The sequence below is a fragment of the Adiantum capillus-veneris genome, chromosome 4 (assembly GCF_014529385.1).
Source record: "Adiantum capillus-veneris isolate H3 chromosome 4, ASM1452938v2, whole genome shotgun sequence".
Taxonomy (NCBI): Eukaryota; Viridiplantae; Streptophyta; class Polypodiopsida; order Polypodiales; family Pteridaceae; genus Adiantum; species Adiantum capillus-veneris.
The window spans coordinates 117097664-117169752 of NC_140934.1; the positions used below are offsets into that span (position 1 = coordinate 117097664).

At 42.6% G+C, this 72089-nt stretch overlaps 1 protein-coding gene across 1 annotated transcript; it reads right to left on the bottom strand.

Annotated features, from left to right (window-relative positions):
- Nucleotides 1–12159: 12159 nt before the first annotated feature.
- LOC147459868 (protein KINESIN LIGHT CHAIN-RELATED 1-like) lies at nucleotides 12160–25965 on the bottom strand. The gene is made up of 2 exons (XM_086511059.1): nucleotides 23689–25965; nucleotides 12160–12794 (listed from the first exon to the last, which is right to left on the bottom strand). The coding sequence occupies exons 1-2, from the start codon at nucleotides 25782–25784 to the stop codon at nucleotides 12635–12637; spliced, it is 2256 nt and encodes a 751-aa protein (XP_086367185.1). The 5' UTR covers nucleotides 25785–25965; the 3' UTR covers nucleotides 12160–12634.
- Nucleotides 25966–72089: the final 46124 nt, after the last annotated feature.

Consider the following 72089-nt stretch of genomic DNA (forward strand, 5'->3'; position numbering starts at 1 on the left):
ACGGAGTTTGCATGGGCCCACAAACATCACTATGCACAAGCTGCAACCTGCATGTGGCCCGAACTGAACCATCCTTTGGAAATTTAGAACGCTGCATCTTACCCAAAATACAGCCTTCACAAACATGTTTGACAGGTGCTTCAAGAGGTGGCAAAGAAGCAACCACATTAGATTTCTGCAAACGCAGCAAACTGGCAAAATTCAGATGACCAAAACGTGCATGCCAAAGTTTTGCATATGAAATAGGCCTTGAATCTGCAACAGCATTTGCAAATTTTTGTCCACACTTGTCATACAAAGTGAGCTTATACAGCCCACGGCACAAAAGCCCAGATGCAACAATTTCATCACCAAAACTGAGATCATGAACTGTACATCTGTCATCCACAAATTTGACTACAAGTCCAAGTCTAGCAAGTGCGGATACAGACAAGAGATTCTTCTTGATCCCAGGTACATAAAGTGCATCAACAAGTGTGAAGGAACTGCCATTAGCAGCAGCGAGCACAATCTTTCCAACTCCTTGAACTGGATAAGAGGCATTGTTGGCACAAGTGACTGAATTCCCATGAGGGACAGACTCGAGAGAGGTAAACAATTCACGATGTGAGGTAATGTGCTTTGTAGCACCACTGTCAAAATACCACACATGTGAATCTGTAGCAACTGAAAAGCATGCATCATGGACAGCAGGATTGTAAGTGCACTGTGCACTAAAAGCCCATTCTGCATCAACATCAGCAACACAGTCTCCTTTCAAAGAAGACTCAACAATGGCTGTATTTGTAGTGGAACCAGCATTTGCAGTGGAACCACCCTCTTTCTTCTTAGCCTCTTTGGCCTTCAACTTAGGACACGACTTGATCAAGTGATCATTGGCTTTACAATAATGGCAACGCATCTTCTTTTTGCCCTTATCACCAGAATTGCCAGACGAAGTACTGCCAGCAGAAGCATTAGGAACATAATTTTTGCCACTCGCAGCAGAACCATAAGAAGTGGCTGCATTACTGTTACCACCCTTTCTTTGAGAAGCAATAAAAGCCTGTTCAACTGCACGCTGCCTAGTCCTGTTTTTTCTAGAAAGTGACTCTTGCAACAGCAATGTGCATAATGCATCAAACTTGACAACTTCAAGAATTCCTTGGGTCATCAGTCTCCAAGTACTAGCAAAAGTGTGGTAGGAATCTGGTAAGGAAAGAACAGTCTGCATAAGGGAACTGTCTGAAATGACTTCACCTGCAGAAATAAGATGCTCATTGATATCCTTGACACTAGCAAGGACAGTGTCCATATCATCTTCCTCATGCATAATCTTCGACTCCAGCTCTTTACGCAGCAAAGCAATTTTAGCCTCATTGCGGCTTGCATAAAGACCTGCTAAAATATCCCAAGCATGTTTTGCAGATTTTGCTGAACGAATGTGAGGAACAATGGTGCGCTTCACAGACAACGCAATCGATGCATGAGCCTGCGCATCCTTAACATCCCAACGAGCTTGTTCTGCCATAGGCGAAACAACTCTAACAGCTGCAATCCTTGCAGTAAGACCTGTAACATCCTCAACACCGCCTACATCCTCAGAACCAGGACGTACATCAATGCCCTACACAATGTTCCAGACACCCTTTGACACAAGAACATGTTGCATCATATAAGCCCACATAGGGTAGTTGTCCCCATCCAACCTGTCCTTAGCAGCAAACATCTTGAACACATCTGTGTTGTTGTTGTCAACCATGGTAAATGCTGCACCTGATGTGAAAACTGCCCGAAAATAGGAGAAACGGAGCGGGAACAACCTGTGCTATATAGCGCAAACCGTAGAAGACTATAAGGCACCTGTTATGCAGAAATTCTGTACAAAATGACGAAATAGCCTGTGCAGTATTGCATGTAGTGGAAATGGAGGCCGGAATGAGCCCAAATCAAAATTCTGAGCAGACCGAGCTCTTTGAGTCCTCCCAAAATTTTTGTCGACCTGCGAACGCTTGCCAAAGCTCACTGAAATCGGAGAAAGTGAGCAGGCGTGCGCTGGAGCAGCTGGCGACTAAGCCCGAGAGGACATGACCTGCTCTGATACCAATTGTTGGAATTAGGGTTGCAAAGAAACACACACAGCTTGGAGAAGACAAAGGAATCTCAAGGCAAACAATAGAGAGTGTGTTACTTAGTGTGCAATGGAAAGATAGATAGCCCTAGAGTGATGGGCGTATATACAATGCACGGGGGAAAAAACCTCCTAAAGAGGGAAAAAATGCCCAGGCGGTCCTAGTGTGTTCACACACATCACTACCACATGTATATGGTAACACCAACAAACATAAACACATAGCCAGATGTGGATCTTCTACGATCCACACAACCCGCATAATCTGCATCAGTGTAACCTACAATAGATGCATCACTGTTTCCGAAGCGTAAACACTTTTTAGCTATACCTTTCAAATATTTGAGGATTTTCTTCACTGCTTCCCAATGCTTCTTGCCAGGGTTTGCCATGTACCTACTAACCACTCCCACTGCATGTGCAATGTCTTGTCTTGTGGCTACCATAGCGTACATCAAACTACCAACTCCTGAAGAATATGGTACTTTCACCATTTCCTCTTTCTCAGCCACTGTCTTGGGAGAGCCTTCCTTGCTAAGTTTGGAGTATGCTTGCATTGGGGTACTCAATGACTTCCCCCCCTGCATACTAAAACGTTGCAAGACTTTGTGAATGTACTTTTCTTGAGATAATCCAAGAATTCCACGTTGCCTGTCTCTCTTGATGTGCATACCAAGAAAGTGATTGGCATTTCCCAAATCGTTCATGGAACACTGAGTGTTTAGCATCTTTTTCAACTGATTGATCTCATCAATTGATTTGCCTGCGATAAGCATATCATCTACATACAAGATCAAGATGATTAAAGAACCATCGTTCAAACCTTTTTGTGTATAAGCAATGATCCTCTTGACTTCTTATGTAACCCTGAGACTGCATGAATTTGTTGAATTTTTGATACCATTGCCTTGAACCTTGCTTGAGGCCATAGAGTGCCTTTTTAAATCTACAAACCAATTCTATCCTCGTTGGTTTTTGGGTTTCACATACGAAGCCCTCTGGTTGTTTCATGTAGACATCTTCATCTAGATCCCCGTGAAGAAATGCTGTGTTCACATCCATTTGGACAAGTTCCATGTCCTGGATAGCAACCAAGCCAAGCGCAGTGCGAAGTGTAGTCATCTTGACTACTCAAGAGAAAATCTCATCAAAATCCACACCTTTTTGTTGCTTGAAACCCTTGGCAACTAGACGAGCCTTGTATTGAGGCTCGGGATCTTCCGTTGTATACTTCTTTTTGTATACCCACTTGCAAGGTAAAGCATTTTTGCCTTTTGGTAATTCAACCAAATCCCATGTCTCATTAGCCACAATCGAATTGTATTCTGATTGCATAGCCTGCTCCCACTTAACGCTATCATCCATTTGTATAGCTTCTTTGTAGCAGGTTGGCTCTCCACTGTCAGTGACCAAAATGTGGTGTATACCTGGCTCAAACCGCTCGGGTGCACGTGATACTCTCTAAGAGCGTCTCAGTGCCTGACTGCTGGACTCTGCTCTCTCCGAAGCAATAGTAGTATCTTGCACTTGAGGAGTAGGTGCAACATTACTGAATTGAGTTGGTTCGGAGGCTACATCCTCAAAACGAACACGTCTGTACTCAACATCTTTGATGGGCTTCTTGTGCATTTTTGATTCATTGAAAATCACATGTGAGCTACGAATGATTGTCTGATTCTGGGTGCCAGAGACGATATCCCATCTCTCCATTTGCACCATAGCTAATAAAAATGCATTTGTATGATCTGGGATCTAACTTTCGACGAAGTTCTTTGGGCACATGTGCATATGCCTCACATCCAAATACACGTAAATGCTCATAGCTTGGCCTTTTGCCAGTCCATAATTCCTCTGGAATGTTGGAATTCAAAGGAGAACTATGTGACTTGTTGATGATGTGCACTGCTGTCAGAACAGCTTCCCCCCAAAACTCTGGAGTAAGCTTTGCCATAGACATCATAGAGACAATTCGCTCTTGAATCGTACGATTCATTCTTTCAGCTATCCCATTTTGTGCATGTGTGTATGGAGCAGTAAACTGCCGCTGAATGCCTCTTCTATTGCAAAAATCCTTGAACTCTGTGGAGACGTATTCTCCACCATTGTCCATGTGAAAAGCTTTGAGCTTTTTTCCTGATTGGTTCTCAACCATAGCGAGGAATTTTTGGAATGTCGAAAAGACTTCTTCCTTACGCTTAAGAATATACACCCACACCTTTCTGGTAGAATCATCTATGAACGTGAGAAAGTAGTTCGCCCCCCCTAGAGTTTTATGTGGCATTGGACCACACAAATCACTGTGCACCAAGTCTAGAGGTTCGCCTAGTTTCTTATTCAATGGCGAAGATGTCAATCTAGTCTGTTTGCCATATAGACGATGCTCACACAATGAAAAGTCCGTGTAATCTAACACATGTAAGGAGCCAAAACAATGAAGTGTTTTCATTCCCTTTTGTCTAATATGCCCTAGCCGGCTATGCCACAACTCAGGAGACGACAGCTTGACAAACATAGATAGAGTGTTCGTTGACACTCGAAACAAACAAAGAGTACAGGGATCCGTTTTTATTACCTTTCATCATGATAAGGTTGTTCTTGCGGATCATCCAAGAACGATTACCATAAACTGTAGTGTAGCCAAGATCATCCGATTGCCCTATAGAAAGCAAGCTTTTCGTAAGCTTGGGCACATGTCTGACATTTTGCAGCACAAAAGTAGTGCCATTATGCATCTGAAGTTTCACATCACCAATGCCAATAATGTTAAGCTCAATATAGGAATTGCCAAGCTTGACTATTCCATGCATGGATGCATAAGAGGAAAACCACTCTCTATGCGATGTGACATGAAAACTTGCACCAGAATCAAGGATCCAATTCTGTGCATAACCCTCATCCTGTGCAACCAAAGCATCTGGAGTGAGATCTGAAGTGAAAATGAAAACATCTGAGGCATGTGCTGTCACCTCGGCATGAATCTCTGTGGGCATAATGAGCATCACTGGAGGAGAAGCATCCTCTACTGCAGTGGTAGGTATAGGAGACTCAACAATATTGAGCTCCTCAATCTTTACTGTACTTTTGCCTTTGCTAGAATTATCCTTTTGCATGTTTTTCTGATTTCTTAAGAAGCTGCGACAATCCTTTTTGTAACGACCCTTCTTGTGGCAATAGTAGCACTCGACATTTCTGGCATTGCGGTCTCTACTTTGGTTCCTGTGTCTGCTAGGACTATGAGGATTTCGCTCTCTACTTTTGCTTTTGTATTTGTTCCTGTCACAGCCTCTTGCCTTTTTTGAACTGCTATATGCATCTCCATGACTAGCACCATCGAGAGATTTACGACGAATCTCTTCAGTGAGCAACGCATCTGTGACAACATTGAACTCTAACTTGCCATTCGGAGCCGAATTGCTAATGGCTATGCAAAAGATATCCCATGAACTGGGTAGAGAGCATAACAAGAATATAGACTTGAGTTCATCGTCAAACTCCTTAAAGCCCTGAGATGTCACCTAACTAAACAAGGAGTTGAACTCATTTAAGTGACCGAAAACTGTGCTACCTTCTTTCATGTTGAGCTTCATAAGCTTTTTCATGAGAAAAAATTTGTTGGATGCACTTTTGCTCTCCCATGCTGAACATAAGCTATCCCAAAGTTCCTTGGTTGTTTTCTTCCCTATGATAGTGAAGAAGATTGACTCGGCTAGATGTAGACGTATCGCAGCCATGGCTTTTGCATCCAAAAGCTCCCATTGAGCTTGTGTATAATCATCATCCTCTGCGCGCTCTTTCAACGGTTCTGAGAGGCCTTTGTTTATCAAAACATCTTTCATGCGCTCTTTCCACATGGTGAAGTTGCTACCATCGAACTTCCGAATGAAATACTCCTCCTTTTCTAAAGAAGAAGCCATCGCTGACAAGGGGGTTTGAGAGGTGCCAAACTATGGCGAGAAGCTGTAGAAATTTGGGCAGAGTAACTTTTGTATCGGGAGTAAAATCTCAACCGAAATAGACTCAAAAGTGCCAACAATGGAACTCACGACTTGCGGGAAGGAAATTCGGCAGAGTCTCCTTTGTATGAGGAGTCAAAACTCAACTCAAAATGTACATAAATGTGCCAACTGCACTAACTGGGCATCTGCTGCACAAAACCACTATTGTGTGAGTGCCAACTCGACGTCAAGAGCATAAATAACCATCCAGATACATATCCTATGGTGAGGGTACCGTAAAGGGGAACTCTAGCTACCTGTATCATCGAAGGTGTCTCAACATTCGAGCACACCCAAGCTCAAAGAAAACCTCACGCTATCGACCCTCCAAAGGCTAATGCAGACACGAATGGACTAGCCATAGTCTCAGAAAGGGCTCTTCCGGTCCAAGTCTCAGAAACGGCCGGGAAAAACTGCCAAAATAGTCAAAAATGGCTCCACACGTAGTACAGTGGGCAGTGTCCGCAACTCAACGTACATGAGTAAAAACGCGCTCAAAAAGGCGCCAAGAACTGCTGCATGCAGTGAAAGTGATCCTTGTGGGGATATCTGCTCTCAAAAGAGCTCAGTAGCACTAGGTGTGCTCACAACAAAATGCATCTGTCAACGCATCTGTCCGTAGAGAATCTGCTGTCGAAATGACTACCAAATCGCCTGTGAAAGCACTGTGTCTGGTAACCTAGAGAATCTGTGAGTGAATGGGCTGAAAAACCCCCTGTAACCTGTAACCTGTTTGTCGATGTCGCTATGTGCCGATTTTTGTTGCCGCCGGGCAAAAATATGCTAGTTGAATAGCCGCCAAAGGTGTCGTATCCGTAAACTGTGTCATACAGTGCGATCTGTGCGCTCGATGCCGACGCCAGGTGTCACTCCTCTATGATAGAGGTACCTCACCCGCGCATGTCGCAAACACGGTCGTCGATCACGGGAACGCGCTCGTCTGGGGAAACGCCAGGTGTCTGGGTCGGATGTCGGAGATCCGCCGAACGAGCAGCGTCGAGCCGGTGCGCATGAGCAGTGTCGATGTCGATATCGCCTTCCGCCGCCGGGCGGAAGTGGCTAGCCGAGTAGCCGTAAAACGCTAATGCTCGAAGCCGATATGTCAAGATCGCTCTCAAGCTCGTCGGACTCGATGTGCGGACGTCGAAATCGGGTGACGATGTGGAAATCAGAGAATCGTTGATGTCGATGATGAGACTCTGGTCTCTCTCTCTCACTCGCTCACTCGCTCTGTGTGTTGCTTGGGCTCGCTCGCAAGCACGGTGTCAAGCTCGCTTTGTTAGGAACTCGGGGTTCAACAGTGGGAACGAGATCTTGCACACACAAAGTGTGTGGGCTTAAAGTTAAAAAAAAACTTTTATTTACTTCTGCTGCACTGTCGAATGCTACAGGAATTGACGAGATGAGTGAGCCTACTTGATACTACCCGGACTCGCGCTGCAAGGCCTAGCTGTACACTGTGTGTGTGTGTGTGTATCCGGATTCTGCTCACGGAATGAAACTCAGAATTTGCTGCTCTCGGCTGCGTGCTTAGCCATGCTTGCCTGCTTACACACACACACACACACACACACACACACACACACACACACACACTATGTGTGTTTGCTTGCTTCAAGCCTCGTTGCAACCCCGAATCTTCCCACTACTAAAACTGCCCGCTGCCTAATTGGCTCAATGTCAAGCTTGGCAATGTTCTGGCCTCTCGAATTCCCTCCATATCACTGTTTGCTAATTCCCTCCAAGCTCCTGTGAAGCCTCGATTCGACTTCCCCCAATTGCTCTTTGCTTGTCACATTGCTGCTTGACAATGCCCCAAATCTGCCAGCGCGATTCTCAAGCTCCTCGTCAACTCTGCCTGCAAGCTCGTCACCTGCCTTAATGCCTTGAAGCTTGATTGCCCCCCCTGCTCGGTCCTGGTAGATTCAATTTCCTTGTAACTTCTTTGCCTTGTACAACTATGCGACACTGCTTCTCAAGCCCTGCTGCCCGAATTACTTATGCCCTCAAAATTCTTTGCTTGCTTCGGCTCCTCAACTGCCTTTGCTCGACATTGAAGCTCAATGCTGCCCCAAGTCCAAAGGCTATGCAATAAGCCTTGACTTTGCTTGCTCTCTATATCTCGGCTGTTGCAAGCTCTCTGCTGCCCGCCGACTCATTGTCGCCGACCTGTTGGACCTGCTGGCTATGCTTGTCCAGAGCTGTAAGCTCCAAGTCCAAAGTCCCGACTGAGGTCGCTGCACGCGTGGTTAGGGAAGGGAAGATGCCGAGGCAACCCAATGCTCTGATACCAATTGTTGTTGCGTGTAGCGCATGTACGGGGTGTGTGCAAGAAAGGGGGAAGAAGAGAATGGGGAAGGGGATGATACACAGACAGCCTCTATGTTGGGTTAGTGGAGAAGAAAGAGAAGAGTCTACCCTCTCTCTTCTTTTCCCTATATTGATTAGGTGAAATCAAGTATACAAGGGTGGTTTCCCACGGCCACCTGGCCTACACCCCAACAGTCTCCCCTCCCATCTATAGCCTGCACCTCTCCTTGATTTATTTGTTTATTAATTATATCAGGAATAGGGGTTTGATGGAACACCCACTATAAAATTTCATGGTCTTCTTGCTTTACTTGCAAGATTAAATCCTTATGAGATGTGAAATTAAATCTAAAATCAAATCAAAAGGGGGCTCGTCGGAGCTAAAGAATAGATGGAAATGGATTATGTGAAAAGCACCAAGCCACCATATGTTTGTTTCTGATTGTACACTAAAGTATGAAGGATTATCGATAGGGAATTTTGAAAGAGCACTATTCATCAATGTTATTGTGACTCGCTCTAGTTTTTTCTCTTTAAGAATCTCACACTCATTAGCTTCAAAACAAAATGAAAAACGCCACTAATCTCTTCAAATGTTTACATTGTAGAACTCAACCATTCTAGTTTGCAACAAAGTGAGGTCCATGAAGATATTGTTTTACTCATCATAGGTTGCAGTTGTTCCTTGAGATCTATAAATACCATTAATATGAAATGGACATACAATGAAGTATGTATGTGCATGGTTGAGTTGATCTCTCTTTCCAAACACTTGCCGCCGTTGGTAAAGGTTTAGGCTTTAGTCCCTTCTTAACAAACATGGAGGAGATGAATAGCTATGTACCCTCTCTTACTTACACCAAGGGAGTCAAGTGTTCCCTTTATTTCATTGGCAGGCACCGCATTCTTAGAAATAGAACTGTCAACAACATCCCGCTACAAAACCTTAAACTTTTTGTCATGGATTACATCCTTTGCAAGACCACTAGTTATCAATGGCTTCAACTATTTTCCTACATTAGCCTTCATATCTATGTTTTCTTTGTCTGGGTATATAGTATGTCTACAAAGAAAGCATAAACACCATAAGAAAAAACCATGTATAGGTGAAATAAATTAGAAGGTTAACAATCCTCATCTCAATGCTTGGGTTGTTTTCTTAAAACCGCTAGAGCCAACCTTCAAGGTTTCAAGATTCCGTAGCTTCTTCTTTTGCACACGAGCACCTAAGCTTGTATCTTTCATTTGGAAGGTCCGCACATTTTCTTGCAAGACTTGTACTTTCTGTGTGGTGAAAAATTGTTTTCTGGTTCTCACAATGCAAAGTAGAAAGTTGTTAAATCTCATTTTCTTGATGATGAACTATACTTTTCTGAATTTTTGATTTCCCAATTAGAGCTTTGCAATAGCCAAGCAAGCCAATGCTTCTTCTAGAGCAAGAGACTCATTGACCTTGTGTATGGAGCAATGACCCAAGTCCTAATTATACACCTCCTCCTCTTCTGTGTAATGTTAAGATTTTATATGAAGCTACTCTATGTGATGACTTGTAGATGAAATTACTCTATGTGATGGTAGCACCTGAGTTCCCTCTATATATGCATGAAATAAATTTATCACATCACTGCTTTTTCACAACTCCAACATAGATCAATCACTCCCAAAGTTAGCATCTGGCACTTGCCTCAATCCATGCATGTTGACACAGATTGTTAGAGGTAGGTTCTAGAGAGCATTTGTATGATTGGTTACTTGATGTGTATACGATAGGTTCTTTGTGTACATTTTCATTAACCTAACATAGTGTTGTTATATACATAAACAACCATCCGTTAATCTTGTTTAGCAACACTTGTAGATTTGTATGATTGGTTACTTGATGTGTATACGATAGGTTCTTTGTGTACATTTTCATTAACCTAACGTAGTGTTGTTATATACATAAACAACCATCCGTTAATCTTGTTTAGCAACACTTGTAGCATTAACAAGTCATTCTATGTACCCGACAATTTTTTGCCACTGAAATTTTTTCTGATACTATGTACACATAATTGAAATAACAAGCATCAATGTGAGTCCCAGGACTCATATTTTCCACATGTGGAATATGTCTCAAAGAAGGAGGTCCAAAAAAAGAACATCCTTCAAGTACGAAATGTACCTGTGTGTGGAGGTAACTGGAACCACTCAGTTACATGAGTGAGAGGGACCCTCATAAACTTTACTCCACACTAGCTAAACCAAACTCCATGAGTTCCTAAACCACGTTGCTCCCAACATGTGCCAAACAAACCTTACCATGTAGGTCTTTAACTGCATAATGCAAAAATGTGTCTAGGACACTACGACCCAAAATTCCTACTCCATAGTAAATAAAAAAAGGTAGTGTAAAATACAGAGTAATCATATCATTATGTTATGGTTGGCTAGGTCAAAAAAGAGTTATTGCTAGTTTGTAACAAATCAAGGGCTTAAATCATCCAAAGAAACATCTTTCCTAGTTTTCCATGACAAGCCTGGCACCAAGAGAATGAGTCAAGGCACTTTCAACTCCAAACATTTGATGATCCAATTTTTCAAGTGTACATTAACTCTATATACTAGTGGTGGATGGTAAATCAAAAAAAGTTTACACAAATTCACCATTTCCACATTTTGCCATGCTGCAACAAAGTGTTTGGATCAAACAGTGATAGATGGTAAATCAAAACAACATTTACACAAAACTCATCATCAGATTAACCATTTCCACATTGTCATGATACGACCAAGTGTTCAAATTAACCATCAATACTATATTTATCCCAAAGGAACTAGTATAATCAAACAGTGATGGATGGTAAATCAAAAAGGTTACACAAATCTCATCATTAGATTGACCATTTTCACATTGTCATGATGAATCAAAAAAGGTTTACACAAGTCTTATTATCAGATTAACCATTTCCACAATGTTGGACGGTAAATAAAAAAAGTTTTACACAAATCTCATCATCAAATTAACCATTTCTACATTGATGGATGGTAAAGGTCCACATAAATCTCATCATCAAATTAACAAAGATAGATGGTAAAGCAATAAAGGTTTACACAATTTGCATCATCGGATTGACCATTTCCTCATTGCCATGATAGAACCAAGAGTTTGGATCAACCACCAAAAGTACATTTATCCCAAAAGAATTAGTGTAATCAAACACTTTTTTTTTTTGAGGTCGATAAGATCAGAATTCATGATCAGTTCCAAATCTAGCAAAGAGTTTTATCTCAATAATCCTCTACAAGCTACCAAAGTCAAAGTGCCATTTAAAAAACAATTTAGAGTTACAACTAGGTCAAAACTTTTTGGCTTTATGCAAAAAAAAACTCTAAGAAAGCACAATACACTGTTAAAGTGCTTAACCAAGTGAACCAATTCTTGCAAAAGGAACTCCCATGATATCTTAGCCTTAGAAAAGCCTGGGTAGGAATAAGGTTTTTTCAAGAAGAGGTGAGTACCGGTTTTAGTACAATGATTGTGTGTGCACGCAGCGCGCACGCGCGCGAGAATAGCATCATCTCAAAAGCAGAATTCGCCATGCTCCAGATTACAAATTCACTACAATAAGCATCCAACAAGAGTACTGAACATGGGCTTCTGCAGCATGTCAACTTTCTAGCAAAAAAATTAATATGGGTACGTGAAAGCCTTCAAGAAAAGACAAATATCTCAGCTCTATCAATGTTTTAAAACCGACAAGATACATGGAAAAAGCTTCATTAATAAGCTGAAATGTGAAAGTTTGTCAGCATTCATGAGCGAGCAATCCAGTCAAGCCTATAATACATATCAAATAGCTGTCAACATTTTGTCAAAATCAGATCTATCCCAAAGGTGCCTTGTTCATCATACGGTCTTTCAGAAAGCTTGTCTAAAACTCATTAATTTGCTGCTTACAAAAATTCAGTAATCAGTTTTTCCTTGCACAATTGATCATGGGGGCCTACCCGCCAGTCAAAATTGCACTTCTATAACGGAGAATGCTGGTGAAAATTGCTTACTAATCTCCCAAGGTAAAGACACCACTGCAATGTACAAAACTTCAAACCCCTTACAAGTAGGCCGCCTTTGTCTGCACAGAGTAGCTCAACTACAAGGTTTCATTCTGGCTCGTCGACTACAAGGTTTCATTGTTTTATGAAGAACTAAGACTAAGTACCAAAAACAGGTTAATTTTTACGTCGCCTTCCCACTTTCAATGCTCCTAGCAGACTGAGCCTTCACTTTATATTCCTTGAGCTTCTCCTCTGCCTCCTGTAGCGAGACCTCATAGCTTGTCTTTCCTTTTTTCAAAGCATCAACCACATGGCTTTGACATTCAATTGCTTTGTCAAACCTGTAATAAAAAAAAATCTCCCAAATATTGCATCAGTTTTAGGATCTCACATGGTGATGAAATGTACTGAAACAGACAGCACGCAGCACAATGCGGAGGGGGGGGGGGGGGGGGGATGGGGATTGCATGTCTCTGTGTGTACTTGATTTATACGCACGCAAGCACACACACACATATTTATATGCAAGAAAAATATCTGCAACGTAAGGATCTCATGTCTGCAGCTCTGGTGCAGCCTGAGCTGTGAAATTTTGCTTTGAGCACCGGTGGATTAATATTCCTGTTGTAAGTTCAGGACCAACCTTGACATCAAGAAGGAAGACAGTGGAGGAGCGGCAAATGAAGTTATGTTTGTTTGATAAATCATGATTAGTTATTCTTATTCTTCTTTGTGAGATGGGATGGCAGTCCCCCTAGCGGTTTTGGGGAGCAGGAGCAGCCATACCTGCGTCTTTAGGGCAGCCATACACCATCAGGTAGAGGCTACGGAGTAGCACCTTGGTGGCACTCTCTTCTCAGGGCAGCCCACAGACGGGCGATTTCATGCAGAGGCAAGTTATCTCAGATGCAGGCCTATAAGAGCAGAGGATTCTAGAGGGCAACCATATGATGGCAGTATTGAGTCGTAAATCCTCTCTAGATTCATCTCATTGCCAGGAGAAGATACACTTTGGTGTGATTCCAGTTCACCATGTGGATGTTGCCTATGTTGAGGCGGAGTCAATGGTCTTGTGTGCAAGAGCAGATGGCAGTAGCAGTAGCAGTTGTGTGTACCGAGGGTCTATCCATCAAAGGCATGTCAGATCTATGCCAGACGACCCTTGGTCACTTGTATATGCAGCCTTCTCTCTCTCTCTCTCTCTAATAACAGGTCTTCAGTTCAACTCCCCTTGTCGGATAGATCTTTAAGGTCTCTTAAGATAGTTTCCTACGACGTTAGAATTCTCTTCTTCTCGGGTGTGTGTGTGCTAATAAAAAGAGGAAAATGGTATAACCTTTCTATCACCCAAGTATGGTAGATTGGTTATGCCATTTCCCTCTTAGATAACAGGTCTTGAGTTCAACTCCCCTCGTCGGATAGATATTTAAGGTTCTTGGGATAGTTTCCTACAACGTTAAAATTCTCTTCTTCTTGGGGGTGCGTGTGTGCTAATAAAAAGAGGAAAATGGTATAGCCTTTCTATCACCCAAGTGTGGTAGATTGGTTATGCCATTTCCCTCTTGAATAACAGGTCTTGAGTTCAACTCCCCTCGTCGGTCTCTTGGGATAGTTTCCTACGACGTTAAAATTCTCTTCTTCTTCTTCTTCTCTCTCTCTCTCTCTCTCTCTCTCTCTCTCTCTCTCTCTCTCTCTAAAACGACGTTAAAATTCTCTTCTTCTTCTTCTTCTTCTCTCTCTCTCTCTCTCTCTCTCTCTCTCTCTCTTTTTTTGGAAAAATCAGGGCTGTATATTACTGAGTACAATATAATCCCCAGCGGATGCCAAAATAGCCTATCACGTGGGGTGTACAAGCTGAATGTAAGGGTGAGAGCCACTATAGTGACAACTCGACTAGAACAATCTCATGGTGGTCTGTGTGATGAGTGGAGGAGAAACCACTGAGGGGGGGCATAATGCCATGTAATCTGGCCACCTGTAAGTGTGAAGAAGAGTGGAGATCGGGCCCAACGCCGAAGGAAGGCAAATCGACGAGCCTCGGTTGCTCGAGATGTACCTGAGGAAGAATCCCACTGCCAAATCAGGGTGTGAATGATGTCCAGCCAAATAGCAGTGAGGGTATCCTGAAGGAGCTGTGGAGCAACGAGCTCTCCAAGCATTCCATAGTGTAATGCTAGTGATGATTGAAAAAACTTCATCACGTGTCCTAGGATCCCCCTACCAAGCAATCTGTGGTAACATAGCCAAAGTCCCTCGCCGATAACCAGTCGAGGTAAGCATAAGAGCTAGATCTGTGTCTGAGCCCTCGTAGAAAAGATGCGGTCCGGGCATCGGCATCAACCATGAGACAGATCCCCAAGTGAGAAATCCATGCTGAACACCGGCTCTACTAAGTAAAAAGCAAACTGCTAGCCACACTATATGAGAAGATGAGCATGACCAAAGACAGTGTGCAGGTGACTCATGTAGTCGCAAAGGACAGCGACTCTCTCTCTCTCTCTCTCTCTCTCTCTCTCTCTCTCTCTCTCTCTCTCTCTCTCTCTCTCTCTCTCTCTCTTTCTCTCGTCCGGTCACACTCTACCTCATTGATCTCTCTTCTCCACAGTTGCCTTGTATATGTATGTAGCATTGCAAGTGTTCTCTAATGTCGGAGGACCTTTCTGGAGTCGAGCAGATTGGAATTGAGATGTCCACTGGAGACAATACGTGACCTCAACTTCGCTCCTTGTCCAAACAAGAAGAATAAGATTATTACCTGAATCATGCATAGCTTGGACAACAGCTATGACATCCTTACTCGCGTCGTCAGTGCCCAAGAGCCTATAAGTGCAGGTTTGTATAGAGTTCATTCATGCTTTGAACGTACTCTATCAACCTAACCAATTGAGTTTCTATCACCCTCCGGAGGTGATGGGCATACTCAACCATGATAAAGGCTAGCATTTGTCAAACGAGTAAAAATACTAGAAGCACTAAAGATCTAAACATCAAAATAGTGTGTTACGGAGTCAAACAATAAGTGGGCTTTTAAGCTCCCCACTTTTATTGAATTTGCTACTGATTATCTTGAACATTCCAAAGGAAGAAGCATTGAAAATAAACTTACTACGATGCAAAAATAAATGAACGTTTTTCATGATTCTTTTCAATGAGTATCCTTTCTCAACGAGTGAAGAAATAAGAAACCACGACTGAACTAGAACAAAGACGAGAAAATCTAAATAGTTGAGAGCAAATGACACCATATTTAGCTAAAAGAGAAACGTTCAAAGAAATGTGAGGCATATAGATGATATTTAGATTGGCATATTCCGGTTGAAGGCGTTTATCAAAGATATATACTTCCAATCCCAAGGGAGTTTGAAAAATCTTAAGGTCTAACAAGGCACAACAATCACTATTTGTGGTACAATTAAGTTCACAAAGAAAGAATGTCGAAAACAAAAAGATCATCTACAAAGCATGTTACATTGCATAACTTGTGCAAAAATATTGGCAAGCGTTAGCAAGGACAAGACGCTCCATAAAAACAAATTCATGGCTGAAAAGATAGAAGCAAGCAAGAAAAACAACAAAATTGATGTCCATAGGGATACCAATTGTTTGCTTGAAAAAGTAGCCACCGACTGTTATATATAAATTATCCAAAAGAAAATCTAGCCAAGATATGGTCAACATCATCTATAATCCTGGCAAATCTCTTTCTTCCTTTGTCTATGTCTATATAAGACCTAACAATAGAAGTCAAGAGACTCAAGAGATGAACACTCTCTTTTCGTTGTTTGATTGAATGAATGCTTGAAAACTGAGGAAAATAGGCTCCTTATATAAAAGACGAAGCATCTCCTAAAAATTAGGGAGCTGCTATTTTGGGCCATAAAATATATTTGCGTCATTACCTTCGGTATGACCAGGGGAACACTTCACAACTCTGCCGCGAAGTCAACTGGGCAACTAGTCGGGAGATTTTTAGGCGACAACCCCGAAACGGGCAAATGCTTGTAAAATGTGCCAAGTGGCACTTTCCTATGTACTTGCCTCATGCAGAAAAACGGGCGCTGAATTTTTAGCTAGGAGAGGCCTCATTTTGCAATTGTCACAAGTTAAGAGCTATGGAGTGCTTTCTTTCCACTCTATGTACAATGTGGTGCTAAAAGTGATGCCCTGCACACTACACACTGCTCTCTCTCTCCCTCCTATGTGCAGTTATGTGATGCCCCACAAGAGGGCTCTTCATTTGACTCATGTACAGCTGTGTGGTTTCATGCTTTTGTGCTGAGACATGAGCCTCCTTGAGCAGGAACAAGGGTAGCTAACTGCTATTCCAAAGCAGGCACCGGTGAGGGTCATGCGCTGTAAATTGACTGTTTTTCAGCGATACGGACGCCAGAACCATTGGAAATAGTGCCCCACTAGCAGATGACAGTTAGGGGACTATTTGGGGCTGAAAACAGGGCAAAAACCAAAAAATACAGCGTGCTGAATTTACTGTTTTTGGGCAGGAATCAGAGGGTTTATGCCAGTGGAAGTGAGTTCTAGCAGGGGAATTGGTTTCGCGCAAGCTTTGGGACTGTTATGCTGCCGAAATTTGGCCAAAACAGGTGGTATCTAGCGGGATACAGGTAAAGGACTCCCATGACTCTTCTTTGTAATTTACCCTCTCAAAGTATAAAGAAATACCGAAAGGGGCGCCAATTTTGGGGCCTACAGGTTGTCGGGGTCTGCTCGGAGCATTCTAGCTTCCGAGCCATGTGTGTGCTTAAGTGTTAAATCCTGTCGCAGGTTTCCTTTGCACGTTCTCTCTGTGTGTGTCTAAAGTAAAGAATTTTGGGTGAAAGTCAAAGCCTACCACCCTACGGGCCGGTTTCAAGGTTCCGTTGCCGGGACATCAATCACTTTTTTTTCAAAGAGTGAGCCTCGGTTGTTTTGGGTAAAGACCAAGAGTACAATATGACCGACAAAGGGAAGGGCATTATGGAAGAGGGTTCCTCTTCGAAGGACAAAAAAGTTAAAGGACAGGTTGCAAGACGCTACTTGGTGAAGTTCAAGAACTATCCGCCTATGGAGGCAAAGTGGATGGAAGAGCATGAACTGTCAGAGTCACCAAATGTATTGCTGCTTTACCTTGAAGCCTTTGTTACAACCTACTTATATCACAACCCAATGTGTGCAAAGGAGGGGTAATGATAGAGCTAGCACATCAAGTGTACATATGAATTCAGTGTAATAGATGGAAATGACAAAAGTATGAAGGTCTCATTAAGTCATTTGTATCTATGTGTTACGACCTTCCTTGCGGATACATGCGATGATAAAAGAGTGCTAACAACACAAGATCATCAATGGCGTGTATTTATGGTATGCAATTGAGCACGTTTGCAATTCAAGAGGGGGGTATGTCACGAGGACGTGGCAATTGTTAACTATGTCACGAGGACGTGGCAATTGCTAACCTTAGTTGTTGGTTTCTTTCCAATGATTTTTGTTTTATTTTTGAGACCCTCTTTTGGAAGTTGCAAATGGTCGGACATTGTATGGCCAATGTGAACGGTAGTTTCACCCACAAACGGGAAGTTGGTCGGCACTAGAATTCGTATAGTAAGAGGATGTCTAGGCTCAGTGCAAGATCATGTAGGTCCCCCTGTGGCACTTAGCAAGTTGGTGGATACTAGGAAGTGAACTCAATGAAGGCATAAAGTCAAGGTGGGATCACCAACAGAAAGTATCCGACAGTTGGGCCACATTGCACTTTTGGATGCGTTCCCAATGAGGATAGATGGTCAGATGACCAGTGGGAGCCCAATGGAAGCATCTCCTAAAAATTAGGAAACTGCTATTTTGGGCCGTGCAATGTGTTCGCGTCATTACCTTCGGTATGACCAGGGGAATACATTACAACTCTGCCGCAAAGTCAACCGGGCAACCAGTCGGGAGATTTTTAGGCGACAACCCCGAAACGGACAAATGCTGGTAAATGTGCCAAGTGGCCTTTCCTGTGTACTTGCCTCATGCAGAAAAATAGGCGCTGAATTTTTAGCTGGGAGAGGTCTCATTTTGCAATTGTCACAGGTTAAGAGCTATGGAGTGCTTTCTTTCCACTCTATGTACAGTGTGGTGCTAGGAGTGATGCCCTGCACACTACACACTGCTCTCCCTCTCTCTCCCCTACGTGCAGTTATGTGATGCCCCACAAGAGGGCTCTTCATTTGACTGATGTACAACTGTGTGGTTTCATGCTTTTGTGCTGAGGCAAGAGCCTCCTTGAGCAAGAATAGGGGTAGCTAACTGCTACTCCAAAGCAGGCACCGGTGAGGGTCATAACCTCACTGTACAGGTGCGTTTTCAACGCTGTGTATGTGCTGTAAATTGACTGTTTTTCAGCCATATGGACGCCAGAACCATTGGGAATAGTGCCCCACTGGCAGAGGACAGTGAAGGGACTGTTTGGGGCTGAAAACATGGTAAAAACCAGTAAATACAACGTGCTGAATTTACTGTTTTTGGGCAGGAATCAGAGGGTTTATGCCAATGGAAGTGAGTTCCAGAAGGGGAATTGGTTTCGCGCAAGTTTTGGGGCTGTTATGCTGCCAAAATTTGGCCAAAACAGGCGGTATCTAGCGGGATACAAGTAAAGGATTCCCAGGACTCTTCTTTGTAGTTTACCCTCTCAAAGTATAAAGAAATACCGAAAGGGACGCCAATTTTGGGGCCTACAGGTTGTCGGCGTCTGCTCGGAGCATTCTAGCTTCCGAGCCATGTGTGTGCTTAAGTGTTAATTCCCATCGCAGGTTTCCTTTGCACGTCCTCTCTGTGTGTGTCTAAAGTAAAAAATTTCGGGTAAAGTCAAAGCCTACCGCCCTACGGGCCGGTTTCAAGCTGCAACGATTGGGTGAAAGGTTGTGACCCGTCATCGAAGGAGTATGGCTTTTGGTGAAGAAGCATGTCCTACAGCGAAGAGTCGTGACCATCCAAGTGTAGGGGTCCTTCTTAGCATGTCACTTTGCATATTTGCAACCATGAGAGAGTGTATGATGCAATTAAGTCACAATTGTGACATTCCCTCCCATTTAAAATAAAGCCCAAGGGTAGTTGAACCCTGGGAGAAGGAAAATGTATTTCTGCTTGCTTCTACATCCAAAGCTCTAATTGTTAAGTCCCATGTCATGGCATTATTATTGACCATAACTACTTTGCCAAACTGGAAACTAATCATATATGTAGCTTGTCCCATTTTTGTCAAAAGCATTGAGTATCACATTTGTGACTTTGCAAGAATTCTTATTGAAATAAGGGCTTGTAAGGAATTATGTCATTGCTTCGAGTTGTGTATGAGAAAATATTGAATCTTATTTGCTTCGAGTGAAACTATTGGTAACCTGAGTTGAGTTTTTTGTTGAGTGACGACCACTGGTTGGAGATCTGCAAGGTATTCCATTGGTTTGTCTCGAACAGTAAAATCCTCTTGAAGGGATATCGTAGACTGAGATAGAGTAGTATATGGAGGTACATCCATTGTAAAGGTTTATAAGTGGAACAAGTTAAATTCTCCTGAAGGGATATCGTAGACTGAGACAGAGTAGTATATGGAGGTACATCCATTGTAAAGGTTTATAAGTGGAACAAGTTGTGTCCAAAGATTCAATTGCACTGACTGAAGTCGTGTTGCAAGAGTGCATCTGATTTATCCTTTGCGCCTGTAACAAACTTGGGACACCCCAAGTCAAAAATCTACCGCCACACGGCAAAGATTCACTTCAAATTTATTCACAGATCACAAGAGTCGACACGACCTGGCGTAGTTCCGTGCTAGGAGATATTGGCCCCAAAGACTGGCGCCCCTTTCGGTATATATTTTTATATCAATCTTTAAGCAAAGTACAACCGACCAACAAGTGCTCGCTCTCAGACTCTGCGTCCAGATGCTCTGCAGAGTGAGCCCCTAGAGTCACTTATAAAGAGTTACAAGGGATGTTAAAAAGAACAGAGCCCCAAAAGCTTTTAAAATCAAAAGCAACTTGTTCTAAATCAAGTAGTCTAAAAATTGCCACAAAAAGCTGTCAACGTAATTTGTGAAAATCCGCACTCTGTTGTCAACGCAAAAAGTGGGTCTCCATACAGTGCCACGTCAGCATGTCCATACGCTGCCACATCAGCAGTCAGTGTGTATCGCGGAATTCCATACTGTCAACCAGTCAGCATGAAATACGACAATCCGTACTGGCAGCCAGTCTGCCACGTCACCAGTTGGGTGTGTCTGTCCGGGTGGCTCTGCCACGTCACCAGTTTGTGACATGCCCCCCTCTTGAAAGAATTGTAATCGCCCTCGATTACGCTTGCTTAACAGACATAGAGGCCATAAACTATCTTAGTAGACACTGACTGTTGGTACCGACGCACTAGACACGACACATCTAGCACTTGTACAAAAGGACAGGACATCACATGACAAATCACAGAAAAATTCATTCCAAATCTCAGACTATAACTATCGGCAACGTATTTAGTAATCGCATCTAGATCCATTCAGGACCTCACTAATGCCTGATTGACTAATCCTTATTGCAATCATGTCTATAGAGATTTATGAGACGAAATGCTGCAGCCATTTCGTCTTTCAGTTCCTACACTCAAATAAGTCACATGAGAGAGTATAAATCAATCATATTCATTTTCAGGAATTCCGTGTCATAAAGTCATACAGTAGAATACTTGTCAGCCAAGTTCCTTGGGTGCAAAGATCTTGATCTAAAATTTTAAGAGAAAGGAGAAAAAAGTGTGTGTGTGTGTGTGTGTGTGTGTGTGAGAGAGAGAGAGAGAGAGAGAGAGAGAGAGAGAGAGAGTGAAGCTCTCAAAGAAGCTTATGAGACTCGATTGATTGAAGCTTCTTCTTGAATCTCAAAAATTCTTCTTGAAATTTGTCTTCTCTGCTATGGGAACAAGGGTTTAAGAAGAGGCTTTCCCCTATCTTGCTTTTGGTGGGAGTCCCCTCTATGGAGGGCAGCTCTTTGGAGGCTTAAGGAGTTTGTGAGGCGTGGAATAGAGTCGTTGCCATCTTGCCATCCGATGATGCCTTTCACTTTGACATTGTTGTCCACTGGTCCATGGGGCGGAACATCAGGGAAGCAAGCTAAAACCTATAGGCAAAAGGCAAAAATCCAAACATAATCAACCAACCTACAAGGCAACGAACAGGAAAAAGCGATAGAAAACAAGCCAACAAGCCAACAAGCCGCGGCGGGGGGCCGAGGAGGGCCGGGGGGGGAGGGGGGGGGGGGCTCTCCAGCACTCAGGGGTAAAGAAAATTGTAGGACTAATTACGGAATGCACAAAGGGTGACAAGGATCAGCTACAACGCTTAGACTGTGAGAGTGCGCATGAGCGGAAGCATGAGAGAGAGAGAGAGAGAGAGAGAGAGAGAGAGAGAGAGAGAGAGAGAGAGAGAGAGTAGACACAAAACGCTAGTGTAGGGAAGATGGGGCGATCAACCCCCGACAGACTACCGGAGCAAGAAACCCGTACAATGATCAGATGATAATGAAATGTGTACAATACCCCCCTGGCCCCATATATATGAGTGCCCAAGGTGGGCGCCCAACTCAAGCGAAAGAGAGAGAGAGAGGGGGGGGGAGGGATTTGTAATTCTCTTCCGTATGTGAGCAAAACGCAACTCTTGTGTTGATGAAACCGAGCATATACGTGTACATGTTTCCAAGAACAAAAAGTGACAGGCCCGCCCACTTGAGTTGGACGCTCATCTTGGGTACTCATATATATGGAGCCAGGGGGTACACATTTTAGTATCATTTGATCATTGTACGGGTCTCTTGTTCTGGTAGTCTGTGGGGGGCTAATCGCCCTCTTCCCTACACCAGCGTTTAGTCTCTCTCTCTCTCTCTCTCTCTCGGGTGTGTGTGGGTGTGTGAGTGTGTTAATAAGAAGAGGAAAATGGTATAACCTTTCTATCACCCAAGAGTGGTAGATTGGTTATGTCATTTCCCTCTTGAATAACAGGTCTTGAGTTCAACTCTCGTTGGATAGATCTTTGAGGTCTCTTAAGATAGATTCCTACGGCGTTAAAATTCTCTTCTTCTCGGGTGTGTGTGTGGGTGTGTGCGTGTGTTAATAAGAAGAGGAAAATGGTATAACCTTTCTATCACCCAAGTGTAGTAGATTGGTTATGCCATTTCCCTCTTGCATAACAGGTCTTGAGTTCAACTCTCGTCGGATAGATCTTTGAGGTCTCTTGGGATAGATTCCTACGACGTTAAAATTCTCTTCTTCTCGGGTGTGTGTGGGTGTGTGAGTGTGTTAATAAGAAGAGGAAAATGGTATAACCTTTCTATCACCCAAGTGAGGTAGATTGGTTATGCCATTTCCCTCTTGAATAAGAGGTCTTGAGTTCAACTCTCGTCGGATAGATTTTTGAGGTCTCTTGGGATAGATTCCTACGACGTTAAACTCTTCTCTCTCTTCTCTCTCTCTCTCTCTCTCTCTCTCTCTCTCTCTCCGTTTTGTATCAGTTCAGTTCAGTTTTGTTTCATTTGTCTTTCCGATAGACGGATGACATACACACCATGTACATTTGATTTGTCTCATAGGCCGATTTCGGCCTGACATAGACGTTAAAAATCTTTCTTTCTTTCTTTCTCTCTCTCATAGACCATCTCTCCTATCATCTCCATGAGGGTTGAGGAACATTATCTAATTGAGAAAAGAACAAAGTAGCTAAGCAACCGAGCAAGAAGCGGTGTTTATGTTAAGAGTGATAAGTAATTCTACTGCACCTAACAACATCATAGACAACCTGCAAAGCCAAGTAAAAGCATGAGCCTTTCTCTTTGTGTGTGAGAAAATGGAAGCAAGGCTTGAGGAGCTTCTAAATGACAACCTTCCATGGCTCATCTCTCTTTAGTGTTGTCAGAATAAGATGTGAAGATGGAACTAAGCTTCAGCTTCAGCTTGTCTAAGATTATTTTTGGAGTTACAAAAATCACAATCAGTAACTATACATGAGCAAATTGTAAGCTTCTTGTCAACAATAATTGTAAATGTTAAGGCCAGTTAAACTTACAAGTTAAGAACATTTCTTTCTTTCTTACAATTATTGTTGACAACCTTAACATTTACAATTATTGTTGTCAACAATAATTGTAAATGTTAAGGCCAGTTAAGAACATTTCTTTCTTTCTCGAAATCGAATGAAACAGGGATCACAACATTGAGCCAAAAACTCACCTTTCAAGACCAGAATACGTGTTGGAAAGGTTGGAATAAATTGCAATTGTGTCGCTATCTTCAGGCCCAAGATTTTCCACAGCTATAGATCTAGCTGCTTCAAACTTGACCAAAGCCTCGTCAAGCCTTCCTAGCTCCAAGTATGCAATGGCAGTGTGGTTATAAACAGCTAGCAACTCCTCACTATCTTCCCCATAGATTTCTTCTGATTTAGTTCCGGAACTCTCTAAGTATGGAACACCTTCCTCAACTTTGCCCATAAATATATATAGTAGTCCTATCTGTCCTTCTATTTCTGCAATTGCCGCTACCTGGTCAGGATGTTGCTCAAAAATTGTAAAGGCCTTCTTGAGAACTGTCAAGGCTTGCTCTATTTCATTTAGCTGTTGATAAACTGAACCAAGTTCCATCAAGCTGGTTGCAGCTTCCAAAGCCATCTTTTTGCCTTTTAAGGCATCAAAAGCCCTCTTGCAGAACTTGACAGCATTCTTATTCTGTTTCAAATGAGCATAGGCTTTACCTAACATAACCAATGCATGTGCATGAAAACGACTGGTCTCCTTCGTTTCATTGACCACCTCTTTATACTTGAGAGTTGCATCTTTGAATCGATCCAGAGACATTAATGCATTACCTGATGATAGATCAAGAGAGGCCACTTCTTTCATTTTTCCCAACTTAACTAAAATGGGTCTAATGATAGTGTGCTGATTCAGGAGGTTTTCATAGTCTTCCAAATCATCATAAATCATTGCCATAAGCCGCCTCAACACCGCAACCTCAAAAGAAGAGGATCCAAAAAAGTTTTCATAAATGGGAAGTGCTTTCAAGCACAAGGTAAGAGCATCATCATATCTTTCTGCTTCAGTGTATGCCTCTGCAACTTGCTGGTAAGACCTTGCAAGATCTGGATTTCCTGGCTCCAAGACCTGCTCATTTATAGCTAGGGCTTTTTGATAGTTTTCCAGACCGTCATCTTGTTTTTCAAGTGCCATTTTTGAGTGTCCCAATAAAATCTGAACTGCATACCTGATTGTTCCAATAGCTTTTGGACTCGCTTCTGCTTCTCTCACCTTTTCTAACAAATCAGCAGCCTGTTCTAAGTAACTTATAGCCTTCTCAGATTCATCCATCTTGTAATAAGTTGAGCCCAACACATGGTGGCACATGGCAAAATCAAAAGACCCTTCTTCTAATGGCTGCAAAATCTTCAAGGCTTTTTCTGCATATGGCAGAACATCCTCAGGGTCCTCATCTGCCGAGTCATATAATTGAGCTAGCCTTAGGCACGTAGTACCTATTCTCAAATCGTCGGGCGGAAGCGATTTCTCCATTGCCTTCAAAGAGGCCTCGAGAGCCTCGATACTTTGTTCCTTTATCATTGAAGATATGCTTGGCATACTTCTATCACGATAATCATCTTCCTCCTCCTCACTGTCACTATCAACGATACCGATTTCATCATCTTCTCCATCTTCATTGAGATTTTCATCAGAAACTATTGTTGTTTCCTTTTCAGATGATTTATTTGACAGATTTGCAGTCGCTACAGTGCCTGAACCTCCCAAATGTTCCTCCTGCCTGCTTGACTCCATTGCTGCTGTGCTAAAACACCTGCAATTTCTGAGCTTATCACGATACAGACCCACTCCAAGACTCTGCATTTCTGTAAAAGGCTGAGTCCTTCGTTTTCTCAGAAGTTCCTTGTCAAGGATTCCTGCCATGGGTGGCTCTATGCGAATGGACATCTTCTGCGCAAAGACATCAGAGACAGCATGATTTGAGTAGTTCCTTGAATGCTTGCAAGGCTCTGCTTCAAAATCTTCTTCCACGTCATGAGTCCAGGGGATAGAGGATGAGCATCCAAAGCTTCTGGCAATTAAACCCAGGCGTCCCCCTTGGCGAGTGTTGAGAAATGAAACCAAAAGCATGCGCCTTTCTGTATCCTTCTCGGGACGTGTCGCATAGTGTGCAGCAGCACAGGGACCGTGACTTTGTGAATGTACTCTAGATAAGCCAAAGAGATGAATAACACTGTTACCTGCCTTTCTTCTGCCTCCAGAACAAAGCTTAGCTATGGCGGTTGAAGGCCACATTTTTACGTATGAAGAACCAGCATTAAAGAAGAAAAACCCTACTACCAATCGTCGATGATTTCCAGTCGGCGCAGAAACTCAAACTCGATTGAAGCGCGAAAGCAAGCAGGCATCTAGCTGCACTGCTCTCGAACCCTCAAGCATTGAGCTTCAATATGTTAAACTTGTTAATTTTCCATTTGCACAAATTACAATGGCACTGCCCTAACAGTACACTTAAGGATACACTTATATAGTGGCTCGTATTCAGTTTTATTATTTGCCTTCGATCTGCCGGCGACAGCACATGGAGTTAAAAACAGCCAGAGCAGTATGGGAGTCGAACTCGGGTGTGCACAATCCACAATCTTGCACGACACCTGCCATCTGCCTTGCCGTCTAATCTTTTATTCCCCAAGGCATCCCTGAAGATTCGCGTTAATAAAGGAATTAACTCAATCATGGTCACATATTTGCCCTAGGAAATAATCAAATTGGTAACTATTATAATGAAAGTATATAAACGTATAGATAGATATACGACCGTAAAAACAAGAAAAATAAGGTAAATTGCCCGTCAAAAATCAACCCTAAATGTAATATGTGTGTGTGTGTGCGTGCGCGTGCGCGTGCGTATGTATAATGTTTGCCTTGAGACTCCTTTGGAATCTTCATCTTCATAAACATCTTTCTTAGTAGGCTTAAGAAGTAAAATTAGAGGAAATCAACTAAACGCAAAGAGGGAAAGGTATGAGAAGATAGAAATAGAATGGCTTACCTCAAATTCAAGGGAACAGAAAGCGATAAGGGAGAGGCTTGGATGAGTGCAAGACATGCTCTCTTTATAAAGAGAGTACAAAAGTCTTCTGGCCTTTCGATGCAACAAGGCTTTCATCTCCTACACTATCATCCTTCACTTTTGCAATTTGATGGTTTGAAAGGCTTTTGATTTTTCAAACTTGTGGAGACCTAATGAAGAGCTTGATCTTAGAAGTTTGAAATGCAGAGGAGTCTACTTAGAGAAGGGCTAAAGTATTTTGTATATTCCAATTAAGATTATAATGAAAGCAAGCATATGGAGAGCTTGATCTTAAAAGCTCAAAAATTTGAGGATTCTAGCTTGAGAAGGGTATCTTGGAGATGATTTGAGGGATAAATATCTCATATATTACTATGTAGATCGTAATGTATTCTAGGTCATTGTACATGTTGTAGTGCTCTTGTCTTTGAATGAACGTTGTGGTTACAAGAGGAGTGTTGTAAATGCTACAGACGGAGACGTGATGGCCCTACAAAATGCAAAAGATAGCAAGCACACAAGAGCATAATAACACATGGAGAGACAAAGATCATTGGGTACAATCTCCTCCCGTTCAAGAAGGAGCGTTTCTCTCTTGCACGTATTTTTTATAGATTTCAATCAATGCTCAAAATGATTACAATCATCCACTTAAACATAAAGTAACCATTGCTTATAAAAGACTTGTCCATAAATTATCGATCCACTATTAAATAATCAAATGTTTCCTACTACTTTCCACTTATCAAATCTACAACAAATAACTATCAAAGCATCATAATTAAATCTCATTACATACCTCTCCATTAAGGAAACGATTGTTCTCAGTTGTTATATTATTATCCTACAAGTCATAGCTTGTCCAAAATAGTGGTTCAAATTTGGTACTTAAGTTCAAAATACAGATTACAAACTTTAAGAATTTAAATTGCCTCATGTCTTTCGTTGTCCACATACTGCATATTCTAGTGTCGTGTCATAAAATCTAATATCTAGCTATCCCAAATAATTTTCTCATATTGAATTGATCATTTAATGTGGGAAAATAAATGGGAACAAGAGTTAGAATATAAATATGTGCTTTTAAACCTATCTCGTGAAAGGTCCAAAAGGGAGATGGTCTACCCTCGGTCTACCAAAGAGCAAGGTAATGGAACTTCAAAGACCTTAGGGTTAGCTTCATTAAAGACCTCCAAAGGTCAGTGTTAAAAGTCTTTAGACCTAGGACCTTTGGGTACTTTAGACTTTAGACAAGATAGGCATGTGCTTGAGGCGCTTGAGCTGACTAAGGTGTTTGAGGTGCTTGAGTTGACTAAGGTGTTTGAGGTACTTGTCGTGCTTCATGACTAAGGTGCTCGAGGTGCTTGATGCTTGAGGTGCCTACAAAGGAGGGAGCAAGCCCAAGAAGTAGGGGAGGAGAGAGCACATGTGCACCCTCTCAAGAGTCACCCCTTCCACAAGAGGCATATAGGACACGTGTCAACAAGTCCCAAGCAAGGTTGTCCTCATAATGTGCCTAAAGCCTATTGGATGACCTTTAGACACGTCCAATGAGAATTTAATTTAATTAAATAATTATCCAATATTATTCAAGCCCTCTCTCTCAAAGGGAAAGGAGGACACTTGTCCAAATCCTACCTCTTTTGCTACTTATGCACAAGGCCCTTGATTGGCTAAGCATGGCATGAGCTAATGAGGGACAAGCAAGAGTAGGGAGTAAGAGGGCTCGACGAAGGCTAGGAGAGGACTTGCTTTTTGCTCACACACACACACACACACACACACAAACACACTCACATATTCTCTCATTGTGTTGAGCAAGAACTCCATCTCCTTTTCCAAGCTTGAGAAGTAGAGAGCCTACCCCAACACCTCTTGGGCCTTGGCTATGGAATGCAAATCAAACCAAGAGCCAAGCTTCAATGGCATGCTCATCTTCTCTACCATCTATATTACTAAGCTAAGCTAAGAAATCTATGGTGAGGAAAGTACTTCTTTCTCGTATGCTACTTCTTCTTTCTCTTCCCTTCCCTCACTCCCTGCTAGCTCTCTCCACCTTTGAAGGTGTTTGAGGTCTTGGGATTGAGGTCGAGGACAAGTTAATGTTTTTGCAAGTTAGTTAAGGGCATAATTTTGGTGCATGAAGCTTACCATCTTCATTACATCAACAAGGTCTCAAGGAATATAAAGCATGTAATGTACCAAGTCTCTCTTCATGGGAGAATCTATAATACAAAAGCCTTTTGGAGGGGGGAACCGGCTCCAAGTAAATCTGGTCCTCAATTGTTGTCAATTTTTCTAATACTCTCTCTCTTTTACAAGTATTGTTCATGCCAAGCTAACTAGGTATAATGTTCATTTTGCTACCTTTAATCAAGTGCTCTCCTTATGCTCTTTAAGAATTCTCTAAAGGAAATGCTCATTATTGTTACTTTAATTCCCCTTCAATCAATGTTATAGCCATATTCCGTTACATTGGTATCAGAGCTATTGGTTTCTCTTTTCTTGCTTATGAAGTGAGGTTCTTAAGTTGTCCATGAAAGGTTGGACTTGTTCATTGCAAAGGTTAAGTGGGATAGGGATTTATTATCCCGATTGAAAAGAACTCAGTTCAAGGTACAATGTTGGGAACTATAGACTTAATAATGGGGTCTTTTTGGGCTTGCCTTTGGCTTAACCATTATTGAGCTACTAGCAAACTCAACAGGAACCATAATCAATCGAGCAATGTTAAACCCTCTCCACTACTCTTTGCAATCAATAGTCTCTAAACCATGGGTGTGGCTGCTTAAGAGCTAATTTTCAAAAGTAAAGAAGAGTAGCAACTAAAGTTTTGAGTTGGCAAACCATAAAGTAGCATATACATAAGTTTAGTTAGCATGGCTGACAATAATAAAGAGAGTAGAATGAATATGAACGACTTTGATTTTGCACATGAAGGTGCTACTAATGATGCCCCCATGTTTGTGAACTATCTTGTCACTAGGTTGAAAACAAGCTATGGGCAACCCCGCTTTACAAGCCGAAGTTGCCCAACAACTTCGTACCCATGGGATTCTTCAAACCCCCTATGACGAGAGAGAGCTTAGGAAGCTACGTAATGAGACTCCCAAAAGAAGACTCTCTTCGATGACACAAGCAGAAGAAAAACCCTATGAAAGAGAAAGAAGTGAATCTCCAATTTTTTGGAGGATGTGGCTCCACAAAGACGGCGGTCTCGACGATCCCCAACTCCTTCCAAGAGGAAAAGATCATCATATAGTCCTTCCCCTAGTCATTTTGAGAGGGAATAGAGGAATCAAAAGAAGAAAAAGGCGAGAAAGAGGTCACCCTCTTCTCCATCTTCATCATCTTCCTCTTCTTTCAATGAAAGCAACGGTTTTTCTACTAGAGAATATAAGAGGGGAGGACATCGCAAATCCTATCCTGCTTGGAAAAGATCCTACAAGCTTAAGAAGTTCAAGGAGGGAGGAAAGAGCATCTCTTTTCTCACCTATGATGGCACCTTTGGTGCTACGGACAAAGTTTTGGCCTTCATCCAACAATTTGATGTGGCCTTTGGAGATGAGGGCTTTACGGAGTCTTCCAAGCTACATCATGTGGCTATTCATTATCAAAAGTCTGCCCGACAAAGGTGGGCTTGTCTACAAGGTAATGGCAAAACTTCCAAGACATGGAAAACTCTATGAGTTTTCATAATGAGCAATTTCTTGCAAGCGAGACCAAAGCCAAAGTGCTTACTGAATGGCAAAGTTTGAAGCTAACTCCCAATGAGTCTATCCACAAGTATGTGGACAAGTTTCGAGATTTACATCTCAAAGCTACTGTCTACCAAAAGATAAACTTCACCGAACAAAAACAACAATTTTGTGCGGGACTACCTGAAGATATGGCCGAGTATGGTAACTCTCAAAGGCCTAGGATCATCACTGAAGTGATACACCATACTATGGTCGCTTCACAAATCAGTTTCCAACAATGGGCAAAAGGGAATTTTAAGCCCATGGAAACCAAAGACCAAAATGAACCTAGAGGGAAGAAAAGTGTTCAAAATTATTCCCAAGGAAATTCTAGAAACAACAACAACAACAAGACCAAGGAGAAACGAGTTTATAAAGGTAAAAATAAACTCTCTTGAAGAGTTAGAAGCTTTTCACAAAGACCATAAATGTTTCAAGCGTGGGGAGCAAGGACATGGCTATCGTTCTTGCCCCAAAAGAAATGCACACAACGAGACTCCTAGAGCTTCCATAGTCGAAGCTCCAAAAGAGGATACTCATTGCAAAGGAATGTCCCTCTCCTATGCTTGGGGAAAGGTGAGGGAGTATGATGCCTTTATCCTTTTTGACCCTGGCTCTACTCACAACTTCATATCAACGGAGTTGGCCACTTAGCTGGGCATACAAGCTTTTGACATTGGAGACACTGTGATTGTCGATGGAGCTTTCAAGAGACAACAAGACTCCGTTACTCTCTAGATTCGGAAATTTGAGGCTTCATGTCCAAAGCTACGTCAACAAAGAGGACTTTTTCATCTCCCCTCTCGAACATGAGGATGTTATCCTAGGGGCACCATGGTTCAATCTCATGGCTGCCAATATGAAGTTCCTTGAAAGAAGAATTTATTTCACCTATACAGGGAAGAACATGTATATAGATGCTAATGAGTTGGGTCATACTGTACCTCTTGTAAATTCCCTTGCTTTTGATAAGTCAATAAAAAGCTCAGTTTTCAGGTATATGCTTTTTGTCAAAGCATAAATGTTCTAATGTTTTATCCAATGGAAATGGTAGGAATCAAGAAGAATTAGAGTTGTCTAATTTCCTAAATGGATTCCAAGATGTTTTTATCGATTACATCCCTTGAGAGTTCCCTCAAAACAAGGGGACGATGACCATAATATAGAGCTTCTATCTAGGAGCTCACCGCCTAATAAGCCTCCTTATAGAGTTTCTCAAGCTCAACAAGAGGAGATTATGAGGCAAATGCATGAACTGGTAGACAAGGGGATGGTGAGGCCTAGTTCCTCTCCCTTTTGTTCACCCATCCTATTAGTGCAAAAGAAAGACGACAAATATTGTATGTGTGTTGTGTTGGGGTAAAGTCGTTGCGCCTTTGCCAGGGGCCGGACGTCCGATGTTCGATCGTCCGCTGTGTGTACATACCCTTATTCTTTGTATATAAAGAATAACGAGCTCCTCACTCATATACTTCTTGAGGTTACTCCACCCACACTCTCGTGCTCTTCCCCTTCCCCGCACGCACCACACACGCATCCATCCGTGCACTCACAAGTGGTATCAGAGGTACGACGCCAAACCGCGCGTGACTGCTTCTCGATCATAAATTCAGAAGCAACAGAGCTTGCCGGCTATGGTGGAGCTTGGAGTTCAATGTGAGCTCGGTAGTGGTGGATCCGGCTTGACGGCATTGGAACAAAGCTCCTCGGATAGCACCCGAAGGAGATTGGGCGAGATCTCGGCTATTCCGTGTGCGTAGGGACCCCAGTCGAGCAAGGGATTGAGAGATTTTGGAAGCTCTGCAGACAAAGAGTTAACAGAGCTGAGAGCAAGGAAGCAGGGAATCAAGCATTTGGAGCTTTGAGTACAAGCAGCAGGGCTTAGGCAGCAAGCACAGCCTGTGTGTTGAACACACACACACACACACACACACACACACACACACACACACTCAGAAAGATGGCCAAGCAAGTCAAACTGCAGGCTGCTGCAGGCAGTGAAGTCGGGATTTGAAAAGCAAATTTGTGAGCCATTAAGGCTTGCAATGAGACACCGGCAGTGAGAGTGAGACAGAGCAGGTAGCGGGCAGCAACTCGACAGCACCGAGCAAGGCAAAGGGAAGCAAATTGGGTATAGCTCTGTAGACAATTCGAGTAGTAGGTCAATTGCAAGCCAAAGGAAGAGCCTTTTGGTGTGGTGGTGGTTGCGCGCGCGCGCACACACACACACACACTCACTCACTCAATTGCAGGCAAGAACCGGGAGCATGTTTGGGCAGAGAAGCAAGAGCATGTTAAGTCGACCAGGTCGGCAAAACCGGGAGCTGCGTGGAGATTGAGGTGGCGCTGGCAAGCAGCAGCAAGGGCCGACGCCACTCCCACTACCCTCCAACTTGGCCTCGCTCTTCAGACGACAAAGTCTGTAGGCTCGTCATATTGTAGTGTGCACACGACAGATTTACCAGAAAAACTCTCCCTCCTTTGTTCTCATTCACTCATAACCTTTATAGCTACAAAAGGTCCTAGGCCAAGATCCAGCCTGCCCGCCCCCAAGATCCAAGATGTTTTCAGTTGGCTCATCTCAAGAAGTTCCCGCTCAACTACTGCTACATCATATGGATATGACACCTCCCCCTTTAAAAAAAAAGGAAAACCGAGGGGGAAGAAATTACACAGGCGAATCAATCATGTGAACGATTGCCTAGGAGACAACAGCATCATTTTGGCACAAGAGGGATTCCGCATCGGCTCTAGTGTTGCAGGATGTTGGAGTAGAAGCAGCAGTTTGTGTGAAAGAAGTGGTAGGTAGAAGAGGGGTAAAAAATGGCTTTATGCGGGTAATGTGGGCTGTGGTTACTGCACCATTGGAGTTTCTGCGAATCACATATGTATTGGTTTTAATGCGTTTGACAATGGCGTATGGGCCTAGCCATCGATGCATCAAAGATTCACTGAGTCCTGGTCGTCGGAGTGGAAAGTATAGACTAACTTGTGTACCTTTAGCATGGGAGAGATGTTTTCGATTGGTATCACAATACCGTTTCTGGCGTTGCTGAGCCAGCTGTAAATTTGTGTGTAGAGCCTGGCGAAGAAAAGGATGTATTTTTGTGAGATATCTGTACCAATCTTGGGCATCTTTGGTGGTAGGAGTAATCTGTACAGAATGAAGATCTGGAGGAAAAACAGGATCTCTTCCATATAGTGCCCGAAATGGGCTCACCTTTGTGGATGCTTGGACGACAGTGTTGTAGGCATGTAGAGCATAAGGGAGGATTAGATCCCAGTTCTGATGGAGAGGGTCAACATAGGCTGTGAGCATCTGTTTGAGTGTTTTGTTCATCCGCTCTGTGAGACCATTTGTTTGTGGGTGATACGGTGAGGCAAAAACCTGCTGAACTCCGAGACATTTTGTAAGGATTTTCAGAACTTCGCTTTTGAATTGGCTACCTTGGTCAGAGAGAATAGATTTTGGGCAAGTGTGTCTAAGGATCACTTCTAAGAGGAAATTGGTGAATGTGTGCGCGGTCATGTTGGGGACAGCTTTGGCCTCACACCATCGGGTCACATATTCTGTTAGAACAATGATGTACCGATTTCCAGAGATTGATTGTGGGAAAGGGCCCATGATATCCCAACCGATTAGGTCAAAGGGGTTATTTGCATGAATAGGAGTTAGGTGTCCTAGCCTGTCTGGAGGAGTCTTGAAACTTTGGCATTGTGTGCACTCCATGAGTGTTTGTGAAATTGTTTGTCGCATATTTGGCCAATAGTAGCGGTGACGCATATTAGCTAGGACTTTATGAAACCCTAGATGGCCAAAGAGAGGATGAGCATGGAAATATGTAATGAATTGGTGTTGGAGGGCTGTAGGGAGGTAGATGCGGCTTGGGTAATGTGGGTGAGTCCAATAGAGTGTGTTGTCTTTGAGGAAGAAGTGTTGATGTAGGGCAGGTTCAGAATGGGATCGAAGTTTGTGAATAAGTGGTTGGATATGTGGGTCAGAATGTTGGAGCTGTGTGATTTTGGAGATGTCAAGAGGGGGCTCTATGGCGAGATGTGAGAGATCAAGTTGTGTGTGCTGAATTTGGGGGTTTGGAGTGCGAGACAAGCAATCAGCTGTGACATTGTCTGAACCTTTACAATATTGGATTGTAAAAGAGTATTCTTGTAGAGCAAGAATCCAGCACAACAAACGGCCAGGAGGATGAGCTTTTTTGAACATGCCAACGAGGGGCTGGTGATCAGTAGTGATGGTTACCTGAGAGCCATGGAGATATGGATGTAGTTTGTGGAAAGCCCAAACAATTGCGAGCAACTCCTTTTCAGTTGTGGAGTAGTTTCTTTCAGATTTTGTCAAACCCCGGCTGATGAAGCAAATTGGACGCCATTGGTGATTGATATCTTGCTGGAGTAGGACTGCCCCAATGCCATTGTTAGATTCATCAATTTGTAATAGAAAAGACTTGGAGAAATCTCGAAACATGAGTGAGACTGCCTCTTGTATCAGCAACTTCAAGTGCTGAAAACTCTGCTTACAATCGTCATTCCATATAAATTTAGCATCTTTTTTAAACAGTAATCTCAATGGATTGGGGACCTCTGTGAGATTGGGGACGAAGCGCAGACTGAAATTTACCAAACCCAAAAAGCTCTGTAGTGATTTTACTCCTGAAGGTTGTGGGAAATTCTGGATTGCAGCCACCTGGACTGGATCTATTTGTATGCCATTTGCTGAGATTAGAAACCCCAGAAACTTTAGTTGTGTTGCACCCCACCTACATTTCTTGAATTGAAGGGTGAGGTTGTACTTGCTGATGCGGGTGAGAACTTCTTTCAAAACTGTCAAGTGTTCTTCCCATGTTTTTGTATGAATGAGAATGTCGTCGAGGTGGACAACGAGGACTTTCTTTAGAATCAGATCTGCAAAGATAGTGTTAGCCATTCGTTGGAAAGTGCTACCTGCATTTGTGAGACCGAAAGGCATCCATTTGAATTCATAGAGACCATTGGGGGTTCTGAATACTGTTTTATGCGCATCCTGTGGATTCAAACGCACCTGCCAATATCCTGAAGCTAGATCAAGGGAAGTGACAAAATTAGATTCCCCCAACTGGTCCAAAAGTTCATCTAGCTGAGGTAGAGGGTAAACATCATGGCGTGTGATTGCATTGAGCGGTCGAAAATCGATACAGAAACGATATTTGCCGTCATCCTTCTTTACTAACTGGGGTTCTGAACACCATGCACTAGGCCTATGGGAGGGTTGGATAACACCTTTGGCCAACATATCTTGCACGGCCTCATTGATGATAGTGATCTCTTTGGGAGACCGTCGTCGTCGAGCCATTTTGATTGGACTATGGTCTCGTGTGGGGATAGAATGCTGGATAGGAAAAGTCACAGCTGAATGAGAGGTTTGTGGTTTAAAAAGGGTTGGGAATTGCGATAGGAGCAAGCGAAGGGATTGTGTGCGTGTTTCTAAATCTGAAGCAAGTTGAGTGTTGATGGTTTGTGTGGCAATGGTAAAAGATTTCTGGAAAGGGATGCCATCAGCATTGGGTAAGATGAGACTTTTTGAAGCAAAATCTAAGTTGGCATGATGCTTCACCAACCAATCACAGCCTATGGTGATGGGAAACAGTTGGTCAGGAAGGACGTAGAATTTATGCTGAAAAGAAGAGGGTCCCAAGGAAAAAGAGAGAAGAGCTTCTGTGCGACTATAATGAATTTGTTGTCTATCACCAAAGAGTATAGATATCTGAGAAGCGGAGCTAGTAAGAAGTCCTAATTTGTGAACTATGTGTGACCTGATGGTTGAAATTGAACTGCCAGAATCAAGAAGTACCTCATAAGGGTTGCCTTTCGACTGAAGAAGAACTATAGAAACCATGCGTCCGGAAGAGTTAGATGCTACTGAGTGCAGGTGGCTGTCTTCCATCAACTACATGCTCAAATGTTTCCTGTTCAATTATGAATGCTGCTCTCAAACCAATGGACTGCCAGACCCGGTCCATCCGCCCAACCTCCCTTTTATAGGCTTCCAGCCTGCTTGAACCCGTTCCCACTGGCAGCCGGCCCCTGGCCGAGTCCGTGACCCCATTGGTTTGGCCCTTGGCCTGACATTACTCCCCCCTTGGAGAAGCGTTTTCTTCCTCGAAAACAAAAGTGGAAAATTTCTTCTTAAGAACACTAATGTTTTCCCAAGTGGCACCTTCCTCAGGTCGATCTTTCCACTTGACTAAAGCTTGACTACGTACATGCTGATGAGTACGTAGTTCATGAAAATCTAAAATGCGTTCAGGTTCATGCGGTTGAATGGGAGGTTCAATGAAATCAACCAATATCTGTTGGCCGATAACATTGTCGTCCCCATGCAAGCGTTTAGTAAACGACTTACATGAAATACCGGATGGACACGAGAGTGCGCAGGTAACTCAAGTTTGTAGGCCCTATCACCAACTCGCTTGAGTATCTTGAATGGCCCACAATAACGTGGAGATAATTTGGGTGTAGGTCCAGTCTTCAGACTTTCTGAATGCTCTGGCACACACAAAAATACCTCTTCTCCTTCCGTGAGGGTAACTTGCCGACGTTTCTCATCAGCATACTTCTTATACCGATCCTGTGCTTGTCGAACATTTTGACGAGCAAGTCTCAGCATTTCCATATAATCTTGGAGAAACTCCTTGACCTGTTGGAGCTTCTCAGTTGCCAACCCCACCGTCACTGGTGATCTAGGTTGAAAACCATACATAAGCATGAATAGACTAAAACCAGTTGTAACATGCTTAGCACTATTATATGCAAACTCAAGAATAGGAAGATAATCTTCCCAATCTGATTGCTTCTTGCTAACGTATGCTCGTAGCATATCCTCTAGCACTTGGTTGACCAGTTCCGTCTGACCATCTGTTTCAGGGTGATTAGCCGTACTTAAATTAAGTTGTGTACCCAATCGTTTAAAAACGGCCCTCCAAAAATGACTGTTAAACTTGGGATCACGATCACTCACAATGTTACTCGGAAATCCATACAACCTGTAAAGATTGTCCACAAATAACTTAGCTAATTCTGGAGTCTTAATGGTTGACTTGGTTGGAATAAATCGACAAAGTTTAGTCAATCGGTCTACGACCACCCATACCGAGTCATGTCCTCGAATAGTGATTGGTAAACCCACATTAAAATCCATGGAGATACTTTCCCATTTACCATTGGGAATCTCTAAAGGATGTAAGAGTCCTCCTGCTTTCAGGCGCTCTGCTTTATTAACTTGACATTTTTGGCAATGCAAGACATAGTCTTGAACATACCCATGCAAACTTGGTATGTAAAACTGTCGTCTTACGAGTGCATAAGTTTTCTTAATTCTCGGGTGCCCTGCACTTGGACTATCGTGACATTCATAAATAATTTGGCGCCGAATGTCCGCGTCCGTCGATACACACACTCTCCCCTTGTGGAGTAGGTACCCATCATCTATGGAAAAATTCTTCCATCTCTGCAGTTCATCACTCGAAAGAGGAGAACTGGGTGTGGAGGAAACAAAACCACTACCAACATTGGAGTGAGAAGGGTCCCTCTTTCCAACATAGCTCCACACCTTGGAGTATGCAGTATCATGCTTGCACTTACCTTTGAGAGATTCCAAAAACTCACTCCGCAATTCCGTGAAAAGGAGAGAGTTGATCTCTGGCATTCAGCTGAGAGCATCAGCCACTACATTGTACCGCCCTTTGCGATATCGTAGCTTGGCATCATACTCCTGAAGAATCTCAGCCCACCTGGCCTTGCGACCCTTCAAATCACTTTGTTGTGTAAACCACTTGATGCTTTCATGGTCAAACACAATCTCGAACTGTGCACCATACAAATAATGTCGCCATGTCTTTAACGCAGACACTATTGCATAGAGCTCTCGTTCGTAAGCAGAGTAATTCTGCTGTGCTGAATTCAGCTTCTTGCTTTCAAATGCAATTGGCCTTCCCTCCTGCAGAAGGACTGCTCCAATGCACGATTACTAGCATCCGTTTCCAAAACGAATGGCTTTAAGGGATCCACAATAGCCAAAACAGGAGCTGTGGCTAATGTGTCCTTAAGTTTTTCAAAACTTTGCTGTTGTTCTAATCCCCACTGAAAGGTCTTACCCTTGGCTTTCAGCTGATCTGTCATGGGAACAGCAGTATGGGCATAGTTTTTAACGAATCAACGATAAAAACCTGCAAAGCCTTAAAAAATCTGGAGTTCTTCCAAATTTTTGGGAGAGGGCCACCTCTGAATGGCATCCACCTTGGATTGATCCATGTGTAACCCTGCAGCCGAAATAACATGCCCCAAGTAGTGAATTTCCTCCTTGAGGAAATCACATTTGGATTCCTTGGCATATAACTGATTTTGGCGTAGCAAATGAAACACTTGTTTCAAATGTGCTAAGTGCTCTTCCTCAGAGGCACTATATACAAGAATGTCATTGAGGAAAACGATAACAAACTTTTCCAAATATGGTCTCAAGACACTATCCATGAGTGTCATGAACGTAGCTGGAGCATTGGTTAACCCAAAGGGCATCACCAAAAAATCATAATGTCCAAACCTTGTTCGGAACGTTGTTTTGGGTATATCTGCAAGCCTGATGCGTACTTGATGATACCCAGATCTTAAATCAATCTTTGAAAATATACGAGCTCTTCAGACGATAAAGTCTGTAGGCTCGTCATATTGTAGTGTGCACACGACAGATTTACCAAAAAAACTCTCCCTCCTTTGTTCTCATTCACTCATAACCTTTATAGCTACAAAAGGTCCTAGGCCAAGATCCAGCCCGCCCGGCCCCAAGATCCAAGATGTTTCAGTTGGCTCATCTCAAGAATTTCCCGCTCAACTACTGCTACGTCATATGGATATGACAATATCGACATAGATTTTTATTTATTTTTTAATCTTTGTGTGTAAGGGTGACTTCCCACACCCAGAAAGAAAGCTTTTGGCAGTTAAAAGCTTAAAGCTTTGAGCGGATGGAAGCGAGCACATTGATTAGCCAAATATGCCCAACAAAGCCAGGAAAAATGTGTTCTTGAGAGCAAGAGATAGAGAGCGACATAGAGCGAGTGAGAGACAACGAGAGAACAGGGTTTTTCGACATCGGCATCGAAGTGCTCCCGTCTGGCGGTGGGAGGCGGTTCGACATTGGTGCATCGGTTTTGACACCGATTTGACAATTTTTTGGCTTTATTGTTCTTCTCGGCTTCAACGGGCTTTGGCCTCAATCACAGGCGGCTACGACATCGACGCTTCTGTTCGGCGAGATGACTGAAGACGGCATCGACGACATTTTTCTCGGCTTCGACATCGAAGAGTAGAAAGGCTCTCCTTTGGCATAGCTTTACCATTGGCCTCCCTCCCATTGCGCTCATTTTCGAGCGGTTTTGACTCCGACAAACATCCTCGGCATCCTGGCTTCTTGACCTTGACACAAAAAGAGATGATAGAGCGAGAGCGGCATTGGCTCTCCTCTAGCCCTCATCTAGAATGGGCCGACTCCGATGTACTCTCCACGACGTTTCAGCTTCAATCATTCTCCAGCTTTTGGCTTCCACAATACACGTACAACACATTCAACTCCGACGGCCCATTCTGGAGCGGGTTTTTCCCTCGAGCACGCTTAGCTCTTGGACGGTGTTTTTGATCGACGAGTTTATCAATCGATGAGGTAGTGTGTGTCAGTTTCCCATCAATTTTGCTCACAGATTGCATAGTCTTTCTAGTGTGGCTTATTTGGCACATGTAGTGCTCATGTACGACTATGTGGAGCATTTTTAGAGAGATTTTTTGCACGGTTTTGTGCAGTTTCATGCTATGTATGCATTTTGTGGATATAGCTTGAGCTAGGTGTAGCTCGCAGGTATCAGGTTTACCTGCATCATCAGAGCTACCTGTCCCGTATGGATGTGTCAACGTTAACACTGGGATAGTTATGTCCCTCTCACCCATAGGAAAAAATGTGTGTCCTGGCACCAACTGATCAACCTCTAACATGAGTGATTTTTTTCTTCAAGAGATTTAATACTTAGGTCACATTATCTCTCAAGATGGTATCCGTATGGATCCAACAAAGTCAGAGGTAATAAAAAGATGGCCTAACCCAAGGAATCTACATAAGCTACAAAGCTTTATTGGTATGTGTGCATACTATATACGTTGGATCCAGCAAAGTTAGAGGTAATAAAAGGATTGCCTAAACAGAGGAATCTACATGAGCTACAAAGATTTCTTGGTATATGTGCATACTATAGATACTTCATATAAAAATTTTCGCAAATAGCAGGACCATTACATGACTTAACAAAGAAGAACATTAAGTATACATGGACTGCAAAAGAGAAAAATTCTTTTGATAAGCGCAAAGAAAATCTTACCTCTCAACCTGTGCTTACACTATCGGATCTCTCAAAACCATTTGAGGTCCAATTGGAGATTGCCTTGGAGAAATTTTTCTTCAAGAAGGGCATGCCATAGCACACAAAAGTCGAAGACTCAATTCCGATGAGTGACTGTTGGGCATATACAAAAGGAGCTACTAGTTGTTCTACTTGCCCTTGATCGCACATGGAATCGTTATCTTTTGGGGACTCCATTCATCCTACAAAACGGATCACCAAAGTCTTAAGTACTTCATGACAAAAACCAAGCTTTCCAACAAACAAATGAGGGGGGTAAATTTTCTTTCGCAATTTAATTTTCATATTGCTCATATTGCTGGCAAGCACAATCAAGTGGCCAATGCACTAGCATGATGACCAAAGGTAAATGTAGTGTCTATAGCAACTCACAATGATCTATCTTCTATGATAGATGAGTATGCTACTGACCTTGATTTCAAGGTTATAATGTCATCTCTTGCCTTAGGGAAGAAAGAAGAACTTTTCACTTAATGCTTTGTTTTTTGGTCCCATAGGTCATATGTGACCTCCATGGATGATAAGATTCTCTCTCTCTCTCTCTCTCTCTCTCTCTCTCTCTCTCTCACACACACACACACACACACACACACACACACACACACACACACACACACACACACACACGTGACAAATTCTTGTGACTCTTCATCCTTGCTGGCAAGTGTTAAAGCCTCTTCACCCCCCCCCCCCCCCCCCCCCCGACTCAATGCGCTTCATGATTTCCCTTTGCACCTTGCCCAACAACCCCGTCTCTTCTCCTATGTGCATGATAGAGCGATATTCTGTTTTGATCTTGTGGAGTGCCTAAATTCTCTTCCTCTAAATAGAATGGATAGGTGGCTCAACACAGATAGGTGGGAGCAATATGTAGGCAACAACAACGTCGGTCTGAGGTGGAGGAACAGGTGAAAGAAAAACAACAGATAAAGAAGCACACAACGTAGGGCTTAAATAACCCCCCTAACAAAAACCTTATGGTATCCTCGTATTGTAGTGGGCTCCACAGGCCAAGGACATGAGACACTCCAGGTTCAACCCATGATGCCTCTGTGGGAGAAGTAGAAGGGCCATGTGATAGATTATAAGGATCAACCGGCAGTTCAAGTGCAGTTGCATGGCCAACGCTCACTTCAAAGGTAGATGTAGGCCGAGCAAAGCTGTTGTAGACTGGGGAGAGTAGAGACTACTCGTACTAACTAATGTGCATGTTGACATTGAAGAGATTCTCTTGCATAATTACTTATAACCCATCTCTCTAGAGAGTTTAGACTGCAATCTAGAATCCAATTTGCAATAAAGTATATTTTAAAAATATTTTACTTCAATTTTTAGTGAAATATAAACTAACAATAGAAGATTACAACTTTGATCTCGCTTTTATATTCTATGGATGCACTTTGTTTTAACACTTAATGAAAGAAACATGGAAGTGACCTAAAACCTTGCGAGGTCATTTGTGTCAAATCATAGAGTTTTTGTTATTACAATATTATATGAGAGATATAAAAATGGATAATTCTGATTTGTCATTGTGTTTAAAATGCCCCATAGATCCTAGAAAAGATTGTGGCATTCAGATGTTCCGAAAACCTTGAAAGTAGTTATATAAATTTTTACAACTATTAGAATATGATAATTTTGACCACACCGTTGCGTTTGAAACACCCCAAAACCCTAAAAATGATTGCTCATATGCCTTGTTTTGACATTCAAAAATGGGATTCGGGCCAAAAAAGGTCCTGAAACTGCCCCAAAGGTTCCCACGCCGGCGTGAGATCCTTTCGGATAGTTTTCAAATGGATTTGCACAATTTTGGCCACATGGTTGCGTGCAGAATGGTTGAAAACCCTAGAAACGACTATCCATATGTGAGACCCTTTCGAGCGGTTTCCATATGAATTTTCACAAATTTGGCCATATGATTGCATTTCGAATGGCCAAAATCCCTAGAAACGACTATCCATACGCGATGGCATCGTGTATGGATAGTCGTTTCCAGGGTTTTTGGCCATTTCAGACACAACCATGTGGCCAAAATTGTGAAAATCCATCTGGAAACTTCCCGAAACAGTTCTGTGCTAACACAGGACTCGTTCGGGCAATTTCGGGACCTTTTTTGGCCCGAAACTCCATCTCTGGCTGTTAGAACAAGGCATATGGGCAGTCATTTCTAGGATTTTTGGGCTTTCTAGATGCTACAGTGTAGTCAAAATTATCAAATTCTAATAGTTACAAAAATTAGATTGGTTTAAAGACTTTTGAAGATTTTTATTTCATTTTGAGGTCAAAATTCCATCTCTAAACTCATAATGAGATGTATGAATGTTTACTTCTAAAATTATGGGACGTTTTAAATACAATGGCTTTTCCTCATCTTCGCTTCAGAACCTTCATTGTTCACTTTCTTCTTTTCCTCTGTCAGCTTCTTTCGCCACTCCTCTTGCAATATCTGAACCTCTTCCATTGATCTTTGGGTCTGTGTTATGGGTATCTTCTCAGTTGGTTGGCGTTTGATTCTCACCATGGGAATGGTGATATTGTCTTCTTCGTCTTCCTCAATAATATATTGGAATTCAGATGGCATGTCTCTATTTTTTGACTTTATTCCCCGATGAGTTCAATATCAAACTTTGTTGCTTTGCTATCCATGACTTTGGCTTTAGAGATTTGTCCCCTCGTTCTTCTTTTGGTTGAAGTTGAGGAAGAGCCCCCTACCTCTCTGATAGAATGCTTTGCTTTGTGTACTAAGGCTGGGACACTGCAGGCATCAGCGGGTCTATCATTCCCAATGCCTAATAGGCGATCCGCGTCAAGACTGGTCTAGCATTCATGTATGCTTTGTTGCAGTTGCTTGCTTTTAGGTTAGCTTCTACCAAATTTTCCAAGATGTAGTTGTTGAGGTCGCACCTTATTACTTGTTGCTTGGATAACCCCATAGCCATGACCACTATAGTGTGTAGGTTGGGCTCTATGTATCTTGGTTGCTTTTGAACCTTCAGATGTTGAGAAATAAGTCGCAAGGGCAGTTCGGTCTCTGTGTAGATGAGGTCCTTGTAGGTAAATTTATACCCTTGTTGCTTTATGAATATTTTATCATTGTCGATTGCTTTGGTTTTGTTGAGTAGGTTGTGGTTGCCTGGTGGTATATGTGAGCTTGATTGATCAATTCTTTTGTTATTCTGACCTTCAATGTAGCTCCATCTTTATTTGTTAAGGTGGCTTCTTTGTTGTATTGGATTGAACTCATCAGTTTGTGTGCCCTTTGGAAGTTGGCCCCCCCACGAGGAAGTCGGAAAAATGTGTCAAGATACAAGCATCTTGACCCTTCAATCACCTTCCTTTCCTCGTGTAGTGTCCACAGCTCTTTGGGAAAAGTGGCAGTCTTTACTTTTGTTCTGTCGACAGCTTGGACAATGGCCATGAAAACTTTGTTTTTTGACAAGTGATTTTTTTGTTCACGTACGATGGATTCTCCTCATAACGGGGGCCTTACAAATGTGCGTTTTTAATACAAAAAACTACAAGGGGTAAATCAACCTCCATACTTAACAAGATGGTTGTTCCTAACATTGTTAATTAATCATCTTTGCTGCAAAGAATTGTGATCCTTGTCTATCGGCCATTTTGGCGGACTGTCTGTAAACTGTGGGGAATCACATTTTAGTACTTCTAGTCATCCAAAGAGGATAGACAGATTACAAAGATTAATCTTATGCTAAAGAATATGCTAAGTTCGTGCATTAGCACCAAGCAATCCAATTGGAAAGTTTATTTCTCTAGTTGGAGTTTGCTTATCATGAGGCAAAGCATGTTGCGAGGCTAAGTTTAGTCTCATCATGTTTACATCAGGCTCTCAACGTCGATCAACAATTACGGTGGGGTTGTTTATTGATGAAGATTGATAACAAGTCATGGACATATACCTTCCTGATGAGTTACGTCAGCCAATTACTTTCATGGAAAGTGAAAAGAGGTACTATTTTGGATACATCCTAGTTGTGATAACTTGTCTAGCATGCTCGAGTGAGTCCTAAATGGAGTCTATACGCTATTTTGGTTATAGCCTAGTTACACAAGACAATGTCAAAGGGACAACAATGTGGAAAATCAAGATGCTCTTCTTGATTTCATTGAACCTCCTACTAAACCGTGCTTTGGTCAAAAGGACAATTGGATCCATTAAGGATGTCACTACTGTCATAATAACTAATATCTAATTCTCCTAAATAATTTTCTCATGTTAAACTAATCATTTAATATGGGGAAGTGCCAGGGGAGAAAAAGCTAGAATATTGGTTAAGCTGGTAGACCGGCCACAGTAGGGATCCAAAGGAGGAGCCATCTGCAAAAGAGCAAAATGCAACAATGGGATTAAAAGACCCTAAGGTTCAGCCCATTAAGACATCCAAAATGCTAAGGTTCCAAAATTCAAAGGTTGTGTCCAAAGGTCAATCACTAGGAAAATTGGATGCTTAGTGTGTGTGCCAAAAAGTCTTCAAAGAGTTCTACTTAGGAGGGGTGAGCCTTGGAAGTAGGGGATGAGAGAGAAACACACACACACACACACACACACACACACACACACACACACACACACACACACACACACACACACACACACACACACAAACACACAAGTTTCCTTTACACAAGGGGAAAGAGGGACACATGTCAGCTCCCTAGCCCATATGTCCACAAGGTGTACTCAAATCCTATTGGATGGCCATGGAGGTGGACCAATGAGAATTAGGCTAGAGTAAATCTAGTTTAATTAATTAAAAACACTTAATAAAAGAAAGAATAGGAATTAAGTTCTCTAGAAGACTATTGGAAAGTCTCCCAAGGGATCCAATGAGCATTCAACAACCCAATGGCTTGCCTGATTCCTAGTGGCCAGGAGACAAAGGGGTCCAATGAGAGTTTAGTTGCATTAATTAATTATTTAAAGCTCTCACAAAAGGGGAAAGGGGGACACATGTCAGAAGGCTATCACTTATGCTCTTGAAATTCCATTGGATAAAGCCTGGAGAGGTCCAATAAGGTGTGAGCCTGAGCAAGTAGCAAGAGGGGTCGACCGAGAGAGAGAGGCGGCTGATTTTCTCAACGCATTATGGCATACACACTAGTCCATGCGTGGAGTAAGAAGACTCTCTCTCTGTCTCTCTCTCCTTCTCAAGCTTTAATGGAAAGCTTATCACCTACTCCAAGCTTGTGAGAAGGGAGGCCTACACCAACAACTCTTGGCTTTGTGATGCAAATCCAACCAAGAGCCAAGCTTCAATGCATGCTCATCTCCTCTACCATGCTAATTACTAAGCTAAGCTATGCTAATATGAGTGATTATGTGAGGAGATGTACATATTTCTCGTAAAACTACTCCTTCTTCCTCTCAAACTACTCTCATACCCCGCTAGCTCTCACCATCTTCGAAGGTGTGTGAGGTCTTGGGTCTGAGACCGTGAGGGAATTGATGTTGTGTTTTATAAGTGTTTCTCTTAGTGCTTGAAGTTTCCATCTTCATTGCACTAGCTAGTATTGAAGGAACACAAAGAATTGTATTGTAAAATGTCTCTCATGATGGGAGAAACCATAATACAAAGCCTTTTGGAGGGGGGACCGGCTCCATGTATATCTAGTCCTCAATTGTTGTCAATAGCTTAATTTCTCTCTCTTTTGAAGTATTGTAGATGCTATCTAACTAGGTGTTATAATTTTTGTTGCTCTCTCCATCCAAGCACTCTTGTTATTCTCATTAGGAATCTATTTTAATAAAATGCTCACTATGTTCATGCTATTTTCCGCTACACACAAGTTACTGGGCCATCAAATGCTACATTGGTATCAGAGCACAAGGTTTCTCTTTTCTTGCTCAAGAAGGGAGGTCCATAAGCTAGCTATAAATGGTTGGTACTATTAATTGCATATGAGTAAGTAGAATAGGGATTTTTCAGCCTTGCAGTGCGCCTGCCTTCATGCAAATAACGGGGCATCACCGTCAAGAGCTATGGGAGTCCTACGAGACGGTGTTGTTTTGGTGTTGAACAACCCTCTCTTCTATTCCTTGCAATTTATGGTATTCAAGCCACGTGTACAGTAGCTTGAGTGCTTTTTCTAAAGGGGTAAATAGGAGTAGCAACTAGGGCTTGAATTGCCAAAGTACACCTAAAAGATGTTAGAATGGCTAACAATAGTAAAGAGAGTGAAATTAATGTTGATAACTTTGATTTTGCTAATAAGTAGGCTACTAATGATGCCCCTATGCTTGTTAACTACCTTGTTTCTAGGCTTCAACAAGCCATGGGCAATCCATCCCTCCAAAGTGAAGTGCAACGGAATCTTCGTGCTCATGGGATTCTCCAAGCCCCCCACCATGACGAGAGAGTACCTAGGAAGCCTCCTTGTGAGACTCCCAAAAGAGGCCTCTCTCCGATTCGGAAAGAAGAAGAGGATCCATACGAAGGGCTTAGAAATTTGCTTCTTGATGACGCGTCTCCTTCTCAAAGGAGAACTCAAGAGCCTCCACCGAAGGAACAAGAAAAAAGTGAGTCTCTTGTCGTGGGCTAAACACTCTTCATCACCTCTTAAATGGAGAAGACCATCACACACTTCTCCACACCATAATTCAAAGAGGGATGACAAAAAGCAAGAGAAGAAAAAGGCGAGAAAGAGGACACCCTCTTATTTATCCTCCTCCTCTTAAGAAAGTGATGGTGCAGACAAAGAAGATCAAGGCAAGAAAAAGGCGAGAAAGAGGTCACCCTCTTCTCCATCTTCCTCAAATTCTTCATCCTCTGAAGAAAGCGATGGTGCAACTTTTGAACCATCAAAAAGAAGAGGCCATAGAAAATCCTATGCTGCATGGAAGAGGTTGTCCAAGCTCAAGAAGTTCAAAGAGGGAGGAAAGATCATCTCTTTCCTTACCTACGATGGCACCTTTGGTGCTACGGAAAAAGTCTTTGCCTTTATTCAACAATTCGATGTGGCGTTTGGAGATGAGGGCTTCACGGAGTCCTCTAAGCTGCGCCATGTAGCTATGCACTTTCAAAAGTCCGCCAGACAATGGTGGTCTAGCCTATGGGCCAACGGTGAAGCTCCACAAAGATGGAAAGATTTAAGAGCTTCCGTTATGAAGCAGTTTTTGGCTACCGATGCCAAAGACAAAGTACTCATCGAATGGCGAAGCTTGAATCTCTCTCTCTCTCTATGAATCCATTCATAAATATGTAGACAAGTTTTGGGACCTACAACTCAAAGCCACTGTCTTCAAAAAGTTGGATTTTGGAGAGAAAAAGCAACAATTTTGTGCGGGCTTAACTGAAGAAATGGCGGAGTATGTCAACTCCCAAATGCCACGCACCATATCGACGGTTATACACCATACTATGGTGGCTTCTCGAATAAATTTCCAAACAGGGGCTAAAAGAAATTCTAAGCCCACGAAAAACAAGGGTTCCAATGAGCTTAACGGGAAGGACAATGTCCAAAAGTCTCCTAAGGGCAATTCCAACAAATCTAAGGAGAAGGGAGTTTACAAAGGCAAAAATAAATTCTCTCCTGAAGAGCTCGAGCGTTATCGCAAGGATAACCGCTATTTCAAGTGTGGTGAGCAAGGGCATGCGTACCGCGCTTGTCCCCAAAAGAACACCTTCCATGAACCTACTAGAGCTACCTTGGTCAAAATCCAAGAGAAGGAAACTCACCACAAAGGATCTCCTCTATGCCATGCTTGGGGAAAGGTAAGAGAACATGATGCCTTTATTCTCTTTGACCGTGATTCTACTCACAATTTCATATCCACAGAGTTGCCCACCAAGCTAGGCATACAATCTTACGAGATGGGAGATGTTCTACCTGCAGACGGTGATTTCAAGGGGTCTGGGATGCATGTCTAACCTCACCATCCTATCTTATTGCAGTATTAGCGAGAACCACGATTAAATTGTCAATCCATGGGACGAAGCTGACTCGACTAGTGCATAGAGGTTACAAGAGGTTGTCAATCTCTCAGAAAAAACTAACAACTCGCATTTAACTCAAGCTACACTCAAGTGACTGAAATCACCAAAAGCCAATCGCTCATCGGTAAGAAAATCACATCCGTTACACCATCAAATGACATCCAAACATAACAAAACTTCTAGGACATGTTTATAAGACATAAATAAGCACACATGCTTATGGTCTCAAACCCCACTTTAGGCCAAGTTCCAAAATCGCGATTATTAACAGTAGTGGATTCTTGACCTAGTTGTTTTCGACCAAGAATGCATCTAAATGCTTAGCAATGATGCCCCAATACCCCGCCTATGCTTAGTTTTTGCTTTGAAAGTGTAAATTCCTAGTTATGATGAAATTAGCCCGCGGGTCGGCGTCGCCAAAAGTTATGAATTACTGTGAACTGCTTACATCAATGCGTAGACCTCTTACCTGCGGTTGCAATGCAACAAACACGACTGCAATGTGACAACTGGGGAGGGAGTAGGAAGTGCGAGAAGGAGAGGAGTGAGTACTGTTAGTGAAGGAGTACGAGCGGAAGTGCGACGCGAGAGAGAGTGCGAGAAGAAGAGCACGACGATATGGTGAACTCGCTCTACTGTAATGTGTAGAGCATAGTGAGTTCTTATTAGGTTTTTACAAAAGAATATGTGTACATACCTGGCGGCCCGTCCACTTACCTGGGCGACCACATTGGGCTTTATACCCCAACAACCTCCCACTTAAAGTCCAATGTGGTACTTTAAGTGTGAGAGAAGCTACTATACAAGCTAATATACAAGAGATGTAGAGAAGTGATGTACTACCCTACACCTAACTGCTTGCGAAAATGCGCAAAGCTCTCTGAGGAAAGTCCTTTTGTAAGTAGATCAGCAGGATTTTCTGTGGTGTGAACTTTGACAAGCTGAAGTTGCTTATCCTCGAGCATTTCCCTGATGAAATGATACTTCACATCCACATGCTTTGTCTTTGAGTGATAAACTGGATTGCGAGCCAATTGTATAGTACTTTGACTATCACAATATAACACAGGCATCTCTTCTTTGATTCCCAAATCTGTTACTAGTCGATTAAGCCAAATTGATTCTTTGCATGCCTCTGATGCTGCAACATATTCAGCCTCTGTAGTAGACTGAGTAACACAATCTTGTAATCTACAACGCCATGATACTGCTCCACCAGCCAATGTAAAGACATACCCTGACGTAGACCTTCGGTTGTCTAAGTCACCTGCATAATCTGAGTCTGTAAAACACTTTACACTTAGCTCCTGACTCCCATAGCATATACGCATACTCTTTGTAGCTTTCAGGTATCTCAATATTCCTTTCACTGCCTCCCAGTGTTTCTTGCCTGGGTTTGACATGTATCGACTTACTACTCCCACTGCAAATGCAATGTCTGGGCGAGTAGCAATCATTGCATACATCAAATTACCCACTGCAGACGCATATGGAATCTTATCCATTTCAGCCTGTTCTTCCTCAGACACAGGACAATCTTGTTTGCTAAGTTTCACATATGGTGGCAATGGAACACTCAGTGCCTTTCCCTTCTCCATATTGAAACGTTGCAAAACCTTGTCAATATACTCTGTTTGAGATAACCAAATCAACTTCTTTGATCTGTCTCTCTCAATGCGCATACCAAGTATATGACTTGCCTCACCCATGTCTTTCATGTCAAACGATTTTGCCATCTTTGACTTCAAAGCTGAAATTTCTTCCAAGTGCTTGCCAGCAATCAACATGTCATCCACATACAAAATAAGGATCAGCCAACTACCATCCTTAGCCTTCTTTGTATATAGACAGTGATCGAACTCACTACGTTTGTAGCCTTGAGAAAGCATAAACTTGTGGAATTTATGGTACCATGCCCTCGGTGATTGTTTTAAGCCATAAAGACTCTTTAACAACTGGCATACCCAATCTTCCTTGCCTTTCTCAACAAACCCTTCTGGCTGCTGCATGTAAATTTCCACATCTAAATCACCATGCAAGAACGCTGTCTTGACATCCATTTGGTGCAACACCAAATCTAATATGGCAACCAATGCAAGAAAGCATCTCAATGTAGTCATCTTGACCACCGGAGAGAAGACTTCATCAAAGTCAATGCCTTGTTCTTGCTTAAAGCCCTTGGCAACAAGCCTTGCTTTGTACTTTGGTTGACTATCATGAGCGGTGATCTTATACTTGTAAACCCATTTACAAGGTAGAGCCTTTTTGCCCTGTGGTAATTTAACTAGCTTCCATGTCTTGTTTTAATGCAGAGCTTGTTACCATATACATGTGGTAGTGATGTGTGTGAACACACTAGGACCGCCGGGGCATTTTTTCCCTCTTTAGGAGGTTTTTTCCCCCGTGCATTGTATATACGCCCATCACTCTAGGGCTATCTATCTTTCCATTGCACACTAAGTAACACACTCTCTATTGTGTGCCTTGAGCTTCCTTCGTCTTCTCCAAGCTGTGTGTGTTTCTCTGCAACCCTAATTCCAACAATTGGTATCAGAGCAGGTCATGTCCTCCCGGGCTTAGTCGCCAGCTGCTCCAGCACACGCCTGCTCACTTTCTCCGATTTCAGTGAGCTTTGGCAAGCGTTCGCAGGTCGACAAATATTTTGGGTAAGCTCGAAGAGCTTGGTCTGCTCAGAATTTTGATTTGGGCTCATTTCGGCCTCCGTTTCCACTACGGGCAGTACTGCACAGGTTATTTCGTCATTTTGTGCAGATTTTCTGTCAGTGCCGTTTTCTGCATAACAGGTGCCTTACAGTCTTCTACGGTTTGTGCTATATAGCACAAGTTGTTCCCGCTCCATTTCTCCTATTTTCGGGCAGTTTTCACATCAGGTGCAGCATTTACCATGGCTGACAACAACAACACAGATGTGTTCAAGATGTTTGCTGCTGAGGACAGGTTGGATGGGGACAACTACCCTATGTGGGCTTATATGATGCAACACGTTCTTGTGTCAAAAGGTGTCTGGAACATTGTGCAGGGCATTGATGTACGTCCTGGTTCTGAAGATGTAGGCGATATTGAGGATGTTGCAGGTCTTGCTGCAAGGATTGCAGCTGTTAGAGTTGTTTTGCCTACAGCAGAACAAGCTCGTTGGGATGTTAAGGATGCGCAGGCTCATGCATTGATTGCGTTGTCTGTGAAGCGCACCATTATTCCTCACATCCGTTCAGCAAAATCTGCAAAACAGGCTTGGGATATTCTAGCAGGTCTTTATGCAAGCCGCAATGAGGCTAAAATTGCTTTGCTGCGTAAAGAGCTAGAGTCGAAGATTATGCATGAGGAAGATGATATGGACACTTTCCTTGCTAGTGTCAAGGATATCAATGAGCAACTCATTTCTGCAGGTGAAGTCATTTCTGACAGTTCCCTTGTGCAGACTGTTCTTGATGCCTTACCAGATTCCTACCAGACTTTTGCTAGTACTTGGAGACTGATGACCCAAGGAAATCCTGAAGTTGTCAAGTTTGATGCATTATGCACATTGCTGTTGCAAGAGTCACTTTCTAGAAAAAACAGGACTAGGCAGCGTGCAGTTGAACAGGCTTTTATTGCTTCTCAAAGAAAGGGTGGTAACAGTAATGCAACCACTTCTTATGGTTCTGCTGCGAGTGGCAAAAATTTTGTTCCTAATGCTTCTGCTGGCAGCACTTCGTCTGGCAATTCTGGTGATAAGGGCAAAAAGAAGATGCGTTGCCATTATTGTAAATCCAATGATCACTTGATCAAATCGTGTCCTAAGTTGAAGGCCAAAGAGGCTAAGAAGAAAGAGGGTGGTTCCACTGCAAATGTTGGTTCCACTACAAATGCAGCCATTGTTGAGTCTTCTGTGAAAGGAGATTGTGATGCTGATGTTGATGCAGAATGGGCTTTTAGCGCAGAGTGCACTTACAATCCTGCTGTCCATGATGCATGCTTGTCAGTTGCTGCAGATTCACATGTGTGGTATTTCGACAGTGGTGCTACAAAGCACATTACCTCACATCGTGAATTGTTTACCTCTCTCGAGTCTGTCCCTCATGGGAATTCAGTCACTTGTGCCAACAACGCCTCTTATCCAGTTCAGGGAGTTGGAAAGATTGTGCTCACTGCTGCTAATGGCAGTTCCTTCACACTTGTTGATGCACTTTATGTACCTGGGATCAAGAAGAATCTATTGTCTGTATCCGCACTTGCTAGACTTGGACTTGTAGTCAAATTTGTGGATGACAGATGTACAGTTCATGATCTCAGTTTTGGTGATGAAATTGTTGCATCTGGGCTTTTGTGCCGTGGGCTGTATAAGCTCACTTTGTATGACAAGTGTGGACAAAATTTTGCAAATGCTGTTGCAGATTCAAGGGCTATTTCAGATGCAAAACTTTGGCATGCACGTTTTGGTCATCTGAATTTTGCCAGTTTGCTGCGTTTGCAGAAATCTGATATGGTTGCTTCTTTGCCGCCTCTTGAAGCACCTATCAAACATGTTTGTGAAGGCTGTATTCTGGGTAAAATGCAGCGTTCTAAGTTTCCAAAGGATGGTTCAGTTAGGGCCACATGCAGGTTGCAGCTTGTGCATAGTGATGTTTGTGGGCCCATGCAAACTCCGTCCTTGGGCAATTACCTGTACTTCGTGACTTTCATTGATGATTACTCCAGGCATGCGTGGGTATTTCCGCTTAAAGCGAAGTCCGAAGTTTTTATGTGCTTCAAACAATTTTTGGCTATGGCTAAAAATGTCTCAAAATGTACTATGGGCACCCTCCGTTCTGATCGAGGGGGGGAGTATATGTCTCATGAATTTAATGCATTTCTGGCTAGTCGTGGGATAAAACACCAATGTACAGTGCCTTATACACCTCAGCAAAATGGTGTTGCTGAGAGGAAAAACAGGTCACTAACGGAAATGGCACGATGTATGGTCAAAAGTCAAGCTTTGCCGCATTCTTTTTGGCTTGAGGCCATCATGTGTGCCACTTATGTACTTAACAGGTGTCCTACGAAAGCTTTGCAGTCTATTACTCCATATGAAGCATGGCATGATAGAAAACCTTCTATTGAGCACATGCGTGTTTTTGGCTGTTTGGCATATGCTTTGGTGCCACAAGTGCAGCGCAGAAAATTGGATGATAAGGCTGTCAAATGTATTCTTGTTGGTTATAGTGCTGAAAGCAAAGGTTACAGGTTGTATCATCCGCAAACAAAACGTATTTTGGTTTCACGGGATGTAGTGTTTGTGGAAGATTCTGTTCAACCCTTGCTGTCATGTACTAGAGACAGTAATGTAAGCTCACAGGACATTTATGACACTTTGTTGCCTCTTTTCAGTGGCGGAAATACGAATGTAAGTTCCAATGAGGCAAATGTACAGCCTATGGGGGTTTCTGAAAATGTTTTAGAACAGCCTATTACTGATGCAGATGTACATGATGTACTTGATGAGGAAAGGGCTGAAAATGAGTAGGCTAGAGGTTTGCCAAAATGGCTGGTGCACACTTTGCGTGACAGTAAATTGGATGCACCTTTATCTAGTCGTACTCATTCAGGCTCTCGCCATGCATCTTATGCATCAGATTGTTATGCTTTGGCTGTGTCTAGTTTACATGATGTTGAGGAGCCTCTGTCCTTTGATGAAGCACAGAATTCAGAAAATTGGATTGCTGCCATGAAATCAGAATATGATGCACTTATAGAGAATGACACATGGACTTTATGTGATTTGCCTCCTGGCAAAAAGGCCATTGGTACGAAGTGGGTTTACAAGTTGAAACGCAAGCCGGATGGTGAGATCGATCGCCATAAAAGCTCGACTTGTTGCAAAGGGTTATGCACAACAAAAAGGCATAGATTATGAAGAGACTTTTGCTCCCACTTGTCGTATGACTACTGTGCGTTTTCTATGTGCATTGGCAGCTCATTTTGGTTGGGATGTACATCAATCAGACATTGTTACTGCTTTCTTGAATGGTGACATATTTGAGGAAGTTTATGTAACGCAGCCTCGCGGTTTTGTCATAAAAGGACAAGAGGACAAAGTGTGCAAATGTAAGAAGGCTTTGTATGGGTTGAAGCAATCTCCTCGTGCTTGGTATGAGAAAGCTGACACTCATTTGGTTAAACGAGGCTTTCGTAACAGTCCAACAGAAAGCACATTGTATGTAAAGCGTGAGGATGATGTATTTCTCATTGTGGTTCTTTATGTTGATGATTTGCTGATCACTGGACCAAATGAGAGACATATTGCTGAATTTAAGGCTGATTTGAATGCTACTTTCAAGATGAAAGATTTGGGGCTGTTGCATCATTACTTGGGTATACAGTTTAAGCAGTGTGATGGTGGTATTGCCTTGTGTCAGAAAAGTTACATAGAGACATTGCTATGTAAGTTTGGACTTGAGGATTGCAAACCTATTGCCACTCCCATGGAAACAGGTTTGAAGTTGAGTCTACATGATGCTGGCGATCCTGCTGATGTCACTCTTTACCAAACTGCTGTTGGCTGCCTCATTTATGTATGCAACACGAGGCCAGATATTCAGTTTGCAGTCTCGCAGGTCAGCAGATTTATGCATAGCCCAGGGTCTAAGCATTGGCAAGCTGTCAAGAGGATTTTCCGCTACCTTAGTGGCACTTTACATCTTGGCTTGTTTTATCCCAAGGGGGGATCATTGCCGCCAGACTTACATGCTTTTTCGGACTCAGATTGGGCTGGTTGTTTTGACACGCGAGTGTCCACAAGTGGTTTTTGTTTCATGCTTGGCAGTTCATGTATATCATGGTTGAGCAAGAAGCAACCTACTGTGGCCACTTCGAGTTGTGAGGCTGAGTACAAGGCAATCTTCACAGCTACGGTTGAGTGTGTATGGCTCAGATGCCTTATGGCTGACTTGGGTGTTGGACAGGACACTGCCAACACTATCTACACTGACAGTCAGAGCGCATTGGCAGTTGCGAGGAACCTAGTTTTTCATGCTCGCACAAAGCACATTGAGGTGCATTACCACTATGTCAGGGAGAGGCTCTCAGCAGGAGAGATCAGCTTGGCTTATGTGCCAACACAGGACAACCTTGCAGATCTTTTCACAAAGGCATTGTCTCGTGAGAAGCTTGAAGCTTTCCGCAAAGCTTTGGGCTTACTCCCCTTTGTGGACTGATCCTGTCCTCAGGGCATGGCACTTCCCTTTACTCATGTGCCAGCTCTCGTTCACCGCATCACTCCAGGGGGGATTTGTTACCATATACATGTGGTAGTGATGTGTGTGAACACACTAGGACCGCCGGGGCATTTTTTCCCTCTTTAGGAGGTTTTTTCCCCCGTGCATTGTATATACGCCCATCACTCTAGGGCTATCTATCTTTCCATTGCACACTAAGTAACACACTCTCTATTGTGTGCCTTGAGCTTCCTTCGTCTTCTCCAAGCTGTGTGTGTTTCTCTGCAACCCTAATTCCAACGCTTTCTGCCAAAGTCAGCATAATGGTATAAAGTGCCAATTCATCCATTTCGCTCCATTCATCTTCGTCCATATCTTCTGGTTTTATCCCTTTGAGCTTTATAGGTTTTATCTGCTTCTTTTGTACCAACACGTGCCAAATCTGCTTCTTCCACAATGGGAAATTGGTTCTATCCAGCTTCTTGATATTGTAAAGAGCAGTGTCCTGTGATCCAGCCATAGCTACGCTTCATAGTAGTTTACTTTCCTGGGAAAAGTTCGGCAGAGTTTCCCCTGTAAACTGACCTCTGAACCAATATCAACCTATCAAATGAACCAAGAAAGCTTCAGATTCTGCATAAATTTCAGCAGAGTCTCCTTTGTAAAATGGCTATGGTGTACTAAAAAACAGAAAAAAAAAAACGGCTCAAAAACACCGTCTCTCTGACACTGTAAGCTGTGGGTAAACCTGTCCTGCACCTGTACTGTCTTTGACTGTTCTGTCACTGTCCTGTAAGCATAGACTGCGACAATGCCTCAACGGCAGTAAAGCAAAGATGCAATCCCAACTGTCTAACTCACAGTCAATACATCCTAGCTGCCTATCTAAGGGTGCTCGAGGGATCGCTCCAAGACCTGTATCACCGAAAGGATCTCAACATTCGAGAATCCCCTAGCTCAATAAAACCTCAGTCGACCCTCAACAAAGGCTGCAGTAAATCTGACAGTACATAGACTTCCCACAAAGTCATACATCCACAAATTTCCCACTGTATGCTGTAACCACTGCGGCGGTTATTTGCTGCGTGACTCACAGCCAACAAACCCTCAACAGACATACATCATCTCTGAGAATACATCCCATGTGGAAGTACCTGCAATGTCAGGATGAAATCTGGAATATCAAGCAGCAAACACAAGCTACCTGATGAACTAGTGGATGTCGCCTACAGTCTGTGTGTAGATGCGCATGTGTCGTATGTGACACACCTCCAAGAACTGTGAGCCGTCCTTCGATGTGTAGACAACCACAAATCAACACTCTGGGAGTGTTGATATCCTCAGCACCTGCAGTCGTAGGCCGAAAACCCCAAATTTGCAGAGTCGGATCTGCACCCGTCGAGACCACGTAGTCGAAAATGGCCTGTGCAGACCTTTGTCGAAGCTGAACGGTGGTCGAGATGACCTCAGAATGAAATTCTGACAACACCAAGCCCTATCCAAAACTTGAAATTAACTTACAAAAATTGGCTTTTATACCTTAGCCAAGGTTTTTGGTGGTCAAAACTAATAATCTGGGAGTTCTACAAAAGATGGGTAATGACAGGTTGATACGATCTGGAAGCTTGTAGCCCCGACTCATTATTAGTCAAGAAAATAGGAGTTACAATATTCCCAATTTATCAAAATAATAAGTGTTTTACAATTAGAACCCGAAAAATGGTTTGTTTCTAACATTCCCCCCTCCTCGCCTGTGTCGTCCCTTGACACAGCTTTATGGGCTGAAATAGTCTTCGGGCTCGTGGCTGGCAGCTGGTGGCTGGCGGCTGGCGAGGTGGTCTCTAAGCGTATTCAATGCCTTTTGGTATCTGATTTTCCTTTCTTTATCTGGCACTTGCAGAAACTGCATGGTTACTATGTTCTTCAGCTCCACCACTGAGTAGCCTACAAACCTTGATGTGAGGTTGATGATCACTGGTGCAAATATCTTTGTTCGTTTCCAAGTGAAGAATCCCGTGTAGAACGCTTCCTCAAATGCCAGCATATTGTGTGAAGGTAGAAACATGCATCTGGCATAGAATCCATAGAGGACTTCTTCCGGAGGTTGGCCACTGAGATCATAGCACAAACCTTTATTACCCTTGAGGAAAGACATCCACTTGCTTGCTCTGGCTCATGAAATACTTCGATGCTAGTGAGCAGTATTCTGTAGATTTTATATAACATTGCACAAGATAGATCATGTAGACTCTTGAAGAATGACATGGCGTCCTTTAGGGTTTTCACCATGTATTCCTCTGTAGCCGGTCCCTTTTCCGGAGCTGGCAATCTCGGGTAGTTCAGCCAGCTTCTGGCGGCTTCTTCGTTAGTGACTCATGCGCTTGCCAAGTCCTTACTCTTGGTACATGACAAAAAGTAGAATCTTTTTGTAGCACTGTAGGTGCTCTTGTGAACAAAATCAAATATCGTGGATTCTTGTTCAACCAGCTTAGCCTCCACTTGGGGTGGTCTTGATCTGCGCCTTCTACTTGCATGTCTTTGTAGAGCCTCTCTTTGACTTGGAGTAACTCCACTTTTATCAAGGGGTATGGCAAGAATTGATGATGCCATTGCTCATTGATTTGATTGGGAGTGAGTTGTGTAACATTGATGGAATGAAGAACTCTCAACTCCCAGTCCATCGCTGCCTTCCACGCTCATCCACCTCTTGTGTAATCTTTTCTTTCAGTGCATCTTCTTCAGCCTTTGAGAGCTGGACCATGGGCACTGTGTCTACATTTGTAATGTTTACCTGGAAATCATCCTCACCACTCAGATCTGCTGTGGACTGTGTCTCCAGTTCAGCAAATGACACTGAGGGTATATCTATTTGAGACTGCTCCGAAGTGCCTGTCTCTTCTTGCGTTTTCAACTTTCTGTCTCTCAGCAGCTGGTTAACTCTTTTAAGCTTAGCTATTTCTTTTAGCAATTCTTCTTCTCTTTGGACCTGCATCAAAGACATCCCTACACTGAGATTGCTCTAGCTTTAACTCCAGCTTGAGGTCTTTGTTCTTTTTCTCTAATGCTTTGTACACTTCATATGTCCCTTTGATCGAGGCTACGGCTGGATTCTCTTGTATTTGCTGCAAGAAAATTGCCTGATCATTTATTCCTTGTTCAAAAATTGTAAAGAAGCATTCGCGACATTCAACTGCACTTGAATCTTCTGAGCTAACAGGGTTGTCGTTAGAAGTTTGTTGGTAACTTCTGTTAGTTGTTCATCCTTGGCTTTACAAGCATCTGACAACTTTGTAAGCAAGTCACCTAACTCTTCCATCTTCTTCTGCTGTCTGTCTCTTGCTAGCTGATGTTGTTCAGCTTTAGCTTTCATTTCTTGCACTTGCCTCTGAAGATCGGTGATGACATTTAATCTGTCTTCTAACTCTCCTTGGAGAGTGTCAATCACCATCTCTAACTCTTTGGCCTTTGTGCTACGGCCAAGTGCTGCTGACCGGAGTCTTTTCGTCATTTGCCTTGCATATTCATTGACTTGAAGGATTACTTCGTCATTCGACTACCAGTCTTCTTGCCGTGCCAAATGGATTGATGTTTCTGTAGCCTCTTGTGTGTCTCTCGACTGCGTCGTAGCGGTCGGTTGTTCTTGTGTGGAGGTGGAGGGTTGGTGGTCTTCTTCTTTGTCATCCTGAGGCTTTGTGGATGCCTCGGCCATTTCATGTTGTGCTGTGGTAGAGGGTTGTGTCTCAGCCTTCTCTTGCTGTGCTGCGGTAGAGGGTGCTGGCTCAGACTTTGTTGTGTCCTCTTGTGGAGTACTTGTTTCCTTTTCTGGCTCGGGTTCTTTCTCTGGTTTTTGCTCTTGTGTAGTGGTTGCCTGTTGTTCAGGCTCTTGTGTAGCTTCGGCTTCTGTGGCTTTCTCTTGTTCAAGCTCAGCTTTTTTCTCTTTTTGTTGCTCTTATGTAGTAGTAGTCTCTTGTGTAGCAGTAGCCTCTTGTGCAAATTCTTCTGCTTATTTAGTTGAATCCTTTGTGGTGTCTTTACATGCAGGTGATGGTGGTGAGCTCGGCATAGGATTATCCTGCTGTTTCGTAGGCGGTGAAGTGGGTCGGGGAGAATCGTGACCTTGGTCATGTTGTGCCTCTTCCTTGTCGTTTCCTCGGCTTGTCTCTGGTCCTCCGCCTCTTTTGCTTTCCTTGCCTCTTCTTGGGCTTCTTTTAGCTTCAGGGATTTTGCTTCTTGATACATTTTTTCTAAAGATTCTGTTGGATCTTCAGCCTCTTTTCTCGTGTGATGCTTTGTCCTTGGTCCCTTAAGTCCACTAGGCACCCATTTTTTTGGTTCCTTTCCTTGTGCTTGTTGACTGCGCTGGTAGGCATGTTTTTCTCTTTCAAAACGGGCTTGCTTTTGCACAGGCTCTTCTTGGTGTGTAGCCAAGGATTTTCTCTTCATCTCCTCTCTTCGTGCTCTCTTCTCCTCATTATATGAGCTTTCACTGCTATGTCTTTCCGACGAGCTTTCAGCCGACTCTTCATCAGATTTGTAAGGTCTTTTGGCTGATCTTGTAGCTTGAGGAGATGGTTGTGCTGCAAGTATCCAAGTGTTTTGGTCTGGGGCAGGTGGCGTTTGCCGGCTATGCCGATGACATGGTACACAATCCTTGTCAAGACTTCTGGTGCACCCAGGTACGTAATCTTTCCTTCTTTATTTGTGCCTTTCAGAGTGGTCAAGACATATTGGGCGTGGTCCACCGGTTGCCTGGTTGTTGACTTGAGGACTTGCGTGAAAGCGGTGGCAACCGCATGATTTGGCATGGTATACCTTGGTGGCCTTTTAGCCAGGCAGTGGAAGTGCTGTTGGTATAACCTGGCTGGCTCTTCTACTTGCTTGTGAATTAGATCTGCAAAGGTGGCTCGGTGGTTTCTTTAGTGAAAGTACCCGCCCCTGTCCCTTGCCCTCATTGTCATTCCTTTTGTGGACAGTTTGAGTGCTTCTGCCACTATTTCTTTGGTTATTACCACTTCGACTTTATTTCCCTGCGGGTCAGAAATTTGGGCAGTTCCATCTTCTTTAATCGTGGATAAAAGCTCGTAAGCTTTTTGGAAATCCACACCGCACGGCTCTTGTTCGTAGAAATCTCTGAGTCCTAACCTGCGGTTGGCTTCTTTGGTCTCAAGCTTCGTGGTGACATCATATACTTCTTTCGGTAGGAGTTGCAACTCTACCTGATGTCCCTCCTCACTCTTGAATCTATCGGTGAACACTATGGTGTGATGCTCTTCTAGCTGTTCTTTCGAAAGATAGGCTGCCTTGGCGGCTTTGCTAAATCTGGATCCAGTTGGTATGCGGGAAGTCCTTGCAACTTTTCCTTCTGGTTGAGCTTCTTCTTGGACCTCTCTGCTGCTTGCATGGCTCCTGTTCAGTGAATAGAGTGTCAAAGTTAGCAGATTTGTCGGATTGTCCTCTGAAATGTCCTTTAGTCTGAAATGCTAACAATTTTGGTCTAATTTGCTTCAAATCAATTTTTGAACAAGCATAGATGCATCAAAACATGCAAGGAACAAAATTGCAAGGTCCAACAAAATTTTGCAACCAAAGTAAATAATCTCGATTATTTATAAATGAGTATTTTTTTCAACATTTTGCAAACTTGGCATCACAGGCTTGAAGTATATACCAAATACATACTCTAAGTGAAATATGAGCTCATTTGGATGCATAGGGTGAAAATGGTACCAGATTTTGGCTTTAGGTCTCTGAAACAGTAGATATAGTGGAAATTTGAGATTTTGAGCTCCAAATTGGTTCAAACTTGGCTAGTGGGCTTAACACATCATGTAATTTGGATGTCTGATGGCAAAATATCAAAATTCCCTCATTTTGGCTAGAAAGTAAATAATCACGATTATTAACATTTCTACCAATTTCAACATTTTTTGGTACAATTTGGTTCTAGGCATTGTATAGACTCTGTGTATGAGATATAAGGTGATTTGGATCAAAAAATGTTGTCCATAACCCAAAAATTGACTTGCAAAGACTTCTTTGTATTTTTCTGGCAATTTTCCAAGTTATAGATGCTCATTTTGGCTCATACTTGATTTTTGGCATGTAATAGGCGTGTACACATGATAGGTGAGGTGATGATACAATTTCCTAGCAAAAATAGTGCAAAAGTAAATAATCATGATTATTTACTACAAAGCTTACAAATTTTGACCTAAACACATTCTATACACCTAAAACAAGTCCTAAATTGAATTTGGTCAAGTTTGGTCTTGCCAGCATCACTTTGTGCTTTGTCGACTCTGAAATCACCGATTTCTATGACTACACTACCTGTTGAGTTGGTTAATCAATTTTGAGGCTTTGGACTTGTCCGCAACATAGTCGTGAAATTCTGGCTCATTTGGAGTTAGTTTTATCCCGTATGTCTAATTTGACTCTTTTTGTAGCTTTCTAACGGTTTTCTGCTTTTTGAGGGCTTTGCTTGATTGTTTTCACCAAACCAATCATATACATTGTATATGAACCGCGTAGGCAAGCTGTCTGTGGAGTTAAATCGGAATTCTGGCATTTGTCAAAAACCTAACTTTTCTACTGGGGACCCCCTCCACCCTTGCCGAATAATCAACTGATGATATAGAAAGGTTCTATTATGTTAGGGCATGATGCAGTTCAAATCCCATCTGGTTTGGTCGAGTTGACAGGCCGCTATGGTCAATTTTTGGTCATAGGTCTTCGTGCACTGCTCGATTTCTAAGGTTTTTTCTTAGGGGTTTAGACTAGCTACCGGCCGTACAAAATGGATCATTGACGAGTAAAGAACTTACCCCTCATGTCTCGTGTGAGACGGTGCTGAAAACGGATAATTGTAGACTCCGGAAAAGACGCGCGAAAGAGGTCAAAAAGCTCTCTCTGCAAAGACCACAAGTGGAAATGAGGTGGTTTTAGTCTACCTCGGATATCTATACCTGGACTTTCCAATTATCCCCAGATTCCCTCGTTAGTCCTACTAGGCCGTGAAATCTATGTTAGACTCAAAATTTTCTTGGATCGGATTCCTGTAGCTCATTCTGCAAGAATTTTGCAAAAGTAGGCCTGGCCGCTTAATTTAGGCTTCTTGCTTCCATCTTTTGATTTCATTGAAAATTTTTGTGCTTGTCCGTCTTGTTTTTCTGATCACCATCATGTCTTCCGTTTTTCCATATGAGCTTTCTTGCTATTAATTATTAATTTTTGACCTGTTTAAAAAAAAATCAAAGAAAAAAACAAAACGCTCTAAAAAAGTAAAGTGAAAATCCAATAATTAAGAAAACCCATTGAAAAACACAGATTTATTTATTTTTGCTGGATTTTTTATTTTTAAGTCTTATTATCAATAAAAATAATGAAAAATACCCAAAAGGACTATTTTTTGATGATTTCTAATAGTATATACACTATTTACACTCATTGGGAAGTTATTATCAGTGAAATTTTTCTTGATGATAAATTATAAGGGTATTTTTAGGTAATTTTGCAAAAAATCACACGTTAACATCGAACTTTTTTCTCCCTCTTCAAACATTGCCCTTAATTGCTTAGTATTTAGTGCCCTTCCACCCTTCCTAGATGGCGTACTCCGGGACGACTGTGTGCATGGGTTGAACAATCGTGTTTATGCATAGCTGTGGTTGGCTCTACCATGCCGCTAAAGATCAATGCAATTCAAACCACTATGTTGTGCAAGAGCTGGGTCTTGAGTAATTAACTCAAGGGTTTTTGATGTCGAGGTTTGCTGCTGATGTCTTCCAAAGAGCAAATCTTGTAGCTTGTGTGCTCTCTGTTTGATTGTACCATCAGGATGCTTCAGCATGCTGGTTGCTTGAATTGTTGGTAGCACTTTTGACTGTTGTCGAGCTTTTTCTCGCCATTGGTAGCTCGGTTTGCTTGTTGGTGTATGGTGTGGTGGAGTCTTTTGAGACTTCACTCGCCATTGCTTGATTGGTTTTACGGTTTGTGGAGAAGATAAGTGCTCCTTTTTCTTCCAAACCACTTTCATGTTAGGTTCCTTGCTAGGAGATGCTCGTCTCTGTGTTTTTACCCTTGGACCTTTCTTTTGTTTTATTGGTGAAGTTTTAGGCACCCAGATTTGAATCGGTATATCCTTGAGTTGTGCTTTTGGCACCCAAATTTACATGACTCCTTGCATGCTACTTGTATCGTTTACTTGTGAAGGGGATGTAGAAGATTGATTACTTCGTGGCTTGGTCTTCTGATTGCTTCCTTGCTTGGTGCAATTGGAACAATGAGTTGCCCGCCTTTAGGTGATAGCTTTAGCTGATTTGTATCCCAATCTGGTACTGCTTTATATGTCCACATCCAGGGAATTCCCAGAATCATCGTCTCATTCATGTGTTCATCTGGTAAGCATACAAACTGATGAGGACATGAACATCCGTGTACTATCACGTTCAAGTTGACTACTTCCAATGTTGGGGTTGGGTTCTTGTTGCATCCTTTGATTGTCACTATTCCTGCTGTCAATGCTTGACTTGCTGCCTTCTTGTACGTGGAATAACTGACTGCATTTACAGCTCATGTGTCGATCAAAGCAAATATTCTCCATGGAAAAAGGCTATGTGTTACTAACTCCCTTCGTAAGAAAGTAATGTATGAATCTCATGCTCCTCCCTATGTGAGGCATAGAGGGATTCAACCTACTCTTCGAGGAGTAGAGACATATTTCTATTGGCCTACCGTGAAAGTAGACATACAAGACTATGTTTGAAAATGCGTGGTATGCCAAAAGACTAAGCATGATAGAGGGAATCAACTTGGATTACTCCAGCCATTGCCAATTCGTAATTCACCATGGGAGAGTATATCCACGGATTTTGTTGGGATTAAAGCCCAAGTGCCATCTCCCTTCAACGAATTCTCTGCGTACTGTGTAAGCTGTGTGTGTGTGTGTGTGTGTGTGTGTGTGTGTGTGTGTGTGTGTGTGTGTGTGTGTGTGTGTGAGTAGATCTAAGCTCCGCTCCTTGACTTCAATTGGTATCAGAGCAAGGTTCAATGCGTTTTCACGTAATCGCGCGCACGCGCACTTTTCAGGCAGATTCTGGATGCAGAGCTTGGAAATTCACACTCGGCGTTCCGGGACTATTCCTGGAAGGCGACTTGGGGTTTTACCCCCCTTTCAAAGCTGTTTATGCCCTCAGAATTTCGTTCTGAGCACTACATCAAAAGATAGGTTTCATCCGCAAAGAAACCCGTCTTGTATAGATTGGCAAGGAAGAGGTGGTCGGCATCAATATCGGCATCGACATACATCACTCATTAGTCTTCAAAGCATCATCTATAGACCAGGTACACATATATAGCATCAAATATATATATTGCAGTCTGCATTGCTACTTCTTGTGCTTGCCAGGTTCCAGGGGAGGTGTGGCCATACGACGGCTTGACACCACTAGCATGTATTGCAGATTGATGTACTATGATTGTGGGTCTGCTAGTTGTGAGTCACGCTCGCAAATAGACCGCCAGAGCGGTCATAGGACAGTGATTGGTCTATTGTAGGATGTATGCTAGTTCTGGGCAGTTTGCTGAAACATCTGAGAGGGTCGTATGTGAGGTTTTTTGAAGCCAAGTAGTGGGGGCTGGGTTACCGAGTGTGAGGTGGATTAGGTTGCTGGAGTTCCCCTCTACACGCATCCTCTTCGGTGACTTTTATCCCATAGGATGTATGACTTTGTATAGACACTGGATTGCATCTTATGCGTCAGGCCATTGAGGCATTGTTCAAGGTTCAGTCTTGAGACAGATACAGGTTTTGTGATCGCCCAGACAGGAGACAGTGTATGCTTACAGGATAGCATATTACAGAGATTTTTAGATTTGTCACTGGTCAGCTATTTATGGTTGTTTTTGAGCTATCTTTTGGTTTCCAAAGCTCAATTTACAGGGGAGACTCTGTCAAAATTTTTCAAAATATTGATAGTTTTTGAGGAGAGGTGTTCAGCTTGTTGTTTACAACTTGTTTATTGTGTACAGAGGCCAGTTTACAGGGGAAACTCTGCCGAATTTTTCCCAGGAGTAAACAGTTTGGCAGACATGGCATCTTCTCAAAGTGAGACTCTTTACAACATAAAGAAGCTGGATGGCACAAACTTTCCATTCTGGAAGAAGCAGATTTGGCAGGTTTTGGTGCAGAAAAAACAAGTGAAGCCACTGAAGCTCAAAGGGGAGAGACCAGAAGGTATGGCTGAAGATAAGTGGAGAGAGCTTGACGAGTTAGCTTGTTCCGCAATCATGTTGACACTGGCACAAAATGTTTATTTCAACGTAGCAGAAGAGGCTACAGCGTATGGCGTATGGCAAAAGCTATGTGGTATGTATGAGAAACAAAGTGCCGCTTTGCAAATTTCCTGGCTCAAGAAATTAGTGGATTTGAAGATGAAGGAAGGGACAGCCATGTCAAATCATCTCAATGAATTTCACACAATTTTCAACCACTTAACAGCACAGGAGATAGTCTTTCCAGATTCAGTGAAGGCTATGTTTCTCTTAATCACTTTGCTAGACAGTTGGGATACTTTTCGCACGGCATTAAGTAATTCTGTCGCTCCAGAGGGTCTTACAAGTGCCAATGTAGAAGGCAGCTTGCTTATAGAGGAAGTGAACAGGAAGGACATTGACAAAGGCAAAGGCAATAGTTCTTTGCTTGTTCGAGGGAGACAATAGTTCAAAGAGAAGAAGGGTAAGAAGGCACAAAACCGAAGTAAGTCTCGTGACTCAAAGTCAAAGGATGACATAGAATGCTACCATTGTGGCAAGAAGGGTCACATGAAGAGAGACTGTACGAAGTGGAAACAAGAAAAAGGAAAAACAAAGAGTTCTGAGCAAGATGAAAAGAAGAGTTCAGTGAAGATTGAAGAGGTGAATGTCGCAGGATCTGGTTCATACAATGACTCTGGTATAGCAGATGGTGACATCTTCCTCACAAGAAATTTTGATTCTGTTTTCTTGACTGCAGAGGATGGACACGCTATGAGTGATTGGATTATCGACTCAGGGGCATCTTTACATGTTTCTCCGCACAAAGAGTGGTTTACATCATATGTGGCTATTAAATATTATGTCAGACTTGGTAATGAGCAGATTTGTGACATACTTGGAGTGGGAGATGTGCAGTTTAAGTTTCAGAATGTCTCTTCTTTATGGCTCAAGAATGTCATACATGTTCCAACAATCTGAAAGAGCTTGATCAGTACATTGAAGTTGGATGATGTGGGTTATGTGAGAGTTTTTGGGAACAACGCTTGGAAAATCTCCAAAGGTTCGATGACTGTAGCACATGGCAACAAGTCAGGAACTCTGTACACTTTACATGTTTCAGAGGTTAAAAACCATGTAATTAATGTGATTGAGCAGCCAAGTGTGTCACTGTGGCATCGTAGGCTGGGACATATGTCAAAAAGAGAATGGAAATACTTTCTCGTTATGGTTATTTGCCTATCTTGTCATTTCAAGATTTTGAGTTTTGTGAGCATTATGTTTATGGTAAGAAAATACAGGAACCGCATAGATAAAAGGAAATTGTAAGGATGAACGGTTAGCTCTTGTACACAGTGACTTATGCGGACCAATGCCTAGTTTATCGCTAGGGGGAGCAGCGTACTTTTGTACCTTTATAGACGACTTCTCGCAGAGTATGGGTTTACTTCTTGAAGCACAAGGATGAGGTGCTCAAGGTCTTTAAGACATTCTTGCAACTTGTGGAGAATCAGAGTGGTCAGAAGCTGAGATGCTTAAGGACAGACAATGGTGGAGAGTATGTTTCCAAGGCTTTCCAAGACTTTTGTGAAGCAAAAGGGATAAAGAGGAAACTTGATACACCATACAATCCTTCACAAAATGGAGTTGCAGAACGTATGAATAGGACCATACAAGAGAAGATCAGAAGCATGTTGTCAAATTCTGAGTTGCCTGATGGATTTTGGGCAGAAGCAGTGGCTACAGCAGTCCATTTGATCAACAGGTCTCCTAGTAGGATTCTGGATAAGAGTGAAGTGGCCGAGATGCTATGGACAGGTAAGGCACCTTCGTATAAGCATCTCAGAGTCTTTGGTTGTGACGCTTATAGCCATATTTCTAAGGATTTGAGGAATAAGTTAGAACCAAAGAGCAGGAAGTGTATATTTCTTGGCTACTGAGAATCGGGCGAGATGGGTTACCGACTTTGGGATCTTGAGTCCAAAAAAGTTATTCGTAGCAATGACGTGCATTTCAATGAAGCCAAGTTTCATGCTAAGCCAGAGAAGATAGAGGAGATCAGAAGAGCTGTCTTCAGGGAAGATGGACCTAGTGCTAGCACATCAAGACAGCATGGTGAGGCTCAAGAACAGCCTATAGTGGCTAGAGAGGCAGAATCAGTTATGGTGAGACGTTCTGAGCATGTCTCCAAACCACCTGATAGCTATGTGCCACCTCTAAATTATGTCATGCTCACGGATTGCGGAGAACCATCTTGTTACAAGGAGGCATTACAAGTGGTTGACTCGAAAAAATGGCAGTTGGCCATGCAATCAGAGATGACGGCTCTGCATAAGAATCAAACGCGGGATTTGCTTCAACTGCCAGAGGGCAAGAAAGCTCTACCTTGTAAGTGGGTTTACAGGTATAAGCTTACTCCTCATGATGGACAACCAAAATATAAAGCACGGTTGGTTGCTAAGGGTTTTAAGCAAGACCAAGGAATAGATTTTGATGAAGCCTTTTCACCAGTTGTCAAGATGACAACATTGAGAAGTGTACTTGCTTTGGTTGCCAAACATGATCTACATTTACATCAGATGGATGTGAAAACGACATTTCTTCATGGCAATTTGCATGAGGAGGTTTATATGTAGAAGGGTATGTTGAGAAAGGAAAAGAGAAATTGGTATGTCGTTTGAGAAAGAGTCTCTATGGCAAAGAGAAGTTTCACCAATTTATGCTTTCTCAAGGATACAAGAGAAGTGAGACAGATCATTGCCTGTATACTCGACAAGCTAAGGATGGTAGCTTGATAATCCTCATCTTGTATGTGGATGACATGTTACTTGCTGGTAGAAATTTCAGCTCTTAAGTCAAAAATGGCAAAGGTCTTTGACATGAAAGACATGGGTGAGGCAAGTCATATACTGGGTATGCGTATCTAGCGAGATAGGTCAAAGAAGATGCTTTACTTATCTCAGGAAGAGTATATTGACAAGGTGTTGCAACGTTTCCATATGGACAAGGGAAAGGCATTGATGACACCATTGCCGTCATATGTGAAACTAAGCAACCGAGATTGCCCACAGTCTGAGGTGGAAAAGGTTGAAATGGATACGGTGCCATATGCGTCTGCATGTGGGAGTTTGATGTATGCAATGATTGCTACACATCCGGATATTGCATTTGCAGTGGGAGTGGTTAGCAATATATGTCAAATCCCTGCAAGAAACATTGGGAGGCAGTGAAAGGTATCATGAGATACTTAAAACATACAAAGAGTATGCGCATATGCTATGGTAGTCAGGATTTGAGTGTCAGAGGATACACTGACTCAGATTATGTGGAGACTTGGATAACAGGAGATCTACATTAGGCTATGTCTTTGCATTGGTTGGAGGTGCCATATCATGGTGATCTCGATTACAAGATTGTATTACGCAGTCTACTACAGAAGTTGAGTATGTTGCAGCAAATGAGGCATGCAAAGAAGCTATTTGTCTTCGTAGATTGGTAGCAGACTTGGGAATCAAAGTAGATATGCCAGAGTTATATTGTGATAGTCAAAGTGCTATACAATTGCGGCAAAGAATCAAGTGTTCCATTCGAAGACTAAGCATATTGATGTGAAATATCACTTCATTAGGGAAGTACTTGAAGATAAGCAGATACAACTGCTGAAGATCCACACCAAGGATAGTCCTGCTGATCTACTCACAAAGGGACTTCCAAGAGAGGGCTTTGTGCATTGTGGTGAGTTATTGGGCATTGGATAGATGGCAGCCATGTAAATCTTTGTACATTTATGTTCATAGATTACATTTACTTAAAGTGCCACATTGGACTTTAAGTGGGAGGTTGTTGGGATTAAAGCCCAAGTGGCCTCTTATATGGATATGGCCGGCCGGCCACCTAACTTGCTTATCACTAACTCTTTGTATATACTCACTTATACTAGTGTGAATAATAAGATTTTTGGGAGATAACCCTTCAACGAATTCTCTGCGCACTGTGTAAGCTCTTTGTTTGTGTATCTGTGTGTGTGTGTGTGTGTGTGTGTGTGTGTGTGTGTGTGTGTGTGTGTGTGTGTGTGTGTGTGTGTGTGTGTGTGTGAGTCGATTTAAGCTCCGCTCCTCGACTTCACGATTTTATCTTTGGATTACCCAACTCTATCATGGGAATACGGGAATCTAGATAATAGTCCAGAGGTTTAGTAAACAAGAACATTTCATACCTGTCAAAAAAGACTATTAAGGCACATCAAATGGAAACCCTCTTTATATCACAGATTTTCAAACACCATTGCTTGCCAACATCCATAGTGTCAGATAGAGCTCCTCGAATGACTGGTAATTTTTGGAAGCGTCTCTTTGAGAATCTAGGTACAAGGCTAAATTTCTCTTTGGCATACCACTCACAAATGGATGGACAAAGTGAGATAGCTAAACTTACGATTCTAGATCTACTCAGGACCTATGTCACGAAAGTAGATCAACGCTCACAATGGGAGAAGTACCTACCTCTTTTAGAGTACGCATACAATAGCATTGTCCATACTACTACAGAGAAGGCACCCTTCAAAATCATTGAGGGAAGACCTAAAAGTCCCTTGCTACTTAAGGTACATGTGAAGATCTTCGCTATTGATGAGTATAGCCGAGACCTACAAGAATACTTTCAAAAGATTAAGAAGGCCATATCCATCTCACAACAAAGGCAAAAAGGTGCTATTAACAAGCACATAAGGGCCTTAACTTTCAAGGAGATTGATTGGATCCTACTCAAGTTTCCCAAAGTTGGATTGAGGCAAATGACGGGTATAAATTCAATGTAGATGATGTTGGCAATGTCTTGTCCAACACCCAAATCAGCCATAAGGCGTCTGGGCCATACACACTCAATTGTAGCTGTGAAGACTGCCTTGTACTCAGCCTCACAGCTGGAAGTGGCCATAGTAGGTTTCTTCTTGCTCAACCATGAAATACATGAACTTCCAAGCATGAAACAAAACCACTTGTGGACACTCGCATGTCATAACAACCAACCCAATTTGAAAAGCATGTAAATCTGGCGGCAATGATCCCCCCTTGGGATAAAACAAGACAAGATGGAAAGTGCCACTCAAGTAGCAAAAAATCCTCTTGATTTCCTGCCAATGCTTAGACCCTAGGCTATGAATAAATTTGTTGACCTGTGAGACTGCAAACTAAATATCCGGCCTCATGTTGCATACATAAATGAGACAGCCAACAACAGTTTGGTAAAGAGTGACATCGTCATGATAGCCAACATCATGTAGACTCAACTTCAAACCTGTTTCCACGGGAGTGGAAATAGGTTTGCAATTCTCAAGTCCAAACTTACATAGCAATGTCTCTATGTAACTTTTTTGACACAAGGCAATACCACCATCACACTGCTTAAACTATATGACCAAGTAATGATGCAACAATCCCAAATCTTTCATCTTGAAAGTAGCATTCAAATCAGCCTTAAATTCAGCAATATGTGCCTCATTAGGACCAATGATCAGCAAATCATCCACATAAAGAACAACAATGAGAAGTACATTGCCCTCACGCTTGACATACAATGTGCTTTCTGTTGGACTGTTACAAAAGCCTTGTTTGACCAAATGAGTGTCAGCTTTCTCATACCAAGCACGAGGAGATTGCTTCAACCCATAAAAAGCATTGTTACATCTGCACACTTTGTCCTCTTATCCTTTCTTGACAAAACCGTGAGGCTATGTTACATAGACTTCCTAAAAAATGTCACCATTCAAGAAATCAGTAACAATATTGGATTGATGTACATCTCAACCAAAATGAGCTACCAATGCACATAGAAAACGAACTGTAGTCATACAAACAAGTGGGAGAAAAATTTTCTTCATAATCTATGCCTTTCTGCTGCGCATAGCCTTTTGCAACAAGTCGAGCC

Excerpts from the sequence above, each read along its gene's own strand:
- LOC147459868 (XM_086511059.1), bottom strand. The coding sequence starts at position 25,784 with ATGTGGCCTTCAACCGCCATAGCTAAGCTTTGTTCTGGAGGCAGAAGA. Across the intron at positions 12,795-23,688 it reads ACGTATTCTGGTCTTGAAAG|GTTTGACAAAGCAATTGAAT; the intron begins GTGAGTTTTTGG and ends TTTTTATTACAG.